The 66,655-nt window shown below is 43.4% G+C and overlaps 1 long non-coding RNA gene and 3 pseudogenes across 1 annotated transcript; 2 read left to right on the top strand and 2 right to left on the bottom strand.

The window, feature by feature from the left end:
* Positions 1-1,262: 1,262 nt before the first annotated feature.
* On the bottom strand, positions 1,263-8,619 carry LOC129050003 (alpha/beta hydrolase domain-containing protein 17A-like; annotated as a pseudogene).
* Positions 8,620-17,898: 9,279 nt separating this feature from the next.
* Positions 17,899-18,460, bottom strand: LOC129050373 (COX assembly mitochondrial protein 2 homolog; annotated as a pseudogene).
* A 1,114-nt stretch (positions 18,461-19,574) lies between these two features.
* Positions 19,575-25,236, top strand: LOC129050388 (uncharacterized). The gene is made up of 4 exons (XR_008513974.2): positions 19,575-19,723; positions 20,543-20,644; positions 24,521-24,642; positions 24,986-25,236. It is a non-coding gene; the product is annotated as an uncharacterized LOC129050388 (long non-coding RNA).
* Positions 25,237-25,500: 264 nt separating this feature from the next.
* LOC100434050 (putative HERC2-like protein 3) lies at positions 25,501-59,963 on the top strand (annotated as a pseudogene).
* The last annotated feature ends 6,692 nt before the right edge of the window (positions 59,964-66,655 follow it).

A 66,655-nucleotide genomic window follows, 5' to 3' on the forward strand; every position in this document is an offset into this window, starting at 1 on the left:
AAGTAAATCTTCCTAATTATCATATACTTAACTGTTTAAAATCACTCTAATGACAAGTAATATGCTTTCAATCTTGAATTATAATTTTAAAATGCCTGTATTGTTTCATTCACTCATCCATTAGTTCAGTGAACAAATATTGATTACTTACCCACTGTGTGCCAGGTATTATGACAGATTCAGGCAGTACAAAAATGATTAAACGAGGGGATCAGTTGGAGTGACTGTTTTCTAGAAACAATGCCTGTTTCAGTTATGAACTAGTCTGTTTTGAAGAAAGTGGTGAGGGAAAGCTGAAAATCATATTTGCACTTTATTCAACAAATCTTATTGAGGTCTTATGAATCAGGGGCTCTCCTAGGTATGGGCATACAAAATTGATTAAGACCATGCTTGCTTGCAGAAAACAAACAAAAAAGCATCTTTATAATAAAAAGGAAAAAGAGGAATCCCCTTTGTAGGTTTCATAGTTTATAGTGATATTTCTGATGTCGTCTCAGAGAATTAGTCACAATTATAGGAACTCAGAAGGCATTCCGTTGAGATGAAATAGAGACTAAACTAGCAGAGATTACTTAGTGAAATAACAATTAGAATATAGTTATAATTCATTTTAGAAGATATTATGGCTTACACATAGTAGATGTGATGACTGAATAAGAGGATTGTTGAACGAGGGCACCTTGGTAGCCATTACCCATTGCCACCATGATTTTGCGTTAAAAAATCTGTGCAAAACGGCCGGGCACGGTGGATTCACGCCTGTAATCCCGGCACTTTGGGAGGCCGAGGCGGGCGGATCACGAGGTTGGGAAATGGAGACCATCCTGGCTAACACGGTGAAACCCCATAACTACTAAAAATACAAAACATTAGCCGGGCACGGTGGCACGCGCCTGTAGTCCCAGCTACTCGGGAGGCTGAGACAGGAGAATCGCTTGAACCTGGGAGACGGAGGCTGCAGTAAGCTGAGATCGCGCCACTGCACTCCAGCCTGGGCGACAGAGTGAGACTCCGTCTCAAAAAAAAAAAAAAAAAAAAAAACTTTGGGGTATATTAATAAACATTGTGTTTGTAAAAAAAAATTTAAATCTTTAATTTCCGTTTTCACGATTTTTCTTCTTACTTCCGAAAGGAAAGGAGTGCGTAGCTCTCTTGCCTGTACATCGTCCACGGCCCCTGGGTCGGGGCGGGGTCCCCGGGCCACCCGGGGGTCCACATGCAGCCCCTGGGAGGCCGGTGCGGGATGAGGTCCGGGGGCCGCCTCATTGCTGAGGTCCGGCCGGTTGGGGCCCCGGCGGCCGCTAGGCGCTCTGGCTGGGCAGCTCCTGGGAGATGAAGCGGCGCAGGCGCTCCGGGTACTGGCTGTAGAGCTGGATGTCTTTGTGCCTGGCGCTCTCCACCCACAGCGGCTCCACCGCCTTGGGGCAGCGCTGGTAGAGCGCCAGCCCGTGCGAGAAGTCGATCACCTCGTCTTTCGTGCCGTGGATGATGAGCACGGGCGACGTGATCTCGGACACCTTCTGGATTCTGCGGGAGGGGCGTGGGGCGGGTGAGACCTCGCCCGGCCCGGGCACCGCCCCCATCCCCGACCCCATCCCCGTCACCGCCCCTGTCCCCGCCCCAGCCTGCTCACTTGGGGAAGGCGTCGAAGCAGTAGGTCTTCTTGGTGTCAGGAAGGCGACGCTCAGGTCCAAGGTGAGCGGCGAGTGCAGCACCACCGCGGCGGACTCGTAGCGCGAGGCCAGGTCCACCGTGGGCGCTGTGCCGATGCTCTGCCGGTACAGGATGATGCTGTCCGGGCTGATGCGGTACCTGGCGGCACCGGAGCAGGGTCAGCCGCGGCCTCCGACTCGCGCGCACCCCTCCCGCCAGCGGGCGTCCCCGGGCCCAGCTCCGGATGCGACTCTCCAGTCTCCCTGCTCAGCCAAGTCAGTGGGTCAGTCCCAGGCTCCACACCAGTCCAAAGGGCCACCCCCAGTCCCCCAACACCGCAGCGGTGCACGGAGCCGGCGGCCTGGTCCTGTTCCCTGGCGCTATGGTTCACTGGCGTTTCCTAGCCAGGATCTGCTGGATCCTGGCTAGGGAGCCCCCTCGGGCTAGGGTAGGGGAAGCCCTGGCGCCTCTCCTTCTCCTGGTCACTCCTGGGCGCACACTGGGAACTGTGTGCCCCCCCACATCCTGAATGCTTCACGCCTTCCTGCCCAGGTTAGAAAGCCGTTCCTGGTGCACTGGCCGGGGCAGGGTACACTCTTCCTCCCTGCAGCCCTTGCCCACCCCCTTGGCCATGAGGAATTCAGGCAGCTGTGTCCCCAGATGTCTCCACCCAATTTTGGACTCTCGGAGTCCCATGCCCAATGAGGTGCCAGCCCAACCCAGGTCAGCATCGAGGGTGGCGGCTGCGGGGGCAGCACCTCCTCCCACCAGCGCCTTCTCTTGGGAGTGGACAAGTCCTCGGCCACCTCAGCACCACCAGCTCCCACCCAGGGCCACCCCCACCCCCAGGTCACTGGTGTGCGGCCCCTGGCCCAGCTGATCCAGCACCAGTCCCAAGGCCTCTTCGTGCCCAGTCCCAACCATGCGGGACCCACTTGCCACCCAGTCGATGCCGCGACCCCAGAACTCTCCCACACGCTCCAGGCTCTGATCCTAGGCAGATGCCCTCCTGCGAGGCAGGAGCATGGGCAGGTGTGCGTCCCGTCTGCCTGGCATTCGGACTCCACCAGCAGGGCTGTCCCCCTCCTTGGCCTGGAATCCCAGCCTCCTGGCAGCACTCCACAGCTCACTGCTCACCCATGGCCCAAAGGATGCTGCCTGGCTTGTGCCTGTGGCCCCAGCTCTGCCTCAGCCTCCCTGGCCTGCTCCCTGGCAGCCAAGGCCAGTAGTGTGCTGAGCCAGCCCAGCCCTGTCACCTGCTCCAGGCAGGAGCCCCAGCTGCCACCTGGATGTCACCACTCAGACAATCAAACAAGACACATCCTCAGTGGAGGCCCTGAGCGCGATCTGGCCTCCCCCTCACGGCTCTGGGCCGAGGTTCCTGCAGGACAAAGCGGCAGCAGGACAGATGGCGGAGCAGACAGAGCTCAGAGCTGGCCATGGTGGATGTGACTCTGCCAGTGCCCCGGGAAGTAGAGACAGGAGGGGGCCGAGGAAGCTGCATGAAGTGGTGCTTGGTTTCGGCGCCCCACACTGCCGGGAGCCCCCCAGAGCCAGGGTGGTGCCAGGGGACCCAGCTCCCAGGCCCACAGCAGGGACTGCCTGGGATATCGCCAAGGCAATGAGGACCCTACCTCCCCAGGGTCTCTGACTTCTCAGAGCTGCGCCTGGCCCCTGCAGGAGCGGGTCAGACCACTGAGCTGGGCTGGGCAGGGCCAGGACGACACAGCCCCAGGGGGTGGCGAGCAAGAAAGGCCTCCAGAGGCCCACGCGGGTCTTCTGGTCCAGAGCAGCACTGGCCCGGGCGGTGCTCAAACACGAGAGAAGGGCCCAAGCAAGCGCAGGGCTGGGGACCTGGATGATTAGGAGGGCTGGATCTGGAATCGAGGCTGGCCCAGACCTCGGGTGTGTGCTGGGGGTCTGCACCTGAACCTGCAGGCCCTGCCCCGGGATGGCCAATCTCCACAGCCGCAGGGCCTCATGGACCAGGCCTCGGGACCTCGATGCAGCAGCCTCGCCTCACCTGGCCCCAAGTGCTGCCTCGGCCCGTGGGCCCCCAGCCACACGTGCACAGACCCCCCGACACCACCCACCCCCTCCCGCCGCGTGGTGTCCACGCCCCTGTGACAAGCTCAGCCCCTTCCTGTCCTCAGGCCAGGGGATCCCAGGGAGCCTGGCTCCACAGGCCAGGGTGTGGGGGGACCTCCTGGCCACACCTTAGCCGTGTGGAGGCTGCACCTGCATGCCTGAGCTCACCTGTCCGGCTCTCTGGCCGCATGCGTCCACTGTGGCTCCCCTCCTGCAGGGCCGCCCACCTTCCTCCCAGGGAAGCCCGGCCCTCCCCCCGGCCGCCGACCTGGTCCCCTCTCGGGTGTGCCCAGGCTGAGCTCCCCCCAGGGCCGCCCTCACCTGGTGCGCAGGGCCTGCCAGGCGGCGTCCATGTCGGCGTAGAGGTTGGTCTCGGAGGGCCTGCCGGAACTGGCACCGTAGCCGGAGTAGTCGTAGGAGAAGATGTTGCAGTGGAGGCGGGAACCCAGGCCGATGTAGAAGCTGCCCATCTGGCCCAGGTCCACGGCGTTGCCTTTCTTGTTCGTGCACCTCTGGTCAGACACAGTTCAGCTGATCTAGGCTGGGCTTGGCTAGCATTGGCTTGAAGCTGCAGCTGGTGTCCAGATCTGTTCCATGTATTTGTTATCCTCCTCAGCCCTCCCGGGTACTTGAAGCATTTTATTGTTATGGCGAAAGTCAGGAGTGCAACCTGCCTGTGCAAAAACATGCCAGGCTTCTGTTGCCTTAAATCCTCTAAGATACCCCTTTGGCTTAAGCAAAGTCACACAGCAAGGATCAAAGTCAAGGAGTGGGGAATTATATCTGTCCCTTAGAGATGGAGATAGGGGAGAGTGTGAACAAATGCAGTGTCCTGAAAGATTGTAACATAATGAATTCAGTATTGTTTTTGTTTGTTTGAATGAAGCTTTGCATGGACACAGTACAGTAGAAAAGTACTATTTGAACTCTTTCTCCACATTCATAAAATTGCTACATAGTTTCTACCATGATTATATTTTTATGATCCATTTTTGTGTACAGATCTGAAAACTTTATACTAGAATTTATTAGCTGAGGAAAGGAACATCCACTGACATCATCATATACAAATATTTCTCAACATTTTAATGCTTGTGGTATTGTTAATGTTTCTGGGGAAAAATACTTAAAATCATAGAAGTGATTTCTAAGTCAGTTATTGATTTATTCTAATGAATTATAAAAATCAGACTAAATTACTAATAGAGAAATTCCATTTGAAATACTAGTCTGAGCTACAAATGAGATGGATTTTTGTGCTCATCATTTGTACTGTAGTTATGTTTGTTGAGATTGGGTTATTAAAACATAATTATAACTATCAGCAGAAAAGCCTGTTGTGCTATAATTAAATCATCTAAACAATCATTTTTGTGGTCTTAATATCCTGGATTTCTCAATTCATTGTAGTAGAGAAGATTTCTCTTTAAATACTACTTATTATCAGCAGCTTGCTTTTCTGTGAATGCTAGAAAATTTAGAATTCTGCATTAACATTTAATAAAATATATGCTATCCTAATATTGATGCATTATATTTATCTATACAACATGCAACAAGAGAGAAATATTGGATGAATTAGAATATTTGCAGCCCATGGCAATTATCTGTAGCAACATTTTTTTTTGTCTTCAGAAAAATATAGATTTTTTGGAAATGGATTTGTTCTAGTTTCAATCTAGGAAGAACTACTTATGGAAGTTTTGTGTACAGGATACTGATGTTTTCAAATATAATGCATTATTATTTTAGTTTAGTTTCTTTTACCACATACTTAGAAATTGTTCAAGTGAACAGGCTATTAAAACTAATGGTATAGATGAATGGTATAAAAAGGCATTGTAAACATCCCAGTTTTCCCAAGCCATGAATTTTAACACTGGATTAAGGAGATGAAAATGGAGCCACTGGGAATGTGGATTCTTTGCTAATAATTATTTTTCTTCCTTTAAAAAGATTCTTCAAAAGGCAAGAATATGGAAGTATTTCAGGAGATATTCTTGAGGTATCTAAAATACATACTCTTCCTATCAAAATCAATAAATAGATTGATGTAAGATAAAGTCAGGGCAACTGATTTTGCATGTGAGTGTACACACAGACACATATCCATGTATTCTCCATCTGTTCTCAGTTACTGAATTATTAGACTCGACTGAGTGATCACTTGACTGTGTTTAACCTGAGAAACAGACTCTTAACAAGAAGAACAATATTTTGAAAACTAGATTGTTCCTACTACTTCTCAGCATGCATCAGCCACTCTTTTTCCCCATCCCATCTCCTGCCAAACTGGTCTCTAAATATCTGTTCCACTTGGAGACACTATTGGATGTTGTTGTAAATGACTTAAATGAATATTCACTCTACCTGCTTTCATATTAATTCAATTTTCATAGGATGGTCTCTATGGGATCAAGCAAAAGGACTTAGTGGAATATCTCTATATGACTCCAGAAAGTAAAGAATGTGGTGAGTTTAACAGAGTGCCCCTTCCTTTACTAAATGTGAATGATGTTTCAGCATGAAGCCAGAGTGAAAAGTCCTAACATATGTTTGTCTGGACAGCCAACAATTGGTCACATTGCACATTTCATGTTACAAAGGAGCTTCATGGTAGTATAAATGAGGGTCAGGAAAAGACACTTAACTGTGGTCAGGGCTTTAAAATGGAGCCAGAGCAAGAATTCTGGAAGTTGACAATATCAGGAAGGAAACCTCTGTAAGCAGGCACGCAGGGGACTCCAGAAATCTCTTCTTTGCCCCTACAACTCTGGACTTTCAGAAATACACACCCCGTTCTCCTGTATTAATACACAATTCATGTTCACAACATCAAAAATCAATTTTAAAATAGTAAACCTAAGGTAGATGGAAAGACATTATAGCCTCAGCATGCCTGAGATGTGAGGAGAAAATCAGAAAGATGTAAGTGTGAAGAGAAAGGGACATCGTGCTAATCAATCATTTAAAATTTTTACTCCAGAGAAATGGCAATATTTCACAGATTGTTTCTCATCACCAATCTCACAAGTATAAGTATTTTTTGAAAATTTTCCTCTCAATTCTTTTCACTGACAGTGAAGTCCAGAATAGGTTGATTTAGATCTAGCTCTTTTCAGCCTCAATACTCCATAATCACCTTGGCTTTTTTGATTATGACTGGACGGCATGTACTATTATTTTAATATTAAACATTTAGTAAATAATTTTAAATGTTATCCTGAAATAACTATGGGCTTTATTCATTTACTGTACATATTTCTAAAACATTCATAAGAACTTAAGGATTTTAATTCAAATGGTCCCTAAAGTAGAAAATGCACTCACAGATTATGCATATGTTTTTAAGAAAAAGAAACGTGCCATTTGTTATTAAATTGAGTAGACTTTGTATCCTTTAGAATTTGGGCAGAGTTTTCTTGCTATATTGTAGAGAACCTATCAACCATATTTTAATTTTCTTCTTTTTCAGGTTTTCAAAATTAACATTGGCATTGGTCCACTAATTCATTGTTTTCTATTTTTGGATGAGTGTGCATAGATCACCTCCATCTTAATTTTCAACATAAACTTTTAGCAGAATCTTTCATGTTTCATTGCCATGTAAGCAGATGTGATTTTTATTCTTTTTCATTTTCGTTGAACAGTTACTTCATTTGAAATTTTTGACTTGATTTAATTTAACTTTATTTTTTGGTGGTAGATACATCTGTTGCCACCTGTGTCTGGTTGGCATTTTAATGTGTTGCCTCGAAGCTGTAACCACAATAGTGGCACATTTTCCTGCTGTTCTTTATTCTTTGTTTCATGTGTATCTATTTTCAATAAATTGCATTGGTATGTTGTCATAGATTTTCTTTTTGTCTGTCAGATTTTCTGTTGTAATTATTTTAATTTATGCCTTTGGAAATATTTCATGGTTGTTACTTAAAACAGCAGAGCTCTTTGAGAAAGTTTTCATGGTTTCCCAAATGTACATTCATATAGATTATTTAGTAGTTATTACATAATGATCTTTGGAGCAATAAATGCTGTTATATAAGAACAATTCCCAAATGTAATTTGAAAGTTATAAGCTAGCCTTTGATGGCCTAGAATTAATGTACCTTTATAATTCTAATCCGCATGTGAATTTAAGAAGACCATGGATTGAGGATTGGGTGCATAATTCTCAGGGCCCAGTACAAAGTGAAAATGTAGAGCCCTTTGATAAAAAATTACAAAGAATTTCCAGATGACCATAATAGGTCATGCACGAGGCCTTTCTAAATGCGTAGAGTGACCATGAAGCCGTGGGCATTGTTTTGTTTTGTTTAATCTTACTGTTTGGTTGTAAAGCAGATCTTTAAATCAAGAGAAAAAAGAACACCAAAGAACATCTCTATCAAAATGTTTTAAACATTATAGAAGATTAGATCCATATAAATGAAAGGGATAAAGAAAAAGCACATATCCAACCTCAAATATAAAGCATGGAATTCTTATATGAACTCCATTATAGCACTTGAAATTTCAGCTCTATTTTCATTTTTGAACAACTCTAGATATATCTATATATTTTAGTCTAAAATTTAATTTTTATAAATTCTAAGTACTTCCCCAAATTCTACCTTAGATAAACAATTCAGAGATAACTCTGTTTCCTATTCTATTAGGTGGAACCTATGAAATTGTCAGTATTCAGCCTTTTCTGTCCTACAAAATAATGACAGTTTTGTGTTTCCACCTAACACATGGCAGCCCAATAAATATGTGAAGGTCAGGACCATAGAGCTATCACACTAAACAATACTAAATGCATACACATACCCTTTCCAAAACCCGGCAGATCTTCTTTTCCCCAAACGAATCATTCTTTGACTCTTCACCCATTATTCATGTGAGAAATTTTCCAGGCACTTCAGCATGTCAGCTGAGTGACTGTAACAATTAGATTTATTCATTCTCCTCTCACAATTTGACATTCTTTATTGAAACGCATGATCTAAATGTTGACTAATAGTCTGCATAGTGAAACATGTTTACTAGTTCCCATGACCTAAAACAATGTAAACCATGATTCAGAAATTTCTTTTCTTAAAAACTTCTAAACAATATGTCTGCTGGGATAAACTGGTGCAATTTCTATGTGAAACCTAAAGAATTTCAATGACACATTTTCATCCTTGTTGCCATCAAATAATCACTTTAATAGTGCCCCATCTTCCATACTCCTTCATATGATTTTCTATATTATTATTTTCCATCATTCATTCTGTTAAAACTACAATAGTTTCTGCAGAGAAATGACAGATTTTCCCGCTTCAGAGGCATTTCTGCATTGAGCTCTCATAAACCTCTCTAACATGGTGGGCAATAGACTCAGTAACATTTGTGTATGAATTCGGTTGTGAACTACAAAAGGCTCATGTATAATGTCAAAAAGCAACTCGGTAAAAACAATTCTATTGAAGATAGTATGAACTAAATATATAATTTTAGGATGGCTTCAACTGAGACAAAAATACCTTCGATACAGTGTGGAGCAATGAATTTCTAACATTTTTATCTGCTTAACATTTTTCATCAGCACAATTTATACAGAAGCCCAACAGGAGACATTCTGGTTCACATGGAATTTCTCTGCCCGCTTGAGCCCTGTAGAAATCCCACTGTGTTGGTAAACAGCAACAGCAACCAGAAGATACTAAGCTTGAATTCTCAGTGGCTCAACCAAACCAAAATTTGTTGGTTGCTCCCATAAAGTTCAATGTCAGTCAGAATAAACTCCTCTAGCCTTAACCTATGACACACATTGCACGTAACCTTCAAAGTACTGGCAGTGGAAAAGGAGAGAACTTGGAATGAGGCAGGGGCTTTTTATTGCCTTAGCCCCAGAGTGATTCATGGCACTTCCCCTCAGAGTCTCTTAGATCTTTCCACGTGATCCCAACATAACTGGAAGTCTCTGAAATATCTGGGAGTGCATGAATATTTGCTGAGTATTCATTACATGTCTGTTTACAGACTCCATTTTGCTTTCTAAGATGCTCCCTAACTCTTCTCAGAAGCTTTACATAACATGCTATAAAACACGGATCTAATCAAAATATCACCCTATACCCTATAAATATGTACAATGATGTGTCAATTTAAAAATTAAAGCAAAAAATCCACTGATCTAAAGGGATGATTTCCTCATGCTTTAGGTAATTCTTCATGGAATATTAGTCTGCAATACCAAACTTTTATTAAGAATTTGGCTGCAAAGAATCCAATAATGTATTTTCAGAAAGAGACTGGAATGCCACAATCTTGTGCATCAACAAAACAAGGTGTCCCTTTTTGACATTTGGGTCTCTGCATGACTTCTGACAGAAAGGACAGGCTCAGAGGACATATGGGCATGTCCAACATTTCATTTCTAAAAGACTTCTGGATCTGCTCTAAAGAGGGCATGAGTCTAGGAAATTTCTGACCTCCAGAGCACAGACAGTGCTTCTTCAGAGAAATTATAGATTTTCCCACTTCAGAGGCATTTCTGCATTGAGCTCTCATAAACCTCTCTAACATGGTGGGCAAGTTCATATTTCAGTCTTTCACATTTAGCTCTGAGTTTAGTACTTGCTGGATTTTAAATTAGGTTTCTTTGACATGAAATGAAATCTTCAGCTGCCCGTTAGTTCCAAAGCAGGCCCTCAAACTCAACACATTAAAAAATTAGTCTTTTCCTCAGAATCTTGTTCTTCTTTCAGACTTTCCAGTTTTCATTACAGATACCACCTGTCAGACAGTCATTTGGGCTTAACATTTTAAAGTCTGTTCTGGGTCTTCCACATTCATTATTATCTACGGTCAATCACATTCCAAGGATTGTTGCCTCCAATGCAGGCCTTTTTCTCAATTTTATTTTCTCCTGTCAGAGTCATGCACAGATTAGCTCTCAAGTGAGCTTTATAATGGCCTCCTAGCATCTAAACTCTCCTTTTTTCCAATTGATAGTTCTGCCAGAGTTGGCTTCTTAAAGCAGAGGTTAGACTGCATTTCTCTAAGTAAATTCCAATGACACCAGAACAGTGATTCTTAATAAGTATTACAAGTAGGGAAATATGGATGGGAGAGTTTGCTTAGTAAATAAGTTCATAAAATCTAGGTTAAATAAAGTTAAATGGGGTTTACTTTTTGCTGTTGCTTGTTAATGTGCATTTGAAATTTCTAAAGTGGCATTACATATCCATAATTTCCCTTATCTATTTGACAAAGGAATCTGGTTTGTTTAGAAGCATTTTTTCAGAACTTCTATAGGTCAACCTTTCAGAAATTCCTCATTATCAACAGTCAAACCCAGATGTATTTTCTTTGGCTCTCACAACAGGCTTAGAGGAATTTCTAGTCTGTTCTCCTGATGTTTCATTATGTGCATCTTTTGCTTAGGCCTGTTAAACCTACTCAATGTGTGTATCTTCTACTCCATGTCTTTATTTCTACTGTTGTCTTAACAGGAAATCTTTGCAACCCAATTCATAGTTTTTGTTCTTTGGAAAAATCCAAATCATGATCATGAATACATATTTTTTCTCTATTGAGATTTTCCTGTTTTTATGTATCACAGCCAGAAGTAATCACTGCATAGAGTATTTCTGTAGAAAGATAGTAGAGTTCTATTTTAACACAATATTTACTATACACCAAGCAAAGGTCTAGGTATTTGTACTTACTATTTTATATATTCATCCCATCAACGCAATGAAGAAATATTAATAAATCCATTATATATGCTAAAAGGTACCTACACATATATGCCACATGTGCAGGTTTTCTCAGGTATTATTAGCTAGGGAAGCTGTGTTGTAACAATCTTCAAAAACTTCTTTCTATTGTTTACATGCTATTCCACATCATTTTGTTTTCATTTCTTTTGTAGTATCTAATGTATTCTACTAAAAAAAAAAAGTAGAGTAGTTGGAAAACTCTTGTGAAAAAAATATATATTACATTTATACTATTCTTCATGATTCTCAAAATTTTCATCATTATTAATGTTTTGTATATATATAGTGTGTGTGTGTATGCGTGTTAGATATATAATTTAAAAGAAAACAATAAGTTGGTGCCTTATGGCAGATTGTTCCTTAAGTCCTGCATTTAAAACATAGACACTGAGTGAATCAGCATATTTGATCATCTTTTAACTACAATAGATAATTATACATTAAAAATACATTAACCATCCAAATACATCATTTTTCTTATTTATTTATTTATTTATTTTTATTATTTATTTTTTTTTTTTTTTTGAGACGGAGTCTCGCTCTGTCGCCCAGGCTGGAGTGCAGTGGTGGGATCTCAGCTCACTGCAAGCTCCACCTCCCAGGTTCCCGCCATTCTCATGCCTCAGCCTCCCGAATAGCTGGGACTACAAGCGCCCGCCACCACACCCAGCTAATTTTTTTGTATTTTTAGTAGAGAAGGGGTTTCACCATGTTAGCCAGGATGGGCTCAATCTCCTGACCTCGTTATCCGCCTGCCTTGGCCTCCCAAAGTGCTGGGATTACAGGCCTGAGCCTCGGCGCCCGGCCCAAATGCATCTTTAGGAAAATTATATTTAAGCTCTTCATGGAGACATTAAAAAACCAAGCTGCATTAATGATAAATAATTATATCACTCATTAGTAAGGAGTAAATAGCTGTTTTCTATTTGAGAAGTGTTCATTGGATTGTCCATCTGTATGCAGGAACATCTGTTTTCTGACATGCTTTAATCACCATTTGTTTTGTACTTGTACCATAATTACACTTGTTTGTAATATTGAACTCGAGACAATGATTAAAATCAACTTATGAATACGATTCTTTTATGCTTTTGTATTTCATTAGAAAATGTGTAATTCTAGTATGACATTTATAAGTATATATAAAAGAAAGTATTTGATTAACAAAATGCCTCAACAGATTATGTCAGTAAAATGAGTGTTGTATTACGCAGTCTATGTTATTATTTTGGCATTTTTAAGGAAAGTTTATTGCTTCGTGGAATCTTTTTTTTTTAACTGACCATCTATGAATTTTCTGTATTCTTTATTTCAGTGTGATCACATGGTCATAGAAGAGACATTTTTAGATCATCAGAAGTTGACAGTTTTCAATGTAGTGTATGTGCTTTGTATAAGATGGAATTAAGTTTGGTGTATGGGTGATAGATGAATTTTTACTGAATGATGGATAACTGCTGTTCTATTAATGACATTTCATCAATCAACTCTTTTGGATATGGTTTATCACAAAATGTTGCTGACTTAATTTTCGTGGATTAACTGAGGTGAAAGTGATACCTGGTAGAAGTTTCATTAATACAAATTTTCCTCTCTTAGGAGTAGGATGGATTATATTATTTGTCGAAATGCCTTTCCATGTAAGTTGTTAACTGTCAGTTTTCTTGTCCTGTGAATCATATCTTTTCTGTATTTGCTGAAATAGAGACTTAACATTGTTAAATGATTTTTCCATGTCATGGAAAATGTATGCCTCTAAATCTGCATTCCTTCCTACAAATCACGAGTTCAAAATGACTTTTTTTAAGAAAAAAATGATGGATTTCCGGTATTTTGTGGCAGGATAAACTCCCTGTAGCCTATCTTACATGTTGATTACAACTACAACTATGAAAAGTACAATAAGCAACTAACTGAGGAAACTGAAAAGTAAATAAAAGTAGAATTATGAGTGATAAGCAAAATCTGGAGAAGCACCCTGCAGTAGTGTGAGCTTCCATTGTTGTATTTCTTTCAATCAAAACCAAAACAAACAAACAAAACAAACAAAAACCAGAAAAGAACACCACCACCAAGAAAACACTCAAGGAAAATAGATATTGTGATAGAAACAGCATAAATGTCGAAAAACAGAACCAGAAGATTAGAATTATTAGAGAAAATAATATGAAAAGAGTAATTTTAAAGTATCTAAACAAAATTTTAAAAAGGAATTTAAAAAAATAAGCAAGGAGAAGACAGAATAAAAGTAGGTTGATAATTCATTTGTTAGCATTTGTCTGTTTGGTATTTGTTGACCATTTTATTTAAAAAAAATTGGCTCTATTTGATTTTGGTGTATTTCTTGTATATGTATCATAAAATTTAGTATTTTTTATTATTATTAAATACTTTATATTGTTAAATGATAATTTATCTTTATTGATAAGAAAGATGTAGTTTTCTGGTTGTTATTTTTGTAATTTTACCTGCATTTATATTTTTCCCCATTTATTTAGATAATACCTAATGGTTCCCCACAATGAGTGGCAATTAAATTAGACTCTATGCTGTTTTCACTTTCTCAGCTTCTCCTGAACTATTTGATTTTTGTGGCAGGATATTTCTTAATATTTGCCTTTGTGTCACTTAATATTTTCATACATTAAACAATGGGCAAATTTTGAGATTTAAAATGAACCCATTGTTCTCAACTATTATAGATGAGGCAATCAGGGAGCTATTTCCTACTTTCCTCTTTCTTTTACTCTCTCCTCCTAGTTGTTACAGTTCAATCATTTGTACATTATCAGAATCATCAGTAAAATATCTTTTTACATTTTCTACACCATGTATCCCTTAAATCTATATACGACGCAGTGAATGCTTACCTCTTGCCTTACTGGTAGTATTTTACCTACTCAGAACTAGGTTGATTGAACTTTGTCCTGTGGTAAATCTCTTAATAAGAACTTTCTGTAAACAGTGTTCCCTGCAGTTATGGGTGCTTATAACTGTACACTTTATAGCTGATAGATATCTTGCAAGGATAAGGATAACCATTGGCTTCTCCCTTCTCTTCTTTCTCAATATTTCCCCCCATTTTCTGGTGTTAACTTTTGCTGTGGAAAACTCTGATGCCAAAATGATTTTCTTTTTCTCTAAGTTGACTATTTTTGCTTAAGCCCCCAAATAATGCTTTCTTAATCTTTAAAGTCCTAGTCCCATACAGGGATATATCTTGGAGTTGAACATTCTAAAAACATATATAAGCATATACTACACGGTAATGTAAATGTATGTGCTTATGATGATCTATCTTGGCTTAATATAGGCAATAACTTTTTTCTAATTCTATCCTATGTTTCACAGTTTTTGGATTTTTGGACAGGGGAGGGGACTCATTACATATTTTTTTCTCACTTACACCCTTTACAAACCTTACATTATTTGGGGTTCAGTCTCCCTCGTTCTCTTTACAATTTAGTTTTCTGTTTTTCGACAATGATTTTGTTTTTAAATCCTATTTCTTTCATGGATTCTGCCAGTTTCTATTGCACTTTCTGGCTATCTCTTCCCCATGCTCTTGCGTTTCACTTCATGGTCTCTTTATGTTTTATTACACCCTTACAATTTATGTTGGAATGTATAAATGTTCATATTTTTCATCTGTTTTGTAGCAACACGTTTCTAGTGATTACAAGAGTTGATATATTACACCCTTACAATTTATGTTGGAATGTATAAATGTTCATTCCTTTTTTCATCTGTTTTGTAGCAACACGTTTCTAGTGATTACAAGAGTTGATATATTCCTTTTTATCTTTATTCTTATTTTTATGTGAATGCCGAGAAAATTCCTTTAGTATTTCTCATATGTGAAAGTTGAATCTATAGGACAAAGGAAAGGGGTTGTAGAATGTGCCCCAGCCTGCTAGCTCAAGGGCCCTCTCACCATTTGCTACAGTGACAGACTGCTGCCTCATTTTGGGGACATTATGGAGCCACTGCTCCTTCTTCGTAAGAGCACAAATGATTACCAGGTAGTCGTTACTGTCTTCTTTCCTCGATACTCATACATAACTTATAGCACATATGGAAGCAACCTTCTAAATACCCATGTTTTACCTTTAACATGTTCTTTGTGTGTAGCTGCCCATTTGTTTTGTGCTAACTGACTGCCCCTATTACCTTCAGTTGTAACAACCCACTTAAGGTAGAAATGAAGGACACTCATCTCCATGTGTTTTCAGAATTTAAACGAAAAAATAGAAAGGGGCTGATGTCACTTCCCAGTTTAACGTAGGGGTTTTATTTATTTATGTACACTCAATCAAACTATGACTATTACAAATGGTTTTACCACTACAATAAAGATAGTTAATTCATAACTCAATAAAAATGAAGAGTGAAAGATTAAAAACGGAAAGCAACAATTCTAAACTATAAAATCTACTTCAAAAAGCTACATACAGCAAAGCTCAATAAATAAATTGTGAGAAAAGAAAATAATATGGGATAAGTTTTATGGTTTAGGAGATACCTTCCTATAAGCCAAAAACCTAAAAAAAAAAAAAAAATGCTAAAGGAATAGCTTGCTATAGTACGTGGTAGGAGAAATTAACATGGATAAAATCAATAACACTCACATTATGTGATAGTCTACAGCCAAAGAATAATAGAAAGCAAGTGAAATGCTTAGCATAGCCATTTAGTCTACTAAATTAGGTTTGTGAAAATGGGAATGCCAAATGCCTTAAGGCTTACTGCAGGTGCAAAAGCAAAACATCAGAGGTCAACCTAAGAGTATTTTTAATATAAAATTAATGTACCTGCATTGTAAGCATTATTTTTTTTGTATGGTAGAAAGGAAAAAAATTCATGTATTATTCTACTATAAATGCGTATTCTTTGCTCTACTAAATTTGCATGTCATTGTCAGCCTTTCACTTTGTCTTCAGCTAACAGGAACCTCTTGGGTTCATCCTTTGGAGAACCTGATATCATGGAAAATGGACTGAACTAGGAGAACAGGCTTTGTTTAGACCACATGCTGAGGTCTAGTGGCTTCAATTAAAAATATATAAATGCAGCCGGGCACAGTGGCTCATGCCTGTAACTCCAGCACTTTGGGATTCTGAGGCGGGCAGATCATGAGGTCAGGAGTTCAAGACCAGCCTGACCAACATGATGAAACCCCATCTCTACTAAAAATACAAAAATTAGCTAGGCATGGTGGCACGTGCCTGTAATCCCAGCTACTCAGGAGGCTGATGCAGGAGAATCGCTTGAACCCTGGAGGCGGAAGCTGTAGGGAGCCAAGATCGTGCCATTGTACTCTAGCCTGGGACTACAGATCGAGACTCCGTCTCAAAAAAAAAATTATGTGTATATATATATATATATATATATATGCTTAATCTCTAAGCTTTGGAAGGAACAGCCTATCTACAGAAAAATTTAAAACTTGGTCATGGCAGGTACAGAGTTGGGCCCCATTAATTTTGTTGATGTTGGGGTCAGCAGATTCTGTAAATTTTCACTATACCTCTCATATGATCTGCCGCCATACCATTCATACTCTAAATTTATTTCTCCTCACAACAGTAAATTACTAAAACTGCCAAGCTTTTTTTTCACAAATTAACATCTTTAGCATGCTCTTCCTTCAGCCCGCAATGAAATCCTCTACTCCCCTCCCTCCTCCTCCCTCCCTTACTCCCGCTAATGACATTTGTGTTTTGGTTTCCACACCAAATGATCTACCTTCAGTAAGCATCCCACAACTCCACAGGGAACTTTAGTTTCTCTACCTTCTGTGCTGTCGAAGCACTTGGCTCAGAATGAGAGATCTGTCTGCATTTCAGATCTACAAATTACTCATTGCGTTACCTTGGACATATCCCTAATATTTTTGAGCCTCAGTTTCTCATCTTTAAAATTAGAATAAAGATACCAAACTCCTGGGGTTTTGTGAGAGTAAAATGAGACGATGTGTATAAGAGACTCAGTGCAGTGTCAGTATCTATCTACCATGTGCTATGCACTCTGCGTTTTCTTTTTCTTTTTTTTTTTTTTTATTTTTGAGACGGAGTCTTGCTTTCTCACCCAGGCTGGAGTGCAGAGGGCAGTGGCATGATCTCGGCTCACTGCAACCTCTGCCTCCTGGGTTCAAGAGATTCTCCTGCCTCAGCCTGCGAGTAGCTGGGATTACAGGCCCACACAACCATGCCTGGCTAATTTTTGTATTTTTAGTAAACACAGCGTTTCACCATATTGGTCAGGCTGGTCTTGAACTCCTGACCTCAGGTGATCCACTCACCTCGGCCTCCGAAAGTGCTAGGATTACAGGCGTGAGCCACTGTGCCCGGGCCAACCCATAGTCTTTTGGTCTTCTCTCAGCATCCAGTGAAAATGCACTTTATTTTTCAGATTCCTCTGGAGAATTAAAAAGTCTCTTTTACGGCTGGACACGGCGACTCACACCTGTAATCCCAGCACTTTGGGAGGCTAAGGCAGGCAGATCACAAGGTCAAGAGATCGAGACCATCCTGGCCAGGGCCAACATGGTGAAACCCTGTCTCTACTAAAAATACAAAAATTAGTAGGGTGTAGTGACACACGCCTGTTGTCCCAGCTACGTGGGAGGCTGAGGCAGGAGAATTGCTTGAACCCAGGAGACGGAGGTTGCAGTGAGCCAAGATTGAGCCACTGCACTTGCCCTGGTGAAAGAGCAAGACTCTGTCTCAAAAAAAAAAAAAAAAAAAAAAAGTCTCTTTTGCATGGAATTGCCATACTCTCTGCTCTTGGTCTTCTTTTCCATGTACTCATTCTTCAAGCATTTATTTTCTCATTGCCTGATCAAGATCATTGCAATGACCAAAAAATTTTCAAATGCTATGATTTTTGTGATATTCTTTTAGCAAGTTAATCACGATGTTGCATTCTTGAGTGTGCGAGTGTGGAGGAAAGTCATGATGCATCTTTAAGACAAGATGATGGGTCACGGCAGTGCCACACCACTCACGGCCACACGAGGAGAGCTGAAGGGGCAGTCACCAACGAAGATGCCTGACCCAGAAGCTGGCTGCCAGGGAGCCAAAGGCCAGGTCATTCCACAGGTGGCCAATGCCCGGGGGTGGCCCTCCACCGCCCAAACTTATTATCATTATTATTATTTTGAAACGGAATCTGGCTCTGTCTCCCAGGCTGGAGTGCAGTAGCACGATCTCGGCTCACTGCAACCTCCGCCTCCGGGGTTCAAGCGATTCTCCTGCCTCGGCCTCCCGAGTAGCTGGGACCACAGGCACGTGCCACCTTACCTGGCTAATTTTATTTTTTGAATAGACAGGGTCTTGTCATGTTGCCCAGGCTGGTCTTGAACTCCCGGGCTCAAGCGATCCTCCCACTTCAGCCTCCCAAAGTGCTAAGACTACAGGTGTGAGCCACCACACCTGGCCAAGTTCTACTTTTCTAATATTTAAAATATGAAATAGGCCGGGCACGGTGGCTCACACCTGTAATCCCAGAACTTTGGGAGGCTGAGGCGGGCAGATCACCAGAGGTCAGGAGTTCGTGACCAGCCTGGCCAACATGATGAAACTTCGTCACTACTGAAAATACAAAAATTAGCCGGGTGTGGTGGCAGATGCCTGTAATCCCAGCTACTCAGAAGGCTGAGGCACCTAAACCCGGGAGGTGGAGGTTGCAATGAGCAGATATCAGGCCACTGCACTCCAGTCTCGGCGAGGCAGTGAGACTGTCTCAAAAAAAAAAAAAAAATAGATGGTGTCAGTGATTTCTATTACACGAGGTCTGGAAACACTCTGCACCTGATTGCTCCACTTTTAGTGGTGCTAAGTTCAAATAATTCAGGTGGTGAGAAACTGACTCCCGTAGGAGCGCGGGTGTGCGTGCGTGCGGCGGAAATCCCGCCTTCCGGCGCCTGCCTTTGCCCCTGGCCGCAGCCGGTGAGCTCCAAGTAGGAAGATAAACCGGATTGCAGGAGCGGGAGAGTCCGGAGGAGCGGCGAAGGGCTCCCCTTCCCCATTGGCTGCGCCCACGGAGCCGCCTTGCGATTGGCCATAAGCGCGGGTAGCGGGGGTCGCGAGAGGCGTCAGGATCCCTGGCGCCGCCTGAGCCAGCGGCTGCTGGGAGGCTGTGTCCGCAAGCCAGCGGGGCGAGGCGGCCGGGCCCTGCGCGTCAGGTCCTGGCCTGGGGCACCGGGGCTGCCAGCGTCGGAGGAGGTGTGGGCGCGGGGTTGGCGGGCGGGCGGGCGAACTAGGGGCCTGCGCGGACCGCCCGCGGGGCAGCCTCGGGTCTCTCTCCATCTCTAAGTGGTGGTGGCTGTGGGTTTTTCTGCAGGTGATCCTTTTTAGTAATTTGTTTCACGCAGGCGCCCTGCTGTGGGGTAAAGCGGCAGATTCATGCTGCTGTCGTTTGTCGTTCAAACAGTGGGCTTCCTGGCCAGGCGCCGTGGCTCAAGCCTGTAGTCCCAGCACTTTGGGAGGCCGAGGCGGGCGGATCACGAGGTTGGGAGATCCAGATCATCCTGGCTAACATGGTGAAACCCTATCTGTACTAAAAATAGAAAAAATTAGCTGGCGTGGTGGCGGGCGCCTGTAGTCCCAGCTACTCGGGAGGCTGAGGCAGGAGAATGGTGTGAACCCAGGAGGCGGAGTTTGCAGTGAGCTGAGATGGTGCCACTGCACTCAGGCCTGGGTTACAGAGGGAGACTCCATCTCAAAACAAAACAAAAAACGATGGGCTTCCTGTCATGTGTGTGTGTACCTTTTGGATTTGAGGGCAGGGGGATGACATTGTGATTTGGCCTCCTGAGAAACCAGGCACACCCTGCCTACCTTGGAAGGAGGCTTTCCCTTCCCCACTTCCCTCTCCCTCCATCTCTTCCCTCTTTCCCTCTCTCCCCTTCATTCCCCTCCCCGAGCTCTTCTTTCCCATCTTTCTGTTCTCTGTCTTTTTTTTTTTCTGCATTAAACCTTTCGGGAGTGTCTTTGTAAACTATTAAAAAGCGTCAGGTCTTCAACATGTATGTTTACTTGCAGGCCTGAGAACTGGGAGGAAGCTGGAGAAAAGAATACCCTCTGAATCTTTGTGTTTGGCTGCCCAGGCTCGCCTTGACACCGAATGGTTGAAAACATATACAGGTGGGGTTTGACATGTCTTTTTCTTGGTGTATTTCTGCTTCCATGTTTATATTTCTCATGTAAGTCTTTTTTTTAGGGTATGTAAGGGGAAGTCAGTTGTATCTTGCTATATTAGAGGAGCAGGTTTGTTTCCTATGACTTAAAATGTAACAGTCTTTATGGCTGTTTTTGTAGATTGTGCACGGCTGCCTTTTAATTAGTTTCTTGCAAGTGCACGAAACTTGAGATTTATTAATAGGCAAAATTTTTTTCCTATTTATTATTACTGGTTAAGAAATCTGCCACACTCCTAACCATATCATGGTGACTGTTGTTTGTTATTGATAGTTTTTGAGCTGTTTAGTTAACTGTGGAGGGGAAAATTGGAGAAGTTGCAGTAATTACGGCCGCTAGAAACTCACTCATTTTATGAGGTTTTGTGTTTGTGTTTCTGGAGAGACAAGAGTTAGTTCAGTTGAGCTGTTTGTTTTGTATTTGTAACCAATACAAGGTCTAAGGACAATTGTGTTGAAACTGAGGTCATGATGCTGGGATCTTAAGGGCTGAAGTTTCCAAATAAATGGTATATATAGAATTCTCTCTGACTTGAAATTTTCCCTTTCTGGACCTCTGGATGCTGAGGCTAAGAGTGTCCATATGACAGTGCCTTCCATGACAGGAGTCAGCAACCCTTTTTTCTTTTTTTTCACATATGCGTAATTCATTGTGTATATTTTAAAAAGTTTTAACCTCTTCTTCCTAGCCCTCCAGTATTTGTTAATAAATTAAAACATTTCCAAAAGTGTTTTTTGTGAAGCAATAATTCTAAAAGATGCTCTAAGAAAAGCTAAATACATGGAAAAATCCAAAGTATATGTTTTATTTATTACATTTGATGAATTTTCGGTTTGTTTTTTCCTCTCGAGAGGGAGTCTTGCTCTGTCGCTCAGGCTGGAGTGCAGTGGCCTGATCTTGGCTTACTGCAACCTCCGCCTCCTGGGTTCAAGCAGTTCTCTGTCTTAGCCTCCTGAATAGCTAGGATTACAGGTGCCCTCCACCACGCCCAGCTAATTTTTGTGTTTTTAGTAGAGACAGAGTTTCACCATATTGGCCAGGCTGGTCTTGAACTCCTGACCTCATGATCCGCCTGCCACGGCCTCCCAAAGTGTTGGGATTACAGGCGTGAGCCTCCGCACCCGGCCCACATTTGATGAATATTTTTGTTCTTTAAAATTGTGGTTAGAAAGCAGAGCATAATTGTTCTTTATGTAGATCACAACTGATTGGGGTTTTTAGGGAGATTTTTTGGCATTCAGTAAATGTTTTTATTTTCCATTATTAAGACTATGAATATTTTATTTTATTTTCTGAGACAGGGTCTTGCTCTGTTTCCCAGGCTGGAGTACAGTGGCATGATCTTGGCTCACTGCAGCCTCTGCCTCCCAGGTTCAAGCAGTTCTCCTGCCTCAGCCTCTCGAGCTGCTGGAATTACAGGTGGTTGCCACCACGCTGGGCCAATTTTTGTATTTTTAGTAGAGTTGGAGTTTCACCATGTCGGCCAAGCTGGTCTGAAACTCCTGACCTCAATTGATCCGCCCGCCTTGGCCTCCCAGCGTGCTGGGATTGTAGGTGTGAGCCACTGCACCTGGCGCATTTTCACTTTTCATTAGCTGCTTTTTCCCCCCATTTATTTCCTACCTTTCTGTGTATGATTTCTGAATTAAATGTATTTCATGTCTTAAACTTCTGAATTGTTTGTTCTCTCATTTTCCATGTTGTTAAGGAAAATAAGAGGCTAAGTGAGACGTATTAAATTTGCATGTAGTTTGTCAGATCAGGATAAATGCTAATCTGTTGCAGAACGGGACTCTGCTCTTGCTTCACCCAGGATGCGTTTCCTAGTTCCTTCCTAGAGTGGGGCCATACCCTACTCCAGCCCTCCAGACCCAGCTCGCTGCTCTGACATGATTCCACCAGACTGTATTCCAGCTGTCCTACCTAGACCTAGATATTTTCTTTGTTTTTTGTTTTGTTTTGTTTTGAGATGACGTTTCACTTGGTGGTCCAGGCTGGAGTGCAGTGGCGTGATCTCAGCTCACTGCAACCTCCGCCTTCCAGGTTTAAGCGATTCTCCTGCCTCAGGCTCCCAGGTAGCTGGGATTACAGGCGCGTGCCACCACACCTGGCTAATTTTTGCATTTTTAGTAGAGACGGGGTTTACCATGTTGGCCAGGCTCGTCTCGAAATCCTGACCTTGTGATCTGCTCACCCCAGCCTCCCGAAGTGCTGGGATTACAGGTGTGAGCCACCACACCCAGCCAACTTTTTTTTTTTTATTAAAAAACTTATATGAAATTTATTTTATTGTGGTATGTAGTTCAGTAAATCTTGACTTCTATAGATTCATGTAACCCCCATCATCATCAGGATGGAGAATTTTCATCACCCCAAAAGCTCCCTTGTGCTTCTCCTTTTTATCACATGTTCCCTGGCCTCGTACCCTGGCAACCACTGATCTGTTCTCCATCAGTATAGGGTATTCTTTTTGAGAATGTCATGTGAGTGGAACCATATTTTCAGTAATGTTTTGAAACCATCTTCATTTACTCCTAGTTAGATGTTTGAGATTTATACTTGTTCTGTGTATTAATAGTTCTTTTTATTGCTGAATGGTATTTCATTTGGAATACCATTTCATTTGGCTAACACATCTTCCATGGGAAGATGTGATTGGCTTGTTTGAATAACTCTGGGCCGGCAGGGATGAGCAGGCTGGGGTCGGGTCTCTGCGATAAGGAGAGTTGTTTGGCTTTGGGATCTTATCCGTGGGAGCAGAGCTCGGGGGAGACCTTGTGGTTAGGCCATTTGAGGCTTTCTTGATTTTACCGACGTCAAGGCAGCACATAATATTTAGCCTTAATTTCAGGCCACAAAAGACATTCTTCTATATCTACTTTCTGTGGCACTTTTGAAACGGTTTTGTCCTTAGTGTTTGGCGGTTGATTATGATGTGCCTCGTCATGGCTTCCTTTGGATTTATCATGTCTGGGCTTTGCACAGATTCTTCAATCTGCCTAGGTTTGTGTCATTCGCTGAACTTAGGAAGTTTTCAGCCATTAGTTCTTTAGATATTGTTTTCAGCATTGTACCTTTTGTCTCCTGTTATTAACCTGCGGTGTCTGTCCTAATTCTAGGTAGTTAGTTTCAGAATTGAATTGCACTGTGGGACACACAGCTGGGTGTTGCAGAGAACTGGAGAATTGCTTGGTGCAAAAGTCCATACATTTGGTGTCAGAAGTGTTGTAAACAGAGGAACTGTTTCCTTCGAGATTTTTAGATAGTCATTATTTGTAATCTGGATGGGACATTGTCTTTCACTGATTGAGATACATTTTTCTAATTATGTTGTTTAGACATTTAGTCACAGCCTTCTGTGATGGAAGGTGTTTAGACTTCAAGGGTAAGGTTAGTTCTCTCTTCTCTTTGCTTACTATGTAAGGAGTTTTATGACAGTTGTTTTTGACTGAAACTTTACATTGTCAGTGGCCTAAAGTCATTTTTCTCAGCTTTTCCTTTGTGTCCCAGTGCTCTTGAATTATGCTATCAGTGACAGTGACAGTGCATAGCAGTGCTTCCCAGTTGGCAGTGGAGTAGGGCCTTGTAAAGAGTTAAAAGATTTTTGAATTGTACTCCTTTTCTACACCCTCCCTTTTCCCACGGATACACAAGCACTGGGACTCACTGGATAAAAGCAATTGGTGTGAAATTGAAGTAGGTAAATATCAAAGACTAAGTTTCTCAGTTGTGAAATCTACTAGGAAGTTAATGAAATATGATTTTGGAAGACAGGCTTTAAATAATTTGATATATTGGTTTCTTTTCTTTTTTTTTTTTCAGATGGAGTCTTGCTCTTTTGCCCAGGCTGGAGTGCAGTGGTGCCATCTCGGCTCACTGCAAGCTCTGCCTCCCGGGTTCATGCCATTGTCCTGCCTCAGCCTCCCGAGTAGCTGGAACTATAGGTATCCACCATCATACCTGGCCAATTTTTTGTATTTTTAGTAGGGATGGGGTTTCACCGTGTTAGCCAAGATGGTGTCCATCTTCTGACCTTCTGATCCACCCGCCTCGGCCTCTTAGAGTGCTGGGATTACAGGCGTAAGCCACCACTCCCGGCCAATTTATTGGTTTGTTTATGAAAATTATACTGGATCTGTTAGAGGTATGATTGATGTATTTTATTTTTAAGTTGTCAAACATACAGTTAATGATGTTGTAACTTCGGGGAGGGACATTTGCAGAGACTGACTAATGGTATGGCATTCTGAAAAGCAGTTACAGATTAAAAAAATTTTAATTCTGCAGATGATAGTGTCGAACCAAGTGGAACAAAGAAAGAAGATCTGGATGACAAAGAGAAAAAAGATGAAACTCCTGCACCTGTATATAGGGCCAAGTCAATTCTGGAGAGCTGGGTATGGAGTAAGCAACCAGGTAATCTTTGATCAGAGATAGAAATTAGTGTAGACATTTTGCCTCCAGATCCTCAGGTGGTTTTAGAAATTGGCTCTCTAATTCTGTAGGAGGAGGTAGATACTGGCATAGTCTTACACGTCATTGAAACTGGAAAAGATAGCTGGATATTCTCCTACTCATGTTTTGGATAATGAGATAAATTATTTTATGCTTCACACACTTGGAGTATGTCATCTACTGTAATAGCATCCGAATGAATAAATACATTTCTGTGAGTTAATTGTATACTTTAAAAATCTCTGAAAAATTTGAGTAGCAAGTCTCAGAAACTTGATTCTAAATATTAAAAATATATCCTTCCTTGGGAGGGAGCATGTAGTAAATGTGTTAGTGTGATTGTAAGCATGCTGTCTTTCTGGAGGTCGCTTTGTTCCTGCATCCACTGTTTTCATTTCAAGGATGTTCATGGAATGCCAGCCACCAAAGGGCCAGGAAGCATCCCCCTGCAGGACCAGAACTTGGCCCTGGCCGTCCTGCTGGAGCTGGCTGTGCAGAGAGGCACGTTGAGGTGAGGGCTGCCGCAGACTGGGAATGCTTCGGGGAAGCACCTCTGTGTCCAAATACCTGTTGCATTGTGTGCATTTCACTAAATCGTGTGTGACTGCAGCAGATGTGGTGCTCTGTAACCAGAGAACCATGTCCCAGAGCTCGCTCGCTCTTTACCTTTTTTTCACTTCCTTTTTTATGCTCAGTTTTCTAGCCTGGGAACTGTTCTTTTTTTTTTTCTTTCAGTTTTCCTCATTTAATTATTTTTATTCCATGAGTTTAAGATCCTAGAACTTCCATGTAAACATGCTCTTTGAGCTTCTTAACTGGTCTTTCCTATCAGCAGAAGGCAATGACTTGTGCTAAAATCTTGGTGTCAATTCAGTGATTTAATTACCATGGCTTTACTTTCATTTCCTTTCATATCCCAAGTATTGCTTCACTTCTATCTAGCTGTTTGCTTTTATTTTTGATCAACCATGAAAAAAAAAAGTTAACCTGTTTTTACTAAGAATAAATATGTTTTCTCCTTTAGCCAAATGTTGTCTGCCATCCTGTTGTTGCTTCAGCTGTGGGACAGCGGGGCACAGGAGACTGACAATGAGCGTTCTGCCCAGGGCACCAGCGCCTTGCTTTTGCCCTTGCTGCAAAGGTTCCAGAGCATCATTTGCAGGAAGGATACACCCCACTCCGAGGGCAACAAGCATGTGAGTGTCATGATGGAACTTTGTGTTTAGGTGGCACTCGAGTCTAGTTATTTTTAAAGCAAGACCAGCGTGCGTGTCCACGGCAGTGTTTTTCTCTGGCGTGTGTGTGTTTGGTGGTAACAGCAGCGAGTCAGATGAGACAGGTTGGGAAGCCACTTGTTTGTGGAGAAGACTCAGATCAGTGAGCACCGACTCCCTTGTCAGCACAGAACCAAGCTTGAAACACGCACTTTTAAATCAATACCAGAAAAGAACAATGAAAATAGTGACTTGCTTTGTTGGCCCTTCCTATGTACTGGGCTCTGTGCAGGGTGTGTCACCTGAGCTGTCACTCTGTTTAGTACCAGCTCCCCCCTTAACAGGTGTGGACGCCGAGCTGGGGGAGGAGCAGGCATGTGGGGCCCTGGGCGTAAACCTCCAGGACTGCTGGTCTTTACAGGTCAAGTACAAGTTGGATTTTGTGTCTTTTTGGGAAAGTCTTAGGCATTTCAATATCATGCCTTGTTTTAATTTTTCTATTATTTGGTAGTCTTTAACCTAATGATAATAGGGCTCTTCTGCCTTTAGAAGAATTAGAACTATGATTTAATTTGCAAATGAAAGTAGGTATTCTCCAGAGTGGGCAACGTTTAGATTAAAATAAAGGTTTTGGTTTTAGATTTCAAGGCCAGCTTGAGATGCTGTGCTGGGTTCCCACAGAGGTGCTTCTGCCTTTCTCCAGGGGTCCTAGGCCTGTAGGGTGGTTTGCTCATGTTAGTAATCTGTGTGGATTCAACTTACCTGTGGTATCATAAATGTATACATGCACAGTCAATGTTGTGTACATGTATACCGCAAATTTAGACATTTACACAGTTTATGTGCTGCACAAATACATAGCTGTATAGTATAACTGTATCATCAGCATTTCATTTGATGGGTCAAATGAGTCAATACCAAAATATAAAGAGTGGGTAAAGGCTCACTGTGTTACTTTAATTTTTCCCACCATTTCTGAATGTTTGTTTACTTTTCCCTTCTAGCTTTTGTCTGGCCCTCTGAGCCCCAGTGAGAGTTTCCTGAGGTACCTCACCCTTCCACAAGACAACGAGCTTGCCATTGATCTGCAACAAATGGCAGTTGTTGTCTTGGCCCATCTAGACCATCTGGCTACACCCTGTAGATGCCTCCGCCATGTAGCTCTCCAACATCTCATAAGGTGTGTGTGCAAGAACCGTGTTCTCCATGTGTTTTGTAGCTAGTACCACTTGTAGGCTCTCATGCTGGGCCTGTGTGGAGACTTGCTTTTTCTGGTATTGGTAGCGGGAGCTGGCCTGTGGTTTTTAAATGTGTTTGCAGTTGAAGGTGTTATCCGTGTTGAGAGTGAATGATGAGCAAGCTGAGGCACACAGGCCTGGGGACCCAACCTGGGGGCCCAGGTTCCAGGTTCAGTTGGCACAGCCCCAGAGAGCTCCCCTTTATGCACAGCCCCAGGCCCTCCCACCTTCTGCAGGGGGTTCCACAGCCTTCTTTATACTCTGAATGCAGGCTGTCTTAGTATGTAATGCTGGTTATAGTAGTGACAGTATAATTATATATTATATCTGTTATGTAATAGTAATGGTAATAGTAGTGATTTGCATGTGTGGAGCACCTGTAGGGTGCAGGCCCGCTGAGGACCCCATGCACGCTGTTGTATCTCATTATGTCAATGAGAAAACTGCCTTTGCTAATGGTAGTGAACTTTGCCAGTGTAGAACAGTAATCCTAGTTTTGAATGCAGATTTTGCTAACATTTTATTTCTAGTATGAAGAGCATTTATTTTGTTTTACAGTCATTAAAAAAAAAAGGAATACAGTCACATGGTTCAAAAATCAAACCTAGGTAGAGACACACTGTCGCTTCCCCGCCCACGCCTTCCAGCCATTTCTCACCTGCTGCCTCTGACTTTTCAGTCTCCTCTGTAACCTCCTTGTTCTCTGGAATGAGTACGCTAGTGGTAGCATGTTGCATTACTTGTGCTGCTTGTTTTTTTTAACTAACCATATATACTGGAGTACTTTATCAGAGTGTGGCTCTTAGTTTTTATAAAGCAGCTTAGTCTTCAGTGTGTGGATGTGTCTTTTATGTATCTTTCTTTAGTGAGTCTCTTATTGGTGGACACTTGGGCTTATTGCCACAATGTTGCTATACAAATAGTGCTGAGGGTCGGGTGTGGTGGCTCACGCCTGTAATCCCAGCACTTTGGGAGGCCAAGGTGGGTGGATCACCTGAGGTTGGGAGTTGGAGATCAGCCTGGCCAACTTGGAGAAACCCCGTCTCTACTGAAAAATACAACAGTTAGCAGGGCATGGTGGTGCATGCCTATAATCCCAGCTACTCGGGAGGCTGAGGCAGGAGAATCCCTTGAACCTGGGAGGCAGAGGTTGCAGTGAGCCGAGATCACACCACTGCATTCCAGGCTGGGCAACAAAAGTGAAACTCCATCTCAAACAACAACAACAACAACAACAAAAATAGTTCTGCAAGGCCTGACCTGGAACACATGTCCTCCATGTGTGCACGCATGTGTGCCTGTGCACATGCACAGGTGGGGATGCATCTAGTGTGGGCTGGTTGTCACCAGATTGCTCCTGTACATCTTGATTTCTCTCACCACCAATAGGGCTGCTGGCCTCCCAGCCTTGTGTGTGGGCTTTTGGGATTTTGCCTGCTAAAGCACAAAGTGGTGACCCCGATATAGTTTGAGCATTTTAAAATATATTAGTATTTAAGGGCCATTTATACTACTTTTTAATGGGCTCTGTTGAAATGCAATGGAAATGGAAAAATAGCCTGTTCAAGTTGCTTCATTATACCTGTTAAATGCGGTAATACGGCGTGGTATGAGATGGGGTTTCACTGTGTTAGCCAGGATGGTCTCGATCTCCTGACTTCGTGATCTGCCCGCCTCGGCCTCCCAAAGTGCTGGGATTACAGGCATGAGCCACCGTGCCTGGCTGATTGGATTATTTTAAAGCATAACTCTGTCTTTAAAACATTTTAAGGCATTTTACCTCTTAAGGATTTAAAAAAAAAACTCTACAATATCATTATCCTGTCTATAAGATTAACAGTGATTCCTTAACCTAACATGCGGCCCATGTTACATTTTCCTGGACTATCTCAAAAATGCCTTTTTTAGGTGGTAATTTTGAATTACGACCTGAGCACGTTCTCTGTGTTGGCATTGCTTGACATATGCTTCTAGTCTCTTTCTCCAAACAGCATGGCTCCAGGCCCTCCTCTCCCTGTCTCTGATCATACCGTTTTCTTTTTCAAAGAAGCAGGTTGGTTATTTTGGAGAACTTCACATTTTCTGAATTTGGTTGATTGCTTTCTCTTATTCTAGACCAACATGTTCTTCTGTTAGTTCCATTAATCTGCTGGTTAGATCTAGAGGTTTGGTTGGATTTGGATTCAGTCTCGTTGGGGTGGTGTTACGTCTGGAGTCATGCTGCATGCTTTCTGTTGGCTCAGGAGGCCTGTAGTGCTCGGTGGCTCCCGCTTTAGTTCTGTGAACTAGACCAGGGAATTCATGTGCTGCGTGTCCTCTATAAAATCCCCACCAACCTTGCCCTCTGCTGTCTGGTTAGCAGGAGGTACAATCTGTACAGGAAGGACATAATCTAGGCTTGACTTCTTGAACTGCCACCTCCCTTTAACTATTTTTGGTAATATTGAGTTGGTATCCTAGCACTTGCATAGGTGACCACCACTCAGGTTTTCTTTTTTTGAGTACTTTTATGAAATAATAGACTTTTATTGATTTGGTGTTTCTTTTCTTTTTTAGCTTTTTCCCTCTAATACACACATTTAAAGGCGTAAATGCCCTCAAGCATGCATTTAGTTGTATGTCACCAATTTTGATCTGCAGTATTTTGATTATTAATTGAACACATTTTCTAATTTTCATAGTCATTTTTTCTTAGAATTTTGGGTTACTTATAAGTGTATTTTATAATTCTCAAATATGTGAATGAATATTTTTATTTTCTGTATATACAGAGTCATTTTTATTTTATTTTGAATGAATTTTTGAAAACCTATTTCTAATTTAACTGCATTGTAGTCAGCACACATGCTCTGTAACTTTATTTCTTTGAAATCTGTTGAGATTTGCTCTGTGGCCTGGCATGGCCAGATTTGATATTCATGCTGTCTAGATTTTTTTTTAAAGCATTCTATATTTAATAGAATTTGTATGTGTGGTATTAGTTTCAGAGCTAGATATGTATTTCTCCCATTTTGATTGTGGATTTGTTTATTTCTGCTTGTAGTTCTTTCACACAGTTTGTTCTTTTCATTTTACCTGTTGATTGATCGATGGACTGATTCTGGTTTCTGTATATACAGAGTCATTTTTTACAGGTCAGAACTGTAGAAATAATGAGGAGGTGACACTTATACGCAAAGCTGATTTGGAGAACCATAATAAAGATGGAGGCTTCTGGACTGTGATTGACGGGAAAGTATATGATATAAAGGACTACCAGACACAGTCGTTAACAGGAAATAGTATTCTTGGTAAGATTACACTTCTTATTTCCTGGTTAAAAGTTACAACCTGTATCATTCTAAGCAGAGTATTTGGCTTATAAATGATTTCTTTAGTTTTGTGCCAGCCCCCGCATACTTTAATGTATCGGTGGCTTTGGTGTCTGTCTTATCAACAAATTGAGCACATTTGAAGAATTTCCTTTCATTATGCATTTTTGTTTTAATACTTGGAACTCATTTCAAGTTCTGAGTCGGCCCAGGCAACCCTGGGAGACAGTGGGAGGTCATTATACTCTGGTAACCCTCACTTTTGAGTTAAGCACCTAACTTATTTCCTACTCACTGTTTCTCCTATAGCTCTTCAGGCAAGCTGAATTGAACTCATGTTGCTTTTTCTCTTTTTGTTTCAGCTCAGTTTGCAGGGGAAGACCCAGTGGTAGCTTTGGAAGCTGCTTTGCAGTTTGAAGACACCCGGGAATCCGTTTACGCATTTTGTGTTGGCCAATATTTGGAGGTGAGGCTGTATGCCTTGAATGATGCAGAGGATGGCAGGGGATACCCTCTGTGTGTTTGTGATAGGAATATTTGGATCTAGAAGTACTGATATCTGAGTCTTTTGGGGGGCATTAGGGATAAATATAAAGATCCTTTAGAAGTTTTGTCATAAATGAATTTACATTTATTCGTGTTAAGATCTGTGATGTACTGGTCTTGAAAGATTGTTTTTTAAATGTTCAATTTGTGAGAAATATAGACAGTGTTCCACAAGAAAAGAGGTTACACTTTGGTCTTATGTAGAAATTTGGAATGGCTTATTATCTTGAGGTGTGTATTTTTTGGGAAGAACTATGTAGAAGTGTAATTCTTTACAATAGAAATATGTCCTTCCTATGTATTCACGAACACATAGAATTTATATATTGGGATTAGCTTTCCAGGTATCTGCAAGTAATAAAATGTATTAAATGCCATTAGGGCAGGGCTTAAAGCATTTTATGAAGGGGAGAATTAACTTTGCTGTAAATATCTTCTGTGACTGGAAAAGTTGAACTCTTGCTTTTTTCAGAGTTTGATTTTTGTTAGAATAAATTTCATTTCCTCTACATGTGTGGTCACAGTCCACTAATACTTGTCATCGAATACTTGTCATAGTTTTGTTGCCCAGTGGGTTATTTATGCATGTAACAATTCATTATACTTTCTGAAGCAAGGTGTACAGTCACTTTGGAAACTGATTCCTAAGGAATATTCTAGCCAAATCACGTATCTGTGCTTTAGTTTTTCTACAGTAGGGCTGTGCGGTTGCTGCCTGCTTTATTGGGCATGTGGGTTTATGTGGTATCTGCTGTTACTTGGGCACAGCAGCAAAAACTCATTACAGGATGGAGGGGCAGAACGCCCAGAGCACCCCTGGGCTCACATGGCGGTACAGTTGCAGGACAGAGCTGTCCTTTTGGTTTTATGTTTTTAATTAATTCTGTTTCCTCAGATTGATGATGAAATTTATTTTTCCAGCCTGACCAAGAAGTTGTCACCATACCAGATCTGGGAAGTCTCTCTTCACCTCTGATAGACACAGAGAGGAATCTGGGCCTGCTTCTCGGATTACATGCTTCCTATTTAGCAATGAGCGCACCGCTGTCTCCTGTCGAGATTGAATGTGCCAGTAAGAAAATCTTTGCTTTTTGCTGATTAGCAGATTATTTTTTTTGAACTGTAAGTGCCATTAAGAGTGGGAGAGGGCCAGGCACAGTGGTTCATGCCTGTAATCCCAGCACTTTGGGAGGTTGAGGCATGTGGATTGCTTGAGGTCAAGAGTTTGAGACCAGCCTGGGCAACATGGCAAAACCCCATCTCTACAATATACACAAAAATTATCCAGGCATGGTGGCACATACTTGGAGTCCCAGATACTCAGGAGGCTGAGGTAGGAGGATCGCTTGAGCCTGGGAGGTTGAGGTTGCAGTGAGTCATGATCATACCACTGCACTCCAGCCTGGGTGACAAAACAAGACTCTCTCTTTAAAAAAGTAGGAGATGGCCAGGCGGTGGCTCATGCCTGTAATCCCAGCACTTTGGGAGGCTGAGGCGGGTGGATCACCTGAGGTCAGGAGTTCGAGACCAGCCTGGCCAATGTGGTGAAACCCCATGTCTACTAAAAATGCAAAAATTAGCTGGGTGTGGTGACAGGTGCCTGTAATCCCAGTTACTCGGGAGGCTGAGGTAGGAGAATTGCTTGAACCCAGGAGACAGAGGTTGCAGTGAGCTGAGATCGCACCACTGCACTCCAGCCTGGGTGACAAGAGTGAGACTCTGTCTCAAAAAAAAAAGGAGAGGAGTATTCAACACAGTTGATGACGTTAAAAAAAAATAATAATAAGGATAGTGAGACTGAATCAGGTAGAAACAGCTGTGAGTGGCTGTTATTTGCCCTCATGGTCTGTTGCTGCAGAGGAAGCTAAAAAGTGTGCAGGAATGTCTACCCGTCTACCCTGTGGTGTTCTCACGTATTGCAGCCTCTGCCTGATGGGCTCAGCATGGCTTTTTTCTGCCTGAATGCCCAGAAATTGCACAGAATGTGGATCAGCTGTCCTCTCAGGGAACAGCATTCTACTTGAGGACTGCGTTTTTACCAGACCAGGCTCAAGTCAGTTATAGTTCAGGATGGCAGCCTTTGTAACCACCTAAAATAATAAGCTTCTTCCTGTCTCCTAAGATGGGTTTACATTTTCCTTCATGTAGTTGTGCATTTCCCATCTGTCTGTCTGTCTGTCTGTCCATTGAGCAGCTTCTGTTGAGCAGTTGCCTAGTGCCGTTACCATATGAGGTGTTCAGGATGCAGTGATGGATAGGACACGCCTCTGCTTTCTGGTGCCGTTACCGTGCGAGGTGTTCAGGATGCAGTGATGGATAGGACACGCCTCTGCTTTCTAGTGCCGTTACCATGTGAGGTGTTCAGGATGCAGTGATGGATAGGACACGCCTCTGCTTTCTGGTGCCGTTACCATGCGAGGTGTTCAGGATGCAGTGATGGATAGGACATGCCTCTGCCTTCAGCTGCTGCTTGTTGATGAGCCAGCATTCTAAGCAGGTCACGTTACAAGGTGGTGAATGGTGAAATGGAGAGGTTCATACGTGGTTCTGGGAGAAGAAAGGCTTCACATTGGCAGCAGTCCTGAAATTGTGTGAGGGAGCATTCTGGGCAGAAAACGCAGGAGTGTCAAGGGCACTGCTGAGAGGAGCAGGGCTTTCCTGCTGCTTGCGAGAGTGGGTGTGGCAGAGGTTTGCGGGGAAGGAGGATCTTGGTGTCCACACAGCCCCCTGATGGGTGGACCTTTGTGCAGTGCTGGGTGCTGGGCTGCCTGTGGTGTCCTGTGAGGTGTCTGCTTCCCTCCGTCCTCCTCAAGGCTCATTGCTTGCCAGAAGATGGGCTTTGTTTAAATTGGCAAGGAGGGCAGGGCTGGCGAGCTCCAGGGCAGAGGGTGCCATGGGCCCTGGCAGGTGGGTCCGATCCACAGGAGGCTCAGAGGCTTATCTTGGAGCAGTAAGGAGGGGCGGTCCTGTGCTTAAAGAGAGAGGGCCAGAGAGAGTCGGCATTGGATTAGTGTTTCAGGAGAATGAATGTGGTGGGTTGGGGAATGCTCCTGAGTGCTCTAAAATCTAAATGTCCAGTAAAAGAACACTAAGTGCATGCCCGCTTTGATTGCTTGGATTTGGAGCAGTATTTGATAACACAGATCCTTAATAGAGATCTGTAGTGGTGCACATACTAATTTTGTGTGTATGTGCCACTCCCTCAAGTGACCATAAGCAGTTGTAATTAACATTCGCACTGGCCGATCCCGTGCCTGGCACCACGCACAGGTCTCCTTTCCAGTCCGTCGGCCCTCCCATCTCCAGGGATCTATCCTTCATTAAAGATTGTGTGTTTGTTAAATATTTTCTCCTTTTCGTTCCTTTATAAGTGCTCTAGGAATACGTAGCTTACCCTGAGGATGTAATTCTTTGTAGAAATCCTTCAGATGTGCTGTTCCCTGCCTGGATACTCAGCGTCTAGGTCTTATTTCTCATCTTAGCTCAGTTGTTGCTTCCACAAGTCCCTTACTGACCCTCAGAATAGCGGTGGTCTGTCTTCTAGTCTCCCTGGTACCCCCATAGTCATCCATTGCACATAGTTTTGGACTTGAAATCCTGTGATTAATTGTGTCAGTGGTGCCCTTTGCTGCCTTCCTTGTTAGAATGTGCACCTCAGTCTTCACACGGTATCTGTGGAACCAGGCAGCTGCAGGCAGAGCACAGGTATCCAGTGAATGCTGGACTGGAACTACGATCCTGAGTTCTGATGCCATGCCTGAGGCGTGTGGAATCACCAGAAAGTGTGTTCACGTAGATAGAGGAATTATAAGTCAACCTGTTTAAACATCTTAGGTGGAGCTCTTTCATATGAATGATGCTGAATTTCACCTTCTAAATTGAGTGTTCAGTTGAGCATCTTTTTTTTTTTTATAGTATTTATTTTGAGTTGTGCACTTGAGTTTCTCTTTCATGTCTGCATGTGCATTTTCTAGAATGGCTTCAGTCATCCATCTTCTCTGGAAGCCGCACACCAGCCAGATCCACTACAGCTACAAAGAGGAGAAAGATGAGGACCACTGCAGCTCCCCAGGGGCACACCTGCCAGCAAATCTCGACTCTACTCCCACAGATGGGCTCTGGGGGACCATTCCCAGGCATTTCTGCAAGCCATTGCAGACAATAACATTCAGGATCACAACATGAAGGTGAGCTAGGCCTGCCCCCACTGCCACCTCAGTGCTCTGTTTATCTGAGGACTTTGACATAGGAATACTTATGTGCTCTTTGGTTAACACAGCACAGACTTTGTTTCATGTATTATCTGGAGGGTTTTGAGGTGAGAACCTGATTGTGTTAACATGCTAGCGAGGCTTCAGAAGCATTACTGACTGCAAGTGCATCAGAAGCTGTGGCATGTTTAAGATTTGTGAAGTCTCACTGGGTGGCTCTGAGGTTACCTCCAGCTGTTTCTGTTGCAGGACTTTTTGTGTCAAATAGAAAGGTACTGTAGGCAGTGCCATTTGACCACACCAATCATGTTTTCCCCCTGAGCATCCCGTGGAAGATGTCAGTCGCTTGCTGTTATGTTGCCTCTCGAAACATGAAGATTTAGGTAAGGAGCTCAATATCTGTGTACTTTAGCTACACTGCAGATCCCTCGACTAACCTGCAGTACATATTCATTCCTTCCCTGCCCTTCTTTTAAATGTCTTTTTACAGGTCATGTGGCATTATCTTTAGTTCATGCAGGTGCACTTGGTATTGAGCAAGTAAAGCACAGAACGTTGCCTAAGTCAGTGGTGGATGTTTGTAGAGTTGTCTACCAAGCAAAATGTTCGCTCATTAAGGTGATAGATTTTAATTCTTTTTATTCTGTGCTTTGCAGACAGTTGCTGAAATATTTGTTGTTAAAGTTGTCTTTTCCTGGTTAACTTTGCAGACTCCTCAAGAACAGGGCCGTTCTTACAAGGAGGTCTGTGCTCCTGTCATCGAACGTTTGAGATTCCTCTTTAACGAATTGAGACCTGCTGTTTGTAATGACCTCTCTATAATGTCTAAGTTTAAATCGTTAAGTTATTTGCCCCGTTGGAGGAGGATAGCTCAGAAGATAATTCAAGAATGAAGGAAAAAGAGAGGTGAGAATGTAAAAGGACAGAAGATACTATTAAAGCATGTGCTTCACCCTGCCTCACTGGACCTGTGATTTCAGAGTGAAGTTTCTCTACTGTTGATTCCATGTGACATTTCTACCTGCTGCCATCATTTTTATGTATACTTATGATTAAATACAGAAATCTCGCTTATTTTTCCAAGCAATCAGACAATGAGGCCGATTAGGAATTGAGTGTGGTATGATTTGATTACTAGTAAATTGATGTTGAAAATGTAAATAATCTTTGCTAAATTGATGAGAACAAGGAAGTATTTTTATTTTATTAGTTATTCTGGTAATGAGATATAATGGGAACATTTAAACTTATTGCCATTCTTCTAAAGAAATGTTTTTTGTTTGGAAATATTGAGTATTCTGATACATGGAGAATTATAAAGGGAAGCTAAAAGAGTTACTGACATTTTCCTGGAAGTAGCTGTGTAAGGGTACAGAAAAGTCTTTTTGCATTAAATCCAAATTTGAATAAAAATGCTTAGAAATTATAAAATAGTTTAGAATTTAGTCACTTGTGATTATAAATAAACTACAGAAATTTCTGATTATATCCTTTTTTTATTTCTTTGAGACGGAGTCTTGCTCTGTCGCCAGGCTGGAGTGCAGTGGTGTGATCTCAGCTCACTGCAACCTCCACCTCCCAGGTTCAAAGGATTCCCCTGCCTCAGCCTTCCAAGTAGCTGGGATTACAGGCACGCGCCACCACGCCTGGCTAATTTTTGTATTTTAGTAGAAACGGGATTTCACCATGTTGGCCAAGATGGTCTTGATCTCCTGACCTCGTGATCTTCCTGCCTCGGCCTCCCAAAGTGCTGGGATTACAGGCGTGAGCCACCGTGCCTGGCCTCTGATCATATTATGACTTATACTGATTTACTCACAAACCTGCTTATTGAACAGTATTAATTACTGAGTTTCTGATGGGTGTTTTGAACAATAAGCTTATGAAAGACTAAAGTGTTTTAGAAGCCATCCTAATTTGATTGTTCCTGAACAAACCCTACACCATAACAGCCTGTCTGGATCCAATGGGTGCTCTGGATCAGGAAGTAACAGCAGTCACACTGCTGCAATTCCTTGAACCCAGGCACGCAGGAACTCAGCCCGGGCCGAGGAGACAGGCCGCCTCGGCATGAGGGTGGGAGACTCCACCATTTGCTATCTCATATCCGTGGGTTCTGAGCCCACACTGTCACTTTTAGAGTTTCTTGTGGGTTTATAGATTTATTGTGTGTTGTTTCAAGCTGGTTTTCTTTTTTTTGGAAATTAAGTAACTTGAAAAGATTAAGTGATTAATATTCCTGTTGCTGTGTCAGGGATCCCCGAGCCTTCTCTCAGGCTTGATGATTCACTAAAAGGACTCAGAAGAGCTGTTATACTCACAGCTGTGTTTTTTTACCGCAGAAAGGATACAGATTAAAATTAGCAAAGGGAAGGGTGCATGGAGGGAAGTCCAGAGGAAACTAGGCACAAGCTTTGGTGTCTCTCCCCAGTGGCGTCACGTGGATGTGCTTAGCTCTCCCAGCAAGTGTGTCACATCATGTGTGAAGAAATGTTAACCAGGCCAGCGCACCTGAGCCTCGAGTATAGAGATTTTGTTGGGGGCCAGTCACCTATGCAGGCAGTGCCCATGTGACTGACCTCAATTACTCAGACTCCAGTGCCCCGGTGCAAAAACAAGTGGTCCCTCGCAAGTCACATCATTAACATAAACTACCTGGCCAGACCACTGCCACAAGGTCCTGGGTGTCAGGTATACCAAAAAGCTTATCAGGCAGGATGTTCCAAGGGCTCAGAGCTCAGCTCCTAGAAGAAGGACCAACCCTGAAGGGACAGACCTTCCTTGGGAATTTGCAGGGTTTGAGCAACCCCGGCCTGCTATGTTAGCTCTTTACTGCCCAGGTGTGTTATCATGTTGCTTATTTTTTATATTATATGCTGAGGAGATTTAGACCAAAAATTTTAAAAGAGATAAAATATAGGGAGGAAATTCCACATATCACAGTGAATTCAATTGATTCGGTTACACACTAACAGAACCTCTGAACTGGACCAGGGTGGACAAGCCAGGAACTGTGGTTAAAATTCCACCTCTTGCTTGCTTTGTGTTGCCCATGGACTAAGACCTTTTCTTTTTTTCCAGTTTGAAATTGTTTTTTAACAATCAAAAGAAGTATATTATTTTTGACACATGAAAATTACATGAAGGTAAAATTGTAGCACCATAAATAGAGTTTTACGGGAGCACAGCTACACCTGTTGCTTTATCTGTGGTTACTTTTTGTGCTACAGCAGCAGAGTTGAGTATTTGCAACAGACTGCATGGCCTGAAAGACTCAAATGTTCACTCTCTGGCACTTGAGGAAGAGCTTGCTGGCTGCCAGGCTTCCCCTGCTTCGGGGCTTCTCCCCTCATCACACTCTCACTTTGTCTTTTTGTTCTGCCAGGGTGATCATTTCACTCTTGTTGTTTGAGCGTTGCAATTTATAATGTTGTTTAGATGTTTATTTGAATGAAATATTTGTCCTTCATGCAAATCTAAGTATTTCTTAATTTAAAATTATATTTAAGTGTATGATTTTTATAGTGAATGATGTTTTAAAACACAGTTCCTAAGAAGCCAGAATCTACGGATAATGAAGAAAAAATTGGAAATGAAGAGAGTGATTTAGAAGAAGCTTGCATTTTGCCTCATAGTCTAATAAATGTGGACAAGAGACCCCTTGCAATTAAATCGCCCAAGGTGCAGTATTTTCTGTGATTCTGAGGTTGGTTGAATAGAATCATAGCACGTAGCAAAGGAATCCACAGTCTCGTACCTCTGTACCTGAGCATCCGGAGGGAGGGACGGGTGGTTGTTAGAAATACGGCCCCAGTGATGCTTCATGAACTTGACTTATGATGTCCTGGTCAGAGCTGTAGCTGGAGAAGGGTTTCCTTTTATTTTTGGTACTAGATTGTATCATTAGTTATCCACCATTCATTCCTTAAATATATTCTTTGTTCCAGAAACAGTGCTGGGCCCTGTGGCTATTAATATGAACCATAACTTAACTTTATATGCCAAGCTAGCCTGTTCCAACATACATTAGTATAAAGATTATAAATTCACTTATATTTATAGCATAGTTTTAAAACCGTGTATTAATTACTAAGTTTAACATATTTTAACCAATTTAAACCTGTGAGCATTATTTATATTTTACTTGAATAACTTTTAGAGCACAGTTTAATATTAAATAGGGCAGACTAATGATGAAAATTGTTTTCCTTTGTTAGGACAAATGGCAGCCGCAGTTGAGTACTGTTACAGGTGTTCACAAATACAAGTGGTTGAAGCAGAATGTGCAGGGTCTTTATCCGCAGTCTCCACTCCTCTGTACAATTGCTGAATTTGCCCTTAAAGAAGAGCCAGTGGATGTGGAAAAAAATAAGAAAGTGCCTACTAAAACAGGTAACATTTGATGAGAAATGCATCTCTGCATTGGGTAATATACATAACACTTAACTGTATGCATGATATTTTGCAGTTGGAGAGAGCAGAGGTTCGCCTGGAAGGGATAGATACAATTTTAAAACTGGTGAGCAAGAATTTCTTACTTCCATCTGTGCGGTATGCGATGTTTTGTGGATGGCAAAGACTTATTCCTGAAGGAATCGATACAGGGTAAAACGTTAGCATATTTTTTTTCTTAATTAAGGAAGCTGTGGCAACAGAATGTTGTTCTGTAACAGTTAGAAGTCTGGCAGTGTCCCGAGTCAAATTCTTTATCTTTATTTGAAAGGGAACCTCTTACTGATTGTTTAAAGGATGTTGATTTGATCTCACCTTTTAATCGGATGCTGCTGGAAGTCACCTTTGGCAAGCTGTATGCTTGGACTGTTAGGAACATTTGAAATGTTTTGATAGATGCCAGTGCCAAATTTAAAGAGTTTGGTGAGTCAACAACTGCATCAGTGTTATTTTATGGTTTGCCTTTAATTATATGTTGTGGAAACTTGCAAATGCCAATTTTTGCTTTTGAGAAGACTTTAATAAGTTTGTACTTTGTACTTGTATAATCTATGCTGCTGTCAGCTTTCTCAGATTTTAAACAAAACTTTAAAATTTAGCAGGAGACACAATGTTGAAGTACTCTAGTATAACATTTTCACATTTTGACCTTTTTATGTGTATCACCATATATCCTAAAGTGTCTGTGTCCTATATTAATATTTATTTTCTGTATAGTTTGAGCATCTACAGAGAGTTGATTAGATTGGTTTTGTGGAGGAAAAGGGAGACATAACTTTTACATTTGAAATGGGAGGAATGGAATAGGGCACCAGGGTATTCAGAGAGCAACATGCTAAGTCCTGTAGACAGATGGAACGACCTGTGCATAGAATGCAGGGGGTAGGCCCATCGTGCAGCATGACAGAGCTGCCCACTCAGTGGAAACCCCTGGAAAATAGTCAGATGTTTAAAGTAATCGCCCGTGCCTTCTGCGTTACGTTTATTCTTGCATTCGTGCACGAGAAAAGTCAGTGGGTGTCAAAATAGTCAGATGTTTAGAGTAATCGCCCGTGCTTTCTGCGTTACGTTTATTCTTGTATCCATCACAAGAAATGTCAGTGGGTGCCAATGCTCATTAGGTATCCAGCCAGTTCCCCTGCAAACCATCACCAATGAGAACCTGTCAGGACCCAGCCTGGGGACCATCCCGCAAGCCCGCTTCCTCCTGGTGGTACTCAGCATGCTCACCCTGCAGCACGGCGCAAACAACCTCGACCTCCTGCTCAATTCCGGAATGCTGGCCCTCGCTCAGACGGCACTGCGCCTGATTGGTAGGTCTGCACCGGCTTGAGAGCCTTTGGGAAAACGTCAAGATTTTGCTTTGATTGCTTTTCTTTTCTTTTTTTTTTTTTTTTTTTTAAGCTTTTTGTAAATTATGGTAAGACACAAATAGCAGAAAGTGTAGCATTTTAACATCGCAGTTCAGCGGTATTAAATATATTCAGAATTTTCTAGAGTCATCACCACTGTCTAGTTGTAGAACTTTTTCATCACTATAAATGCACCCCATTTAGCCATCAGTCCTGACTCACCCTGCTCTCCAGCCCCTGATAGTCACAAATCTGCTTTCTCTGTCTATGGATTTGCATATCCTGGATATTTCATATAAATGGAATCGTACCATTTGTGGCCTTTGTGTCTGGGTTATTTCATTTGGTATATATCGGTACCTTATTTTTATGGCTGAAAAAGATTTCATTGTATGAATAGATAACATTTTGTTTATTCATTTATCTGTTGATGGACATTTGGGTTGGTTTTGCCTTTTGACTTTTGTGAATAGTGCTGCTAGGAACATTTATATACAAATACTTGTTTGAACACTTGTTTCTAGTTCTTTTGATTATACAGCTAGGACTGGAATTACAGGGTCATATGGTACAACTGTGTAACTTACTAAGAAACTACCAAACTTTTCCACAGTGCCGTATCATTTTTACATTCCCACCACCAGTGGGCAGGATTCCAGGGTTCCAGTTTCTCTACTTCCCTGCCAACACTATTTTTTGTGGTTTTCTTTTCTTTTTTTTTTGTTTTGGATTGAGGCCATCCTAGTGGGTGTGAAGTGGTATCTCATTGTGATTTTGATTTGTGTTTCACTAATGATGAATGACATTGAGCTTCTTTATATGTTTGTGCTTGTTGGCCATTTGTATATCTTCTTTGGAGAAGTGTCTATTCAAGTCACTTTCTCTTTATTTTTTATTTTATTTATTTGAGACGGAGTCTCATTCTGTCGCCCAGGCTGGAGCACAGTGACACGATCTCGGCTCACTGCAACCTCTGCCTCCTGGGTTCAAGCGCTCCTCGTGTCTCAGCCTCCCGAGTAGCTGGGATTACAGTCACACACCAACACACCTGCTAATTTTTGTATTTTTGGTAGAGATGGGGTTTCGCCATGTTGGCCGGGCTGGTCTGGAACTTCTGACCTCAAGTGATCTGCCTGCCTTGGCCACCCAAAGTGCTGGGATAACAGGCGTGAGCCACTGCGCCCAGCCCCTTTCTCCTTTTTAAATAGGGTTATTTGTCGTCATCTTGTTGTTGTACCAATAAATGCACTATAGAAGTGTACCAAACATTTAAAGAAGAATTAACACCGGTCCTCAGACTCTTTAAAAATTTCATGTATACTAGACCTTCACAGATCTGTAGACCTTTATCATATATATCATTTGAGGGTATTCTCTCCTGTTCTCTGGATTGTATTTCCTTTGATAGAGAAGTTTTTTATTTTGATGAAGTTCAATTTATCTGTTTCTCTTTTGTCGTCTATGCTTTTGATATCTATCCAAAAAGCCATTTCCAAATACAAGGTTGATGAAGATTATCCTCATCTCATGTTTTTTTTCTGTAAGTTTTATAGTTTTAGCTTTTATATTTAGATCTTTGGTCCATTTTTAGGTAGTTTCTTTTACACAGTGTGAGGTAAGAGTCCAGCCTTTTTCTTTTGATGATCTGATTGTTTCAATACCACTTGTTGAGGACTGTTCTTTCCCTGAAGTTCTCGGTACCCTTGGCAAAAATCAGTTGGCTGTAGATATTTAGGTTTATTTCTGGACTCTCAATTACATTATCACATTCTATATGTTGATAATTATACAGGTACCGCAATGTTTTGAACATTGTAGTTTTGTACTGTTTTAAAATTGAGAAGTGTGTTTTCTTTCTCAAGATTATTTTGGCTACTTTGGGTCCCTTGCATTTTCACATGAACTTCAAGGCTGGCTTTTCCATATCTGCAAAAAAAGGCCATTGGGATTTTTGCTAGGGATTGAATCTGTAGATTGTTTTGGGGAATAGTGCCATCTTAACAATGTTAACATCCATTCTCTGAATGTGCAATGTCTTTCCATTTATTTCTGTCCTCTTTAATTTCATTCAGCAGTGTTTTATTGTTTTACAGTTATCAGGGTAATAATGGCCTCATGGAATGAACTAGGTAGTGTTCCCATATATTCTGTTTTTAGAAGAGTTTGAGGATTGGTTTCAATTCTGCTTTAAATGTTTGATAGAGTTGACCAGCTAAGCTTTTCTTTGTTGAAAGTTTTTTTTTTTTTGAGACGGAGTCTCACACTGTTGCCCAGGCTGGACTGCAGTGGTGCGATCTCAGCTCACTGCAAGCTCCGCCTCCCAGGTTCACGCCATTCTCCTGCCTCAGCCTCCCGAGTAGCTGGGACTACAGGCGCCCGCCACCACGCCCGGCTAATTTTTTGTATTTTTAGTAGAGACGGGGTTTCACCGTGTTAGCCAGGATGGTCTCGATCTCCTGACCTCGTGATCCACCTGCCTCGGCCTCCCAAAGTGCTGGGATTACAGGCATGAGCCACCGTGCCCGGCCTGAAAGATTTTTAATTACCGATTCAATCTCTTTACTTGTTACGGGTCTATTCAGATTTTCTATTTCTTCTTGAGTCAGTTTGGGTAATGTATGTTTCTAGGAATGTGTCCATTTTATCTAGGCTATTTTATTTGTTGGCATACCATTGTTCACAGTGTTCTTTTATACTCTTTTTTATTTTTATGTTGGTAGTAGTGTCTCCACTTGCATTTCTGATGTTATTTGCATCTTTTCTCTTTTTTTCTTTTTTTTTTTTGAGACGGAGTCTCGCTCTGTTGCCAGGCTGGAGTGCAGTGGCACAGTCTCGGCTCACTGCAACCTCCGCCTCCCAGGTTGAAGTGATTCTCCTGCCTCAGCCTCCTGAGTAGCTGGCACTACAGGCACCCGCCACCACGCCTGGCTAATTTTTGTGTATTTTTAGTGGAGATGGGGTTTCACCATGTTGACTAGTATGGTCTCGATCTCTTGACCTTGTGATCCGCCCACCTCAGCTTCCTAAAGTGCTGGGATTACAGTCGTGAGCCACCTTGCCTGGCCACTTTTTTTCTTAATTTACCAAAAGTTTGTCAGATTTTTTGTTCTTGCCAGAAACTGAACTTTTGGTTGTGTAGATTATTTTTCTATTCTGTATTTAATTTATGGCTGCTCCAGTCTCTATCATTTCCTTCTTTCTGCTTTGTATTTTTTTGTTTTTTGTGTTTGTGTTTGTTTTGAGACAGGGTCTTACTTTGTCCCTGAGGCTGAAGTACAGTGGCGCAGTCATGGCTCACTGCAGCCTCAACCTCCTGGGCTCAAGTTATCCACCTGCCTCAGCCTCCCAAAGTGCTGGGATTACAGGTGTGAGGCACCACACCTGGGCCTAACTTTGGTTTTTATTGAGTTCTTATTTTTTTAGTTCTTCCAGATGTAGGGTTATTGATTTGAGATCATCTTTTGTAAATGCAGACTTTTATAGTATAATTGCCCCTTTTAACCCTGCTTTTGGTGCAGCACAGAAGTTTTGGTATGTTGTGTTTTCATTCATCTCATAGTATTTTCTAATTTCCCTTGTGATTTCTTCTTTGACCAATGCATTGATTGTTTACCGTGTGTTGTTTAATTTTCATATACTTGTGAATTTTCCACTTTTCCTTTTGTTATTAATTTCTCATCATTTCCTTTTGGTTGGAGAAGGTAATTTGTATGATTTTAGTCTGTTTAAATTTGAGACTTTGTGGCCTAACATATGGTCTGGTCAGTCTAAGAGAGTGTTCTGTGGTGTACTTGAGAAGAATGTGTATTCTGCTCTTTTTGGTGAAATGTTCTGTATGTGTCTATTAGATCTGATGGGTTTATGGTGGTGTTCTTTGGCTAAAACTGAGATGCTGCAGGGCCAGTTGTCAAAGTCACAGTGAAAAAGCAAGGTTTTCCCAAGCTCTTTTAATCACATCAGTCTTAGAGTTCACATTAATCCATTCAAAAATATGTATCAGGCCAGGCTGTAATCCTAGCACTTTGGGAGGCTGAAGGGGGTGGATTGCTTGAGCTCATGAGTTTGAGACCAACTTGGGCAACATAGCGAAGCCCTATCTCTACAAAAAATATGAAAATTAGCTGGGCATAGTGGTGTGTGCCTGTGGTCCCAGCTACCTGGGAGGCTGAGGTGGGAGGATTGCTTGAGCCAGGGAGGCAGAGGTTGCAGTGAGCGGAGATCAAGCCACTGCACTCCAGCCTGGGCTCCAGCCTGGGTGACGGAGTGAAATCCTGTCTTGGGGGCTGCGGGAGTCTTTCTATCTATCTGTCTGTCAGTCTGTCTCTCTCTCTCTCTCTCTCTCTCTCTCTCACTATACATATATATAATTATTTTTTAATTTATATATTATATGTTGTATTATGTTAAATATATATTTTAATGTGTATATTACAGCTGAAAAGAATCACCTAGTAAGAGTTACATCTGATTTCTTGAGGCCTCATTAGCAACCAAAAGTTGCATTTAAAAATTACAAAAGCATATCTCCATCGAGAAATGGCCTTTTTATCTTGTCTGCTTTTTCCCTGGAGGTTCCAATAAGTAAAAATCACAGCACAAATCATTAAGTATGGGGACTTTTTCTGTTGATAGTATTCATGTGTTTAAATTTCATCTGGCCCACTGGCTGCAAAAAGCAAGGAAGTTGTGTCTCATGAGTATCCGTCTATATTTGCAGCTTGCCCTGATCAGGGTATCCTTCTTATCATTTAAGAAATTATAAGCATATAATATTTTATACCAGCTTAATGTATACATCCACATGTAACAGCCACAAAACATAAAGCTATGTAAAATAAAAAATTCCCCCCAGTTTTGGTTGCAAATGTATTCAAGCCCTTAGCAATAAATTCAGTCTTTACAGAGTTAACAGTATAGCTGCCCAGGGGATCCTGGGAGATCCACCTGGAATGCAACTCCTGTCCCTTCCTTGGGGCCCCTTCTTGGGGGCCCTAAAGTAGCAGCTAGGCTAAAGGAAAGGCTGTTACCCCTGCTAGTTTATCTAAAGTTTTGCTCCAGCCCTGAGAATTGAATATCCTTTTTTGCTCTCTTGGAAGAGAGAGAAACACAAACTTTTTACATTTTTTGGTCCGCCCAAGCCCACCTTTGGGACTGTTTGGGTCTTTTTCCCCTCCCACCTGGAGGAGAAACTAAAATCAAGGGAGTTAGCAGAACCGCACTCCCACCCCCTCTCAGTTTAGCAAGTGGGAAAAGGGGTGTTAAAAATCTAGCCTACTCTCCTAGGGTTAGCCTCCTATTTTCAAATCCATTGGTAAGTTTTACTTCTCTCAGGTGACAGCAGCCCAGCTTCTGTTTCATGCTATGGATGACTCTGTAGCCACCCAGGGCACCAGTTGTCAAGGGTCTCCAGGTTTGATGGTTGGCCAGGAGGACTTACAAGACTCAGCATGTAGTTGTACTCAGGGCTATAGTTTATTACAGTGAAGGGACACAGCAAAATCATGAAAAAGGACATGGGTAAAGTCCAGAGGAAAGCAGGTACAAGCTTCCACAGGATCCACACAGGATGAGCTTAACTGCCCTGGCACTGAGCCGTGTCAAGTGCTGTCTGCCGGGAAGCTGGGTAGAGACTCCAGGCCCAGGGTTTCCATCGGGGCTGATCACACAGGTACCCCCTGCCTGGCGCGTACCAAGTTCCAGAACAAGGAAAACAGGTTTCAGCACAGAACACGTTGTTTGTACAGACAGTTCAGGCACAGCAAACCACACCTCCCACCTAGGGAGTGGGGGAGTCCTCCTGAGATCCAGACTCCAGCCGAGGGCTAGCCTGCAGCAATCCTGTCTGAGGTCGTATCTCGGGCCACCTGTTAGCTGTCTTCTGCACAGAACCATGATTAAAGTTTGTTAGTTTCCCACTGTTAGATATTTAGGTAGTTATCTTTGTTTTTCTATTAGTAAAAAATGTGATGAGTATCTTTCTAACTCAGTTATTTTGCTTTTTCAGGGGAGTAACTCCTAGAAGTAGAGAAAGTAGCTTTACTGAGCATTTTAATATCTTTTATATCTTCTTAGCCTATTTATGTATTTCGTCCTTCTGTTTGTCTTTTTTTATCCTACATCAGTAAAATATTGATAGTATTATATTAATTGATAAAGCATATAGTATGGATTCTTCAAAATTATGATCTTCATTAGTACTTTTTAAATGTTTTGTGTGTATTAAGGGGACATGTAGCTACTTGTTGGCTCAGCTATTGTTTTTGACGCTCTGTCAGGCCCCAGTTGTGACAACGTTGAGGAAGATATGAATGCTTCTGCTCAAGGTGCTTCTGCCACAGTTTTGGAAGAAACAAGGAAGGAAACGGCTCCTGTGCAGCTCCCTGTTTCAGGGCCAGAACTGGCTGCCATGATGAAGATTGGAACGAGGGTCGTGAGAGGTGTGGACTGGAAATGGGGCGATCAGGTACTCAGAGATTTGATGGGAACACATTAGCCACACATTAGTTATCTTCTGCAAAGTTCTGTACGCTATTGGTGGGTGGAAATTGGAATAATCCAGGATGTGTTGGTTGATCGATGACACAAGTGTTGGTTCCCAAGCAGCCGAAGGGAGTGGACACAAACAGGGAATCATAAGTAGGGCATCTGAGCAGAATCAAGTCTGGAAAGAGAGGCAGCTCTTTTCAGGAAACTCACTGGCATGAGGCTCAGTTTGATGGGTCACTGGAACAACAAGAGTGAGAGTGAGCAAGAGAGTAAATCTCATCCTGAAAGTTGGTGTAGTGAAGGCTCTGTGGCAGGAAGCCCAGGTGCTGCCCCTGTGAGCTGATGGCCATGTGCTGCGAAGTGCCCTGAACCCAGTAGTTAGGGATATACTTCATGGGCCTGTGGCCATGTCTCCATTTTCCCTCATCGCAGGCCTCTTCTAAATCTCTGCCAGGTGCCCCCAGGTGGAAGTCACTTACCACAGCCCTAGCTAAGTTAGGGCAGTGTTCACCTTCCCGTGGTCTGTCTAGCTTTTCTCAGCCATGCTGGTAAGCCCCGGCTTTGTCACAGTCATCTTAGAAATAGCAGTGTCTGGAGACAGCAGCATCCATTCTAGAAACAGCTTTCTCCTGCAGAAGTGAGAGACAGAGCTTCCCCCTGGGGCCCGGGGGAAACTGAAGCAAAGGGAATGTGGAGGTGCTGGTGCTTGTTTCAGGTTTCTGCTCTTGCAAGGCCCTTGAGGGATGGAGGGGTCAGGACTTGCTGCAAAGCCCTGTCTCTGCATTGACTCAGAGGATCCTCACTGAGATGAGATTTCCCCGACTTCCTTGGTAAAGCAGCATGATCACGTTATTTTATGCCATTTAATTTAAAATGATGCAAGCACACATTTTGTAGGAGAGGTGAAATCTGTGTCTGGGGACAGCCCCTGACAGACATGGTGGCATATGGCGACATCTGTGTGGCAGGTCTGCTGGGAGCCATGGAAGGACCAGGGCATGGCACGCACCCTCCTAACTGATCTCTCCTTTGGCTTTCTCAGGATGGGCCTCCTCCAGGCCTAGGCCGAGTGATTGGTGAGCTGGGAGAGGACGGGTGGATAAGAGTCCAGTGGGACACGGGCAGCACCAACTCCTACAGGATGGGGAAAGAAGGAAAATATGACCTCAAGTTGGCAGAGCTGCCAGTCGCTGCACAGCCCTCAGCAGAGGACTCGGACACAGAGGACGACTCTGGTGGGTGACTCAGGAAGGCATTTAGTCCAAGGCAGCCCACAAACTGTCCAGGTGCTGGCTGCCACCACTGCCATCTGGGCCTTAGAATGGGATGTCAGGACACATCTGCAGCTGGCACTCTGTCCTCGGAGCCTGCAATTTAAATAAGCTCCCAGGCACCTCCGATGCAGGTGCGTGGAGTGGCTGTGGGATCTGGCAGTCTGGCTGGAACTGACTTTCTGCATTTTCCTCTCATGTGTGCACCCGCCCCTCTTTGAGAATGTGGTGGCCAGGCCGGGGCAGCTGCACCACCAGTGAGTCTCGTGGTTGGTGCTGAGCCTGTATCTGAGCGAGTGAGCCGAGGCCTGGTGGAATTGCCCTGCAGTCTCGGTCCATCGCGTCCTCCTCCAGTGAGAGCCCCCGCCGGAGCACACCCCACCTGCCACCTGCCTTTACCTTTCCTCTGCGGTCCCTGACTCTGAACTCTTCATGTAATGTGGAGTTAGTCAGCACTTTATCGCTTCTAGGGAAGCAGAAGTGAGAATTTAGGGGTGCACCAAGAAAGCTAGATCCTATCTGTGGAGATCCAGGTTGTGGGAGGAGGTTTCGTGACATTTCTTAGCTGTTCTTAAAAGACATGTGAAGCTTCACATGGCTGGGCTTCGTAAGACCATCCAAGAAGCTGGGGCTGCCAATATAATTTGTTATTTTGATTATTTTTTTTAGAAGCCGAACAAACTGAAAGGAACATTCACCCCACTGCAATGATGTTTACCAGCACTATTAACTTACTGCAGACTCTTTGTCTGTCTGCCGGAGTTCATGCTGAGATCATGCAGAGTGAAGCCACCAAGACTTTATGCGGACTGCTGCGAATGTTAGTGGAAAGCGGAACGACGGACAAGACATGTATGGAATGAGAGATCGAGGGCCCAGGGAGTCAGCGCTGGGGGCCGCATGCTTGTCGTGTCTGGGTGTGCATGTGGGTGGGTGTGGATGTGTGTGGATTCCTTTCCTGTGGCTGCTGTAACTAAGTACTACAAACTTGGGGGCTTACACAGTAGAAATTCTCATGGTTCTGGTGGCTGGAAGGCTGAGATCAAGGGTGGTTCCTTCTGAGGCTGTGAGGGAGAAGCTGCTTCAGGGCTCTGCCCCAGCTTCTGGAGTTTGCTGGCCTCTTTAGCGTTCCTCGGCTTGTAGAGGTGTCACCCCGATCTCTGCCGTCATCTTCACATGGCATTCTCCCTGTGTGTGAGTCGCCTCCAAATCTCCCCTTTTCATAGGGACATCATTCAGCCTCATCAAACTGATTACATCTGCAGCGACCCTGTTTCCAAACAAGGTCACCTGCTGAGGTACGGTAGAGGTTAGGGCTTCAACATACCAATTTTGCAATTCTGAATTTAACCCATAACACTGGCTTCAAACAACAAATTTGTTCTGTCAGAGTTCTGGAGACCAGAAGTCGCAAATCCAAGTGCGGGCAGGGCCATGCTCCCTCCACAGGCTCTAGGGGAAGGTCCTTCCTTATTTCATCCAGCTTCTGGGAGCTCCAGGCTTCCTCGGTGTGGGGACGCATTGTGCCAGTCTCTGCCTGCGTCTTCACATGGCCCCTGCCCCTGTGTTCTGCATGTCCTTTTCTGTCTCTGAAAGGACTCTTTCATTGAGTTTCTTTTGATGTCACCTAAATTCTTACCTTAATGACGTCTACAGAGACCTCATTAAATAAGATCATATTCTGAGGTTCCGAATGTATGTGAGGTCGGGGGACAGGCACAGTTTAATCCATAAAGTGTTTGTGTGTGTGGAGAGTAAGTATGAGAAATGTGAGCTGAGGGAGTGGGGTGAGTGTGCCTGTGACTGAGAGTGAGCACATGTGAGTGTGGGTGGGTATGTGGGCGTGCTCCAGTGTGTGTGAGAGCATGCGTGTATTAGTGGTGTGCTGGAGAGTCCGCACATATTGATGAGAGTGAGTGTGTTAGCAGTCGATGGGCAAGTGGCTGAGCGTTTGTGTTGCAAGTGTGACGGTGTGTTTGTAGCATGTGGTTGTGTGGGTGTGTGTATGCGTGCATTTATGTGAGTGGTGTGTATGTCCATGAGAGCGTGTGAGTGGGCAGGTGACTACATTCAGGTGAAGTGGGAGTGAAAGCGTCAGTGCATTGAGCCAGTGTGTGTGTGTGAGGGTGAGCACGAGGGGGGCATGAGTGTGAGGGGATTACTGGGTGTGTGAATGAGATGAAGTGTAAGTCAGTGAGGCTTGGTGAGTGTGAGGAAGTATGAGTGGGTGGCAGCACCCACTCATGTGTAAGTGTGCGATTGAGTGCGAGCATTTGTGTAAATGTGTATGAGTGCCTTGTATCTGTGTGAGCACGAGTGACGTTATTGTGAATGCGTGTGAGTGAATGTGAGTATTTTGCTCGTGTCAGTGAGTGGGAGGTTATAACAGTGTAGGTGTGAGTGTAAAGTGAGAAAGTGTGTGGGTAAAGGTGTGAGTGGGTGAGTAATCAGTTGTGACTAGTGTTTAGGAGTGTGAGTGCATATGTGAGTTTTTGTATGCATTGGGAGGGGTAAGTGGATGTGAGAGTGCATAGGAGTGTGTCAGCTTGCATCTGTTGTGTGTGCATATGTGTGACTGGGATTGTGTGTGTGTTAGTGATTGTGACAGTGGTGGGTGCACCTGAGAGTGTGAGGGTGGGTGTGTGAGTGCCCATGAGTGTGTCTGAATAACTTAGTATGGGTGTGAGTGTGAGGATGCATATGAGGGTGTGAGAGTGTGTGTGTGTGAGCTCATGTGAGTGTGCTGAAGGAAGGCAGGTGTCCTCATAAGCTTGGATAGCTGAGGGCAGGGTGGGGGAGGTGGGAGGGAGAGCAGGTCCTGTGGGGCTGTGGGCGGGGTCCCTCGGGGGGCCCAGCCTCCAAGCCTCAGCCTCCATTCAGGGAGTAGTGGAGTCCTAGAGCCAGGCAGAGCAGAGGTGGGCCCACTGGTGCCAGAATCCAATGGTGTAAACCTAGTGAAAAACTCATTTTGTTAATGCAGATGTATTAAACTTGGATTGGAAACTGTCTCTACTAAAAATACAAAAAAAGTATTTAAGTGGTGCAGATTAAATATAAGCAAATGTGGAGATATTTAAAACATGAAATTAAAAATATAATAGATGCACTGTTGCAAATTACTGCTATTTGAATTATAGATCATTTTCCTATTGCCTAGAAACAATGCATAGCTAAAATTCCCTAACTACTTTTACTACACATGCTTACAAGGTTTTAAAAATGCCTGTAGTCCCAGCTATTCGGCAGGGCAAGGCAGGAGAATCACTTGAGCCCAGGAGTTTTAGACCAGCCTGGGCAACATAGTGAGGGCCCATCTCTAAAAAAATCAAACAAAAAAATTCGGAAATGTTTCTTGAACTAACTTAAAAGCCGCCTTCCACTTCTCACTTTGAATTAGTTTGAATTAATTTACAAACTGCAATATATTTTAAAGGAGCTTATTGTAGAAAATAAGATAAGTTGATAAAAAAAAGTAAGGATTTATCTTTAGGGATTTGTCTTTAGGGACTTGTTAACCAAGCATATCTATTTTCCCTCCCGCAGCTTCTCCAAACAGGCTGATGTACAGGGAGCAACACCGGAGCTGATGTATGCTGGGGTTTGTGCGGAGCATCGCTCTCACGCCGCAGGTGTGCGGCACCCTCAGCTCCCCGCAGTGGATCACGCTGCTCATGAAGGTCGTGGAAGGGCACACACCCTTCACTGCCGCCTCGCTGCAGAGACAGGTAATGTGCTGCCAGGCAAAACCAGTTCCCTGAGAGAGGCCTCCATGTACTGAAGTTCCCTGCCCTCAGATTCAGGGGCCTTTATTCAGTAACGAGTGCAGAAAGGGTCTAGAAGTGACAGGGTAGATTTTCTGGAGGCAAGGGGCAGAGGTCCTTGATAATTGGTAAGTTGCTAACCTTTAGTTTACCTGCTTTTCTCTTAAGTGGTAAATCCTGCAACTACTCACTCATCTGCTTCACAGAATTTGTAGTGTAATTCTCTTAAGAATTAAACTAAAAATAATTCTTTTTTTTTAAACACATGCATCTGTAATGTTGTTTTTTTCTAAAGTCCCTGACAATCCTAATCACTAATCAACTTGAGTGTAATTACCTGGCTGTAAAGTAATGAATCTCAACATTTTCACATGATTACTTGCATTATGAGAACAGAAAATAAAGAGAGGCTGGACGCAGTGGCTCATGCCTGTAATCCCAGCACTTTGGGAGGCCGAGGCAGGTGGATCATGAGGTCAGGAGTTTGAGACCAGCCTGGCCAACATAGTGAAATCCTGTCTCTACTAAAAATCCAAAAAAAATGAGCTGGGCTTGGTGGTGGGTGCTTGTAATCCCAGCTATTCAGGAAGCTAAGGGAAGCAGAATCGCTTGAACCTGGGAGGTGGAGGTTGTAGTGAGCCGAGACCGTGCCACTGCACTCCAGCCCGGGTGACAGTGCGAGACTCTGTCTCAAAAAAGAAAAGAGAAAATAACAATCTCTAGTTTCTTAATCAGATTTTTTTTTTAATGCTTGTCATTTTAAATTTTCTTTTATCAGATCTTAGCTGTGCATTTGTTGCAAGCAGTCCTTCCATCATGGGACAAGACCGAAAGGGCGAGGGACATGAAATGCCTTGTGGAGAAGCTGTTTGACTTCTTGGGGAGCTTGCTCACTACCTGCTCCCCCCGACGTGCCCTTACTCAGAGGTGGGTGGCCGTCTCCCTTCCCTGTGCCCTGGTGAAGAGCAGCACAGTGCCGTCACTCAGAGGTGGGTGGCCATCTCCCTTCCCTGTGCCCTGGTGAAGAGCGGTGCAGCAGCTTCTCCCCTTGTTACCTCCTCAGAGTCCACACCAAGGCGGCGCAGGGTGCGCTCGCAGGCCTCGCTGACTGCCACCCACAGCAGCACACTGGCGGAGGAGGTGGTGGCACTGCTGCGCACGCTGCACTCCCTGACTCAGTGGAATGGGTTCATCAACAAGTACATCAACTCCCAGCTCCGCTCCATCACCCACAGCTTTGCGGGAAGGCCTTCTGAAGGGGTGGGTTTGTGTTCTCAGAATTAATTTAGTTGAAAGGTAAACCTGTAGGGATTGGGCAGCTCCGTGAGTGTCCCTGGTGGAGCTCGCTGTTTGGTCTGCACTAGGCCTAGTTAGAGGACTACTTCCCCGACTCCGAGAACCCTGAAGTGGGGGGCCTCATGGCGGTCCTGGCCGTGATTGGAGGCATCGATGGTTGCCTGCGCCTGGGTGGCCAAGTTGTGAACGATGAGTTTGGAGAAGGCACCGTGACTTGCATCACCCCGAAGGGCAAAATCACCATGCAGTTCTCTGACATGCAGACGTGTCGCGTTTGCCCATTGAATCAGCTGAAACCAGTAGGTGAACTTGTGCGCAGTTACTGTATGTTAAGGGAAATTGGCTTTACACTAGAACCCAGCACCAACATTAGCACTTGAAAGAACTTGATTCTGGTACTTCAAGTTTGCCTTCCAGGAAGCTGTGTGAGCTTGTGCGTCTCTGGTGAGCAGGGCCTGTCTCTCAGGGCACCTAAAGCAGTGGTTCTTGTGGTTTCAGCCTCAGAGACACGGAGAGGGCTTTAGCAACCTGGAAGTTACCATGCATCTATGAGGTAGTTCTAATTATTTTAAAATGTGAATTTATGAAGTCTACTTTTTATTAAACAACTCAAATTTTTAAAAAACTTAAACATGTTTAAACACCTTTAAAAAAAAACAGCCTTTCTTCATGTAGAAAATGCTTAGTTGTTTTGAGTGACGTGACTTAATGTAACAGCTACTGTTATCTTAACCTATGAATCAAGGATGCACAGGGAGAAGGAGCCATTTACATTATTTTCATGTAGCCCAAGTGCAATGTTACTGTATATTCTTTTTCTTTTTTTTTGAGATGGAGTCTTGCTCTTGTCACCCAGGCTGGAGTGCAATGGCACGATCTTGTCGTCCCTCTGCAACCTTTGCCTCCCGGGTTCAAGCGATTCTCCTGCCTCAGCCTCCTGAGTAGCTGGGATTACGGTGTGTGCCACCACACCTGGCTAATTTTGTATTTTTAGTAGAGATGGGGTTTCACTATGTTGGCCGGGCTGGTCTCAAACTCCTGACCTCAGGTGATCCACCCTCCTCGGCCTCCCAAAGTGCTGGGATTACAGGCGTGAGCCACCGTGCCCGGCCTGACTATATTTTCTATAAAGTACTCTTTTTTATTATTATAGGAATATGTACATGTTGTAGAAAACTTTTGAAGTATATAGAAAATACCTGAGAAGATAGTAACCACCACACTGATGTAATTACTGTTGACAGGTTTGTAAAGAAAAATTAATATAGATTATACTTATTATATGTATAAGTCTCTATCTTGCCTTTTATGTCATTTTAAAAAATGATTATTCTCAGCTATAAAAAGGCTTCCGGGTATGTGTGGCATTTCAGGATTAAGCCCATGGTTTTGATGACTTTCAGCACGTTTCATTGGTTAGTCATACTGGTCACACGCTGACAGCTTCTGTGTCCTCTCCAGCTCCCTGCCGTGGCCTTTAATGTGAACAGCCTGCCCTTCACAGAGCCCATGCTGTCTGTCTGGGCTCAGTTGGTGAACCTCGCTGGAAGCAAGTTAGAAAAGCACAAAATAAAGAAATCAACTAAACAGGCCTTTGCAGGTCAGTACATCGTGCTTCTTGATGAAATAGCTGCCGTCTTAACTCGTGTTGTTTGTACAGTGTTCTTTTATGAGTGAGTTCACGGACGTGCTAAAGTCCTGGGGTTCACCTGGGCCCACCATTTGTTGAGTTGCGGTTGGCAATGTAACCCTGTGTTCGTGGTAATGAGTGTTTTCGAGTCAGCCTTTCTTGCCATGTTCGGAGCCACACTTGAAGAACCCCATGGCTGACACCCTCTTCTCTGTGTCACCCTTTATCCCGGAAGAGAAGTCTGTGTTCACCTCTTCCCTCCTCCCCTCCATTCCAGGGCCCTGTGGCCCAGTCACCCTGTTGGACCATGGCTCACAGTCTGTTCCCTGCCAGATCCAGGGGCCTCTGTCCCGGAAGCACCTGGCTTGCTTGTGGCATTCAGGGTGGCTGAGACTGTAGCCTTGCTTGACTTTGCCTTCCTTTGGGTCTAGAATGCAGCTCTCCTGAGTTTCTTTCCATGTTTCTAGGGAGCTCTTCTCTCTGCTCGTTCTTTATATCCTGGAAGTCTGTGTGGCTTCACCCATAACTATGGCATATTCTGCCCACTCTTCTTGAGTTTTCTCTCCTCTTGCTCCCACAGACCTACGTTTTCTCCCCTCTTGCTCCCACAGACCTAGGATTGCTCCTTCAGCATTTATGATGTAAGCACTTTCAAGTCTGGATTTCCCATTCACATCTCTGGTTGGAGGTGCAGTGCATGCAAATCACAACATGTCCGAAATTCAGCTGGCTTTCTCTAGTAGCTGCCGTTTCCCATCGTGGTGAATAAACCTGTCTGCCAGTTAGTCGAGCCAGTGCCCGAGCGGCACCTGCAGCCCTCCTTCCTTCCCACCCCACACTCTCTGTGCTGCTTCTGCGGCCTCTGTATTCAGATAAGCCTTGGGCATTGCTGCCATCTTCATCAGTTAAAGAGCTAGTGGGGCTGACAGATTCTCTCAGAGGAGTCTTAGAAGAAGAGTGAAAGCAGCTGAACCTTCAGCAACTTGGGGAACATTTGATCATATTAATAGTAGCTGACATGGTTCTAACCGTGTTAAACCCATTGAATCCTGCGTCCTATCAAGTTAGGTGCCTGGAGAGCAGGGAAGGAAGACCCAGGAGGCAGAAGGTGCTTACCCAGAAGCACCGAGTGTAACACTGGGAAAGGCGAGCCCTTCGTCACGGACAGTGTGTGCGGTTGGCAGATTCCTGAAGGGCAGAGCGTTACTCATCACCATGTGGCGGAGGCTTGATGCTGGCGAGGAGGGAGTCTGAGCAGGGCACGCCCTTCTCACTCTTTCCTTCCGCAGGACAAGTGGACCTGGACCTGCGTACGAAGAAGTGTGCGAAGGTGATGTTGGCAAAGTCATCAAACTGGACAGAGATGGATTGCATGATCTCAGTGTGCAGTGTGACTGGCAGCAGAAAGGGGGCACCTACTGGGTTAGGTACATTCATGCTGAACTTATAGGTGAGCACATTCTTTGTTCAGTGCTTTTGCTTTTTCTTAGAGACAGAATTCCCATAAATGAATACTGATTATAATGATTTGTTATTGAAATCTGTAGGCTATCCTCCACCAAGTTCTTCCCACATCAAGATTGGTGATAAAGTGCGGGTCAAAGCCTCTGTCACCACACCAAAATACAAATGGGGATCTGTGACTCATCAGAGTGTGGGGGTTGTGAAAGGTAATATTATCTGGGTAATAAAATTCCTGATGTTAACTTTTGATTAACGCATGTGTACTTAGTATTTCTTTTTGTTCAAGCACACAAAAAAAGAAAACAAGTGTGAAGAAAGAGATAGAGTGTTCCTTTGCTTGTCATTACCTTCTGCCAAAGGCCACAGAGGAACTCACCTGCAGTGAAACAATCAGATTTATTAATGTTAACTCATTGCAGTGCAGGAGAACACACACCTTGGGGAATGGGTGTCTCCATCAGAGGGAGTGAGCAAGGACTAATGAAGTTTATGTTGGGTATTTGGGGGAGGGGTGGAGAAAGCAGGGGTAATTCTAAGACAGGATGTCTTAATAAATTTACCTGGCAGGCAGAAAGAACGGAGCCATGCTAATGTCATGATTGGTAAGGAAGCAGTCATTCATATCACCAGGATAGGGGACTGTGTGGTTGTTTGTGGTTTGGATCAGACTCAACTTTAATCACACATGGTTAAGGAGGGGTTTTGGTTGTGCCTTGATTCATCAGTCACAGAGTGGCCTTATCTGATGTTCGTGTTCTGTCAACTTGTCCTGTCAGTTGTTCTGTGAAATGGCCTAACACTGACATTAACAGGCCATCTCCTGACTGTCAGGACTGCTTTTTCTTTCTCCTCCCCTGACCAGGCTGGAGTGCAGTGGCACCATCTCGGCTCACTGCAACCTCCATCCCCGGGTTTAAGCAATTCTCCGGTCTCAGCCTCCAGAGTAACTGGGATTACAGGTGCCCACCACCGTGCCTGGCTAATTTTTGTATTTTTCGTAGAGATGGGGTTTCACCATGTTGGCCAGGCTGGTCTCGAACTCCTCACCTATTGATCCGCCCACCTTGGCCTCCCAAAGTGTTGGGATTACAGGCGTGAGCCACCACGCCTGGCTCCCTTTTTCATGCTGTATAAAAATTTAGGACTGAATTTAAGAAATGGAAATGTGCTAATGGTGGGAATTAGGAACTGGTTTAATATGATACTATTGAGATTCCAAATCAAATCCGTGGCACACTTTCAAAGGTGTACTATGTCCGTTTTAACAGTTGCATGAGAAATAAGTATGTGTATAGTTTTATAAACTCTTGATGCCATAAAGAGATTGTTTGTTTATTCATCTGAACCTTGTGGAAGCCTCTCTTTTCATCAGATCGCTTAGAAAATGGCCACAGTTGGTGGTGGTTCCACAGTGGTGAGAGGTTCCTAGAGCTTCTCATGTTACATAAGAACAAATGGATTATTTAATATTTTACTTTAAACATTTTTCTTTGCTTAAGAGATTGTTAAAATATTTGCAAATCAAAACAAGACAAATTTTTAAAATAAGAATTTGGTTTCTTTGTTTTGAGTGACATGTTGCTCTTATCAAAGGACAAAAGAAGTCTTCATGTTATTAATGTGGTTTTTATTCCCTGAGATACCAAAGGTATTATATGGAATTGTTGACTTGGTGTAATTAAAAACCCAAATGTCCTATTTTAAACCTAATGCAAAAGTAAGGAATGTACTTTACAATGAACCTCCATGTGCTCATCACCTGGCTTTAACGATTGTCACCTCACGGCCAAAATTATTCATGCTCCCTTCTTGTGATTATTTTGAAACCAGGCGCTGACATCATGTATTATTTCATCCATAAGTATTTTAGTACCTATCTCTAAAAGATAAGACTCTTTGTAAAAAACAAATAACTACAATGTAGTATGACATGGCTAGGTGCAGTTTTAAGTTCAGGTTTTTATTGGTGAAGAGGAAGATGGATCAGGTGATTTGTGTTCTGTCCTAGCTTTCAGTGCCAATGGAAAAGATATCATTGATGACTTTCCCCAGCAGTCTCACTGGACTGGGTTGCTATCAGAAATGGAGTTGGTGCCCAGTATTCATCCTGGGGTTACGTGAGTTATTTTTATGATTGCTAGATTTGCTTTGGGACGAATGGTTTTCTGTTGAAGTAAGTTTAATAAATGACCTTTCTTAACTCAGTTGCTATTTTACAAATAGGTGTGATGGATGTCAGATGTTTCCTATCAATGGATCCAGATTCAAATGCAGAAAGTGTGATGACTTTGATTTTTGTGAAATGTGTTTCAAGACCGAAAAACACAATACCAGGCATACATTTGGCAGAATAAATGAACCAGGTATGGCAGAATGTTTATATTCTCTCTTCCACCAAATATTAATGAAATACTTATTGTGGACCACAATGTATTGGAATTTGTTATTTTAAGGTTCCTATGTATACGGTAATTCTGTAGAGTGAGTACAGTGAAACGGAAGTGACGGTCCTACCCACTGATGACTGGCTGGCTTTTTAAAAAAATCAGGATGGAGTGTCGGGGAAGAATTAGAGTAACTAGGCTTGTTTGTTTGTTTTTCCATAAAGAAACATTAAAAGAATCTCAAGAAACTAGTAAGTGTTTAGTTGCATGGCATGTGGAATTAGTTAGATGGAGAGTGAGGTTTTTCATTTATATACCTTTTACTGTATTTTTCATTGTGGCAAAATATATATAACTTAAAATTAGCCACTTAATCATTTTCTAAGTTTATAATTCAGGGTATTAAGTACCTTAAGTACAGAGTTGCACAACCATCACAACTCTCTCTTACCAAAACTTTTCACCACTCTGATCAGAAACTCTGTACCCATTAAGCAGTTTAACTACCCTACTTCCCCTTACCCCAACCCTGGTAACCTTGAATCTAACCTTGGTCTCTATGAATATGACCACTCCAGATACCTCATCTAGATGGAACCATGTAAGATTTATCCTTTTGCGTTTAGCATAATGTCTTCAAGCTTCATCCGTATTGTAGCATGTGTCAGAACGTCATCCTTTTTAATGGCTGAATGATATTCCACTGTATGCATATATCACTTTTCTTCTTTGTGAGACAGAGTCTCACTCTGTTGCCCAGGCTGGAATGCAGTGGCATGATCTTGGCTCAGTGCAACCTCCGCCTCCTGGCTTCAAGCAATTCTCCTGTCTCAGCCTCCTGAGTAGCTGGGATTACAGGCCGGTGCCACCATGCTCAGCTAACTTTTCTATTTTTTTTTAATTATTATTTTTTTGTGACAGAGTCTCACTCTGTCTATAAGGAGTGTATATGTTATATACATTTTTAGTTTTAGTACTTACTGAAGATATTAATTATAACATCTATTTTTGACTCATTCAAATCTATTATTATTTAGTATATTCTCTTAAACAATGCAAAGACCTTAGTTCTCTTTAACATCATTTATCTTCATTCTGATTTATGCGTTCTTAACATATTTTAATGTTTTGCTTTTGGTTTTTTTTTTGTTTTTTTTTTTGAGATGGAGTCTCACTCTGTCGCCCAGGCTGGAGTGCAGTGGCGTGATCCTGGCTCACTGCAACCAACACCTCCCGGGCTCAAGCAATTCTCCTGCATCAGCCTCCCGAGTAGCTGGGATTGCAGGCTCCTGCCACCACGCCTGGCTAATTTTTGTATTTTTAGTAGAGGTGAGATTTCACCATGTTGGCCAGGCTGCTCTTGAACTCCTGACCTCAGGCAGTCTACCCACCTCAGCCTCCCAAAGTGCTGGGGTTATGTGCATGAGCTACCACGTCCAGCCAAAATTTTATACATTTTATACAAATACATATCTAACAGAACTATAGAAGACATTCTTTTATGCACACAGAAAATGTTCATAAAATCCAGTCATATGCTAAGTGGGTCATACGCTCAAACAAAGTTTCAAAAAATGTCAAAGGATTTGCCAGGCACAGTGGTTCCCAAGGTGCTGGGATTACTGACGTGAGCCACCACACCAGCCAAAACCTTCATTTTAAAAAAGGCTGGGTCATGCATCATGGGTCATGCCTGTAATCCCAGCACTTTGAGAGGCCAACGCAGGCGGATCACCTGATGTCAGGAGTTCGAGACCAGATGACCAACATGGTGAAACCCCGTCTCTACCAAAAATACAAAAATTAGCTGGGCATGGTGGCACGCACCTGTAATCCCAGCTACTCAGTAGGCTGAGGCAGGAGAATTGCTTGAATCTGGGAGGCGGAAGTTGCAGTGAGCTGAGATTGTGCTACCACACTGCAGCCTGGGTGACCGAGTGAGACGCCATCTGAAAAAATAAATAAAGGCTGGGTGCCAGATGTGGTGCATAGGCCTAGTTTGTTGACTCCTGTACTTAAGATATAAAACTCTAAAGAACAGTGGGAGGGAGCTTCCCTCTAGAGGCACAGGAGGGGACAAGTTGGTCCCTGAGCAGTGACTTTATAATAACATGTTACACTGTGTTTTTTGTTTTTGTTTTTTGTTTGTTTGAGACAGAGTTTCACTCTTGTTGCCCAGGCTGGAGTACGATGGCGTGATCTCAGCTCACAACAACCTCCACCTCCCAGATTCAAGCGATTCTCCTGCCTCAGCCTCCCAAGTAGCTGGGATTACAGGCATGCACCACCACATCCGACTGATTTTTGTATTTTTAGTAGAGATGGGGTTTCACCATATTGGCCAGGCTGATCTTGAGCTTCTGGGATCAAGGAATCCACCAACCATGCTTTCCAAAGTGCTGGCATTACAGGCGTGAGCCACTGTACCCAGCCAAGAATTGTTTCTTCTCCTTACCTAGGTAGAGACCTCTTCAGAAATGCTGGGAGATCTTTGGAGAGGGGAGATTTTTCAAATAAAAAATTTAATACTTGGCTGGGCATGGTGGCTCACCCCTGTAATCCCAGCATTTTGGGAGGCCGAGGCGGATGGATCACGAAGTCAGGAGATCGATACCATCCTGGCTAACACGGTGAAACCCCGTTTCTACTAAAAAAATACAAAAAATTAGCCGGGCATCGTGGCAGGCGCCTGTAGTCCCAGCTACTCGGGAGGCTGAGGCAGGAGAATGGCGTGAGCCTGGGAGGAGGAGCTTGCAGTGAGCCGACATCAGGCCACTGCACTCCAGCCTGGGTGACACAGCAAGACTCCGTCTCAAAAAAAAAAATTTTAATACTTTGGGAGGCCAAGGCGGGTAGATCACGAGGTCAGGAGTTCAAGAACTGCCTGGCCAGGATGGTGAAACCCCATCTCTACTAAAAATACAAAAATTAGCCGGGCATGGTGGTGGGTGCCTGTAATCCCAACGACTCAGGAGGCTGAGGCAGGAGAATCGCTTGAACCAATGAGCCAAAATAGCACCACTGCACTCCAGCCTGGGCAATGAGAGTCAGATTCCATCTAAAAAAAAAAACAAACATTGATCTAGTTCTAAACCTCATTTTGAATCCACCCACATTGCTCTGAAATACATTCATCTTTCCTGTGGCTAAAACCTTAAAGCCTTGCCAGTAACTCCCATTGCACTTAAGGAAATCCAGTCTCCTTGTTGTGGCCCCTGAACAGGCTGCTGCTGGCCCACCACGGTGCCTCTAGTTTGTGTAAAATGCATATGTCAACTTATAATAAATCATACAAGGCTTTTTTAGCTCTAAAAGGCTATTATTCACTAGTTGCTGTGTGAATCAGTATTTCTGGGTGCAGTTAGAAGTTATTAGAGTTGATGACCAAGACTCATCTCAACCAGCACGGGGGAGGCATCTGCTCGTTTTATGGTCAGTGACTCTGGGCCTCCTTCTGCTGGGCTCAGTGCTGAGGTGGGTCTGACTCGGCTCAGAGCTGTGCACCCCGGCCCTCCTCCCCAACTTGCATGAGTGCTCTTTAGGATGGAGCTGAACACTGGCTTCTCAAAACCACTTGGCCCCACCACAGGCCCTGAGAACTGATTGAGTCACTCTGGTGGGCTCCCCAGCCCTAGCCAAGAAGGGTTTCTCTAGGGAGCCTGGCCCCCACTCATGAGACCTGGAGCTCCAAAGATTCTAACCAGCGGCCTGCCTCCAGGGAGGAGCCACTCGCCCCCACCAAGCTCCCTTCACAGAGACCCATCCAGCAGAGCTGAGGAAAACCATGCCTCATAAATGAATAAATACATAAATAAGGGTGCCAGGGACCTATGGATTTTGTAATTCCTGAAAGAGGGCAGAGTGGCTGGCTCACAGCAAGCACAGCAGGAGATACTGCTCCCTGGCCAGGCTGTGCTCTGTCTCTTTGGAGGGAGCCCTAGGGGACAAGAAAATCCAGAGGAGACCAGATCACCCAGAAGGTACCTCTCCACCCCTTCCCTGGAGTTTCTGGGACACGAAGCCCACCCGAGGGACACGTGCCTCCTTGGGAGTTGTACCAGGCCTCCTTCCTGATCTGGCCATGCAGTGGTTTTCAGTGCCAGAAACAGATGAATAAAATAGGCCGTTTATTGGATGTTCTTCAGGAACATGCACATTTCTTTGGATCTTTCCATCGTTTTATCTCTATTTAAAGTTAAATGCTGTGTTATACCAAGTACTGGTAAAGATGTAGAGCTACAAGAATGGTCCAGCTGGCAGTAGCATAAAGTTGTATAAGCACATTGGAAACCTGTTTGGCAGCTTCTACTAAAGCTATATCTATGCTTACCTTCAGAAATTCCATCCTAAGCATGTACACAAGAGAAATGAGTGCATATGTCCACAAAAGGACATATAAGAATGTTCATTGCCATTTTTATTCATAAGAGCCCCAAATGAAAACAACCTAAATGTCCATCAACAGGAGAGTGAATAAGTGGTGATAGTCACATCATGGAATACTACACAGCCAAAAAAGAAAAATGAAGTGGTAGGAACGTTCAACAACATGGGTGAATAGAGGGAGCCAGGTATGAGAGACAGTGCACTGTACCAGCCCACTTAGATGAAGCGCAGGAAGGCAGAACTGACAATGATTGAAGTCAGAAGAGTAGTTTCTTTTGTGGGAAAGTTAGATCAGGAAGGAGCTCTCTGGGGTACTAGAAATCTGCCGTATCTTGGCTGGGTGCAATGGCTCACGCCTGTAATCCCAGCACTTCGGGAGGCCTAGGTGAGAGGGTCGCTTGAGCCCAGGAGTTAGAGACCAGCCTGGGCAACATAGTGAGATCCCATCTCTACAAAAAGTTAAAAATTAGCATGGCATGCTGGTGTGCGCCTGTAGTCTCAGCTACTCAGGAGGCTGAGGCAGGAGGATTGCTTGAGCTCAACAGTTTGAGGCTGCAGTGAGCTATGATTGTGCCACTGCACTGCAGCCTATCACTTCAGTGACTGAGCAGGACCAGTCACCAAAAAAAAGAGAAAGGAAAGGAAAGGAAGAAAGAAAGGAAAAGAAAAGAGAAGAAAGGCTGAGTGCACTGCTTCACATCTGTAATCCCAGCACTTTGGGAGGCCTAGGCGAGAGGGTCACTTGAGCCCAGGAGTTAGAGACCAGCCTGGGCAACATAGCGAGATCCCATCTCTACAAAAAATTAAAAATTAGCATGGCATGCTGGTGTGCGCCTGTAGTCTCAGCTACTCAGGAGGCTGAGGCAGGAGGATTGCTTGAGCTCAAGAGTTTGAGGCTGCAATGAGCTATGATTGTGCCACTGCACCGCAGCCTGTCACTTCAGTGACTAAGCCAGACCAGTCACAAAAAAAAAAAAAAAAAAAGGAAGAAAGAAAGGAAAAGAAAAGAAACGGCTGAGTGCACTGTTTCACATCTGTAATCCCAGCACTTTGGGAGGCCAAGGCAGCTGGATCACTTGAGGCTGGGAGTTTGAGACTAACCTGGACAACATGGCAAAACCAAAAACACAAAAATTAGCCAGGCATGTTGGTACATGCCTGTAATCCCAGCTACTCAGGAGGCTGAGGCATGAAAATCCCTTGAACTCATGAGCCAAGATCACGTCACTGCACTCCAGCCTCTGTGACAGAGCAAGACTCTGTCTCAAAAAGGAAAAAAAAAAAAAAAAATCTGAAAAAAAAAAATCTGCTATATCTTCACCTAGGTGAGGCTATCACATACATTGATATATATTGGAATATGTGTGTGTGTGTCTCAGTGTATATACCAAAATGCACATTAACAAAGATTCTGGCCAGGCACTGTGGCTCATGCCTCTAATCCAAGCTCTTTGAGAGGCTGAGACAGGTGGATCACGAGGTCAGGAGTTCGAGGACAGCCTGGCCAATATGATGAAAGACCTCTCTACTAAAAATACAAAAATTAGCCAGGCATGGTGGTGCGCTCGTGCAATCCCAGCTACTCAGGAGGCTGATGCATAGGAATCGCTTGAACCGGGCAGGCTGGGGTGGCAGTGAGCCAAGATTGGGCCACTGCACTCCAGCCTGGGTGACAGAGTAAGCGGCTATCTCAAAAAAAAATATATATATATATATATATTCCATTAGTAAACATAGAATGATTGAATTATAAAAATCAGCATTGTGACCGGATGCCATGGCTCACACCTATAATCCTAGGATGACACTTTTGAGAGGCTGAGGAGGGCAGATCACGAGGTCAGGAGATCGAGGCCATCTTGGCCAACATGGTGAAACCCTGTCTCTACTCAAAATACAAAAATTAGCTGGGTGTGGTGGTGTGTGCCTTTAATTCCAACTACTCAGGAGGCTGAGACAGGAGAATCAATTGGACCTGGGAGGCAGAGGTTGCAGTGAGCCAAGATTGCGCCACTGCACTCCAGCCTGCCAACAGAGTGAAACTCCATCTCAAAAAAAAAAAAAAATCACCATTTTGTGGTATTTAATTAATTGAGGCAAAGATGGCAATGGATGAAAATACCGTATTAGATGAGAGGATGATGGGGGATGTTTGCAGTGAAGGAGTCAGTTCTCACCACCTGAATTATTTGAACTTAGCACCACTAAAAGTAGAGCAATCAGGTACAGAGTGCCTCCAGACCTGATGAAATAGAAATCACTGACACCATCTAGGTTTCTTTTTTTTTTTTTTTTTTTTTTTCTGAGACAGAGTCTCACTCTGTCACCGAGGCTGGAGTGCAGTGGCATGTTATCGGCTCACTGCAATCTCAACATCCCCGATTTAAGTGCCTCAGGCTTCCGAGCAGCTGGGATTATGGGAATCTGCCACCACACTCGGCTAATTTTTGTATTTTTAGTAGAGACGGGGATTCACCATGTTGGCCAGACTGGTCTGGAA

Source organism: Pongo abelii, chromosome 16, assembly GCF_028885655.2.
Source record: "Pongo abelii isolate AG06213 chromosome 16, NHGRI_mPonAbe1-v2.0_pri, whole genome shotgun sequence".
In the NCBI taxonomy this organism is placed as follows: domain Eukaryota; kingdom Metazoa; phylum Chordata; class Mammalia; order Primates; family Hominidae; genus Pongo; species Pongo abelii.